We start from the raw sequence: 72,089 nt of genomic DNA on the forward strand, positions 1-72,089 counted from the left end.
TTGTTTTCTGAAGTTTCTGATCAACTTCCTGTTCTGTAAAGCCAGTTTCTCTGGTCCTTTTTTTGATACAGGCTTCTCAACTACTGATTGTTATGACATGAAGAGAACCACAGTGCCCTATTCAATACACTCCAAAACGTGTCCAGTATGGTTAATCGAACAATTTCTAGCTCTATATGGTGTTTGTCATATAGAAAACCTAATTGGTAAGCCTGAAAAAACCTACACACATATAATACCAGGAGGACATTGTCCCCTTAGTAACCATAGTGGTCTTGAAGGTAGGCATCATGTTGAGTTTCTGAAGAGGCTTTTCAGGGTACAGGACCCGCCGGAACTAATCCAGTCGAAATAAAAAACAAGTCAAACAATGAATCCAAGTAATACAAAATTAATGTCAATATCTTCACGTTTCCAAAGGTCCACCCCCAAAAAAACACAATAAATATAAAAACCACACCCTCAAAAATCGATGCTAAGGTCTCAATAGAAATATTATCCAAGGCCAGATGATCTACTGTAATCCAGCACCATGCGGATCAACAGAGAACCATCCTCAGTGCTGGTTAAAGCCCTTCAATCCTCTGTTAATTGAAGCATAATCCTCAGTGGAAATTCCTTCAAATTTAAAAACTCTTCTTCATACCTGAGACCCTTCTTCATCTTTGACGCGTTTCGGGCATAGCCTGCCCTTTGTCAGAGTCATTACTCTTTGACAAAGGGCAGGCTACACCTGAAACGCGTCAGAGTTGTCTCATATGCCCACCTACCTTGATGTCTCCTATGTCATCCTCCAAATAAATTGTTTTAAATCTACAGTATTTGGATGTGCTGTACTCCCTTTTTTCCCTGCATGCTGTGCACCGCATTTTCCACAGTGGACTAAACAATTACCATTTTTCATTGCTGGATGCACGCCCTGGAGCCAAGAATTTCAACAATCAGTGAGTACTACCTATTTTTGGAGTTATGTTTCAGTTGCATACTGTGATACCCTATTTTTATTACACTCTAAGTCAGGGGTGCGCAAAGTTTTTTGTTGCACCCTCCCCCCCTGTGTGCAGGCTCCAGAGCTCGCGCCCCCCTTCTCCCCAGTGACCTGGAGTCAAATGACACCGAGGGTCACGTGACCCCACGGCGTCATTTGACGCACGTTTCCATGACGACACGTCATCATTTCACGCCGTGTTGTCATGGCGATGTGACCAGAATCCGGCTGAATCCCGGTAAGATGAGGTTGCAGAGACCTTACGCGGTCCCCCAGCATTTAATTTAAATATATCTTCCCCTAGTAACCATAAGTCCCACTTGGAGTCAAGCCCCTTGTGTGGCATCTACTACATCTTCAGTGTTTATTCAATGGATTACTGATCAAGTTTGTTGTAAAAACGTATCCAACTGCTATCAAATGTTTCAATATTTGGCTCTATCAATGGGACTAGAGATACATATAAATATATTTGACCTGTGTCTCACACCCCGTCGCACTGATCCTGGGACTGTTTAATCCAGTTTTTTCTTTCTTTTTTCAGAATTGCACTGGGGCCCACCGCTGCCCGGTTCCGCCACCGGTGCCCGGTTCCGCCACCGGTGCCCGGTTCCGCCACCGGTGCCCGGTTCCGCCACCGACTGGTAATTAAAGCTTTTCCATTTTTTCTCAGGTGTTCACATCACTGATATCAGAACACGGGAAAGTATCATAGTTGTGGCACTTCTATAATACAGCTTCATGAGCTCCGGCCACTTGGCAACTTATGTTGCTGCGTTGGGTGGAAATGCAGCTTTTTGCCATCACTGTCCCTGGGTAATGCTAATAGAGACAATAGATTAAAAGAATATTTGTGACGAGGAATGTTCTGTTATCCAACCCAATAATTATTATTTAATGGAATTTAGGGCAGATCGGTGTTTGAGAGCATGATGGGACGTATGAGGATAGCATCACAAATGGAGCCTTTTTACAAATCTGGATTGTCCAATCTACATAATTACGGTATGTGACATTCATAGAACAAACAACATCCATAACCCTTCAACTGCTGCATATGTATGCAGTATGCCACATCTATTCAGCCTCATCCAGTCATCCAACTCATTAAAATACCATTGTATTTGCTGGAGATGCCAGGAACGCACTGCAGAGTATCTGCCTACTGACCCCTCTGACATGGGAGAGGTTTATTTTAGACACAATCCATTTGGAGCACTTTCACAAACCAATTAGGATGGAAGACACACACACACTAAATACTTTTAAACGAGCAACTAAAAAGCTGTTTTCAGCATTCAAGGGAGGCTAAAATGGCTTCTCAGTGCTGGGTTTTGTGAGGTTTATTTGGATGAGATCATTTAAAAGGCACATTGTGCGGTGAAAACTCGGAATCCGGCTGTTTGTGTTTTATCTCCGTTTTTATGTGCTTAAAATCATTTTGCTTTCAAAGCCCATAAATCTTGTGTTCATGTAACTCAAAAGTGCCCCTGTTTGACAAAGATCAAAACCTAATGCGAAAAGAAATTCTGCTCCATACATTATTAGAAGTATGCTGCAAAAGTGCCATCTGCTGCTTTCAGCTAAGTAATGCACAATTATTCAAAACAGTGATTGTGCATATCCTCTTAATTATATCAAGCTATTAGTATATTAAGCTGCTATAGTTGTTATTTATTGAGTTACATTTGTAGTTGCAAAACCGCTATTGAAAAGAAGCAACATGATTATTTATTCAACTATTTTGTCTAACTAGCATTAAGACATTTTTTACTCCATTATAATTTTATTTATCACATTTGAAATACAATGTTCCCACTTAACAATGTTAGATTGTTGTAATTAGTAGCTCTGTTGCATTGACTTGCTTTTGACTTTGTATACAATTATGCTATTAAACACTTAAATGGATGCAACAAAAATGTTTGCATAGCATCAATTTACCTCTAATTACAATGCTATACAACAGGCTTATGAAAACTGTGTGGCTCTTTTATTTGCTCAAAAGGGGCAATTCCTCCTACGACCAAAGAGAACTTATTCCAGTGACGTGTTTTTGTTTTGTTTTTTTAATTCTTTTTTTTATTATTATTACTTCAGGAAATTATCAAAGAAACATCATCACTTTGGTTTTTACAGATAACTGAAAATAAGAATCTAATGTGAGGGAGAGGTAGGAGAGAGGGAAGGGGGGTAGGAGAGAGGGAAGGGGGTAGGAGAGAGGGAAGGGGGGTAGGAGAGAGGGAAGGGGGTAGGAGAGAGGGAAGGGGGGTAGAAGAGAGGGACGGGGGTAGGAGAGAGGGAAGGGGGTAGGAGAGAGAGAAGGGGGGTAGGAGAGAGGGAAGGGGGGTAGGAGAGAGGGAAGGGGGGGGTAGGAGAGAGGGAAGGGGGGTAGGAGAGAGGGAAGGGGGGTAGGAGAGAGGGAAGGGGGGTAGGAGAGAGGGAAGGGGGAGTAGGCGAGAGGGAAGGGGAGGTAGGAGAGAGGAAAGGGAAGGTAGGAGAGAGGAAAGGTGAGGTAGGAGAGAGGAAAGGTGAGGTAGGAGAGAGGGAAGGGGATGTAGGAGAGAGGGAAGGGGAGGTGGAGAGAGGGAAGGGGAGGTACGAGAGGGAAGGGGGAGTAGGAGAAAGGGAAGGGGGTGGAGAAAGGGAAGGGGGGTGGAGAAAGGGAAGGGGGGGAGAAAAGGGACAGAGAGAGAGCGAAAGTACTGCGGATCCTAACCCTTCCTGACCGTCGCATCTCATACGTAATCTGAGGAGCACCTATAATTCTTCTAATTTTTCCCATGACTCGTGCAGCGAACCAGTGACATGTTTAAGGGTCTCATCTGGATAATTGATTCCTTTTTTTTAGCCAAATCTGACACCTATAAGAATTTGTAATCTATTTTTCAAAGTTACACTTGGGAGGGTTTTGATTTCCTTTGGCTGCTCCTTTTTGTGTGATGTCACTGTGTGATGTCATTGTGTGATCAGCAAGAGTTTGTGCAGTCAGATTCCTCCCTCCCCACCCCCTTATCTTTATTGGTTCTCTGATAAGGACAGGGGGGATAAGAGGAAAGAAAACAGTTGGTTGACAAACAGTTCCCTATTCAGAGCCCCCTAAGAAATTCAATCGTCCGACTATGTGGGATTGCTCCTTGATCGGCTTTATAGCCATATATAAATAGCTTAAACATTCCAGATATTAACAGACGACTCCTTTTAACCTTAATCCCTTTTATTGCGTTGCAAGCCACTTGCGCACTGAAAGGGTTAACACCATCACTTCTAGAGTGATCTTGGAGACTTTTCTATGCTGAAAATTACAGATCACTTCGGCAGAGAAAAGGTTAAAGAGATACATTTATTCATATTAGCTGCTATCGCGCCGCAGACCAAACCGGTACCCGCGCAGCCTTGTAAGGTTTCTGCGGCATTCATTTCGCCGCCCGGCTTCTTTTCAAACAAGAAACCTAAAAATGTAACCAATCCACTGAGACTGTGATTGTAACTAAAAATGTTGTGAGGCTGATAATTAAAAATGAGATAATTGACACTCAGGGTGGGTGAAATTGTAATGAGTTTTCACACAATATATGTTACTGTGAAGAAGCTCGAAATATGACAGCAGACGTTGCTCGTCTGACCAGCCGACTTTCCCAAGATGCCCGATATCGCAGCCTGCAGCACTGTCTCCCACTGGGACTCAGAACGTACACAACTGAAGTGAAGAGGTCGGCATTTGTGTCCCCCACCTCCGGGTGTCTGTATTGATTGCTCTCAAACTGCACCTAATTAGTGGTTACTGTACCTGCTTTCTGTATCCTGTACTTTATAAATACATTTGTACCCATTTCTGCTGGTGCGAGAATACATATGTAGCCAACGTAACTGCATCCTTTTTTTTGCACGATAGCGCGTTTCCGCTGGTACGAGTTTGAAAGCGTTATCGTGCCATTACCTGTTCAATACAGTGGAGCAGCGAGTTGCAAAATGGCCATTGTGTGCCTTACTGCCCTATTAACAGGTCCAATAATATTGACTCTAGCTCAATTATCTCTCTCTTGGGGTGAGATTCAGTAAGGTCTTTTGCGAGTTAGCACACCCGATCTGGCGTTAACTGCCATTCAAGTCAATGGCAGTTAACGTCAATTGGATGCGTTAACCTATAACGCACCTTGGTGAATTTTCTCATTGTTGAAGTTGAAAACCTTAATTTTGTTAAAGCAGGTGGGAGACATACTTACTACATATTAAAAAGGAGATCTCACATTTTTTAATCAAGGGGTTAAAAACACATTGGAGCTGTTTTGTCATAACCTCTGTACAAATGCATATGTAACCCCTATATTTCCATAGTCTATATGAGCTATGGGGGGGGCCTGAGTCTGTCCTTCCTTAATGCATCATAAAACCCTCACATAAAACCAGACAAGACTTGTGTATATATTAATCAGTGATCTATGACCCTTGGGCAACCTTATCTCACTGACCCTTACTCTTAAAGAAACACTATATACTTAACACAAAATAAATATATATATATATATATATAATGTAGCACCCTGCTATATGTCTTTGGCCCGGCATATAAGTCCTGATAATAGCAGGCAGTGCTAGGGTTAATAAGTCACAAGCTGGTGAGATCACTGTGATGGGCAAGGGTAACCAGGCTTCATAATAAAGGATAAGCCCCCTTGGCTCCCATGGGTCCCTGGCAGTTATCTAGCACTATAAGCCAGGGGCCAGGTATCTTTACGTGGCAAGTTAAAGGGACCCTGCTTTTCCACTTTCCATGTTCCCTTTGCCCCAGACTCATGAAACTTGCTGTGTGTAAGTTTTAGGTGGGATATTTGGGTAAGAATGTGATTATTTTGTTTGCAGCTCGGGGTTTGGAGCTACCGGTAGTACCTTCATTCTACCCGACGTGCAGGCACTATTTGCCGGTACGCAAGTAGAATTACACCGGGGCTGTCCAGCGTCCCCCAGAGTCCTGATTTTCGAGCCCCGATATCCCAGTCCTAAGTCCCTTACAGTCATGAGTCCCCCCAATGTCCCCCGTGTATTAAAGTATGTTTTATTATGTTTGAATCAAACATAAAGGAGGGAATCAGAACATGCAACTTGGGATGCCCCTAGTACAAGGGAACATACAAAAGAGAGCAATGAAAGCATGGGTGCTACAGGCAGGACACCTAGTCAGGGTACCAGCATAAATGGAAAATGGCGGAGCCGTGCCCACCAAAATAGAGATGCAGAGGAATTAATGCAAAACAGTCATTTAATGACTAAAAACAGTCACAAAAATCCAACGTTTCGGTGCTGAGCACCTTCATCAGGGATCCAATGTCTCCCATGTATTAAAGTATGTTTTATTATGTTTGATACATTTCTTATAAGGCTCTCTGCAGCTTGCCCGGGCATCCAGTTAAGGTGCCAGCAAGTGTGCATAGAGTCCGTAGTTCAAAGGGGGTGTCCAGAGGTGTGAAAATGTTTGGTGGGCGAGGGAAGGGCAAATGGCCAGGTCCGGATTACAAAGGGCACCCCTTGGGGACATCTTTTGTAGTTTCCAGACTTGGTGGAGCCGGCCCTGCAGGTGGCAAGGAGTTAGCCAGGGAGGATGCAGCCATAGTCTGCTCTCCCTTTGGCTAAAATCATATTTCCCACTCACCCGGCTTTTCGAGCCTGCTGGGCACGCCTACTCCTCTGACATCAGCCGGGGACGAGCCCCTCTTTCGGTTTGCTGACGGGGAGGAATTCCCACGCTCCGATTGGCTGCTCCTTCCCCCTCTGTTCTGGGGATAGCCCAGCGGAGTGTATGTAAGGTGCTGACAAAGAGATGGAGCCAGTCCATCCAAGCCAACCAATGATCTGAGTCGAGGAAGCTAAGGCGGGCTTTTCAAAGTTGCTCTGTTCGAAATAACAGAGCAAACGGCTTCGTTTCGAAGCCTGAAAAGTTTGCCTCTTGCACCCAAGTTCACAGAATCGAACGGATCGGTCGCGGCAAGGAATTGAAACCGAAAAGGGGACGAGAAGAATCGGGTGTATATCCCGGTCAGGGTAAGCTCATCCAAGCGTGCGCCCTGCACACGGAAAGACTAGAGGCTACCCTTGCAGGGAGTAAGTGGAACCAAACTCCCTGTGCAACATAGGTCTTGAGGTCCTAGTGTTCTCCATGCCTGCATGGAACACCTGTCTGAAGGGGGAGTGGTTACTCTGGTGTAATGCCCCGTGCAAGAAGGTTTTAATTGAAAGCCTGTCCTGATGCTGCTGCCTTGTTCTGATACTATGGTTCTATTCTAATGCTTGTACTATGAAGAGATGTTTTGATCACTGGCCCAGTGTATAGGTTCACGGACTGTTGTATGCAATAAACACCAACAAGTTATAAAGTTCCATTGCGCCCTTTTTCTATTTTTACCTGCACTTACATCCACTCCTAACAGCCTTGGCCTGACCTCACATGGAAAGAATACAGTAAGAGGTAAACCAATTGAGCTAACATTCTATGAGCAGGTATAAACCCTGTCAGAGAGAGAGACTGTTATTCATGTACACCCTATCTCTGTACAGCTGGGTGGGATAGGGGTGTTACATATACATATGTAGTACACAATAAATTAGGTCGCTGCGCTATTAACCTTTCTATTAGTCCCAGTGTCCAATGTGGAGGTCACTTAATCCAATATTATTGCCAGCACTACTTTGGAGCTCCTATGTCAAAATGGCATGTAATCACATTGCAGGCCTGTTAAGGGTGAAACATTTGTGAGGCGTGAGTGTAATACACAAAGGATACTGGAAGGTTGTGGGGAAAGGCCTCCAAGCTGACTGTTATCTGCTTCTGCTTTAACAGTCTGACTAGCTTCTGGTTCTCTCTTGCTGTGGGCTCCTCTCTCTTTCTCTGTGGGTAGGGGGTGTGTTTCTTGTGCTGTCTCTCACTTTCTCTTTCATTGGCTAGTAGTCTCCTACAAGCCTCCTCTTTCACATCTGTGAGTGTCAGGCTGTGTATCTTAAGGCTGCGGCCAGGCAGGGAACGGGCGCGCGGGCGCTGCGCCCTGCTCGGCCGGGCGATTCGTGGCTGGCTGGGTGCGCGCTTGCCTGAGGGCGCAGCCACGACATCACGGGGCTGGTTCGCCCTCATTGGGCGAACCGCTCACGTGACGCGCTTGCTCTTGCTGGCCACACACATTGCCGCAATGTGTTTAATCGCGGCCAGCGTGAGTGCGTCTGCCCGGTCAGCGCCACCCTGGCCGAGGCCTAAGCCACCTCTCACAGTCACATGGGATGTCTCTCTGTGGGTCTCCAGATTCTATCCGGCTTTCTTCTTATCCCATCCCATCCCATACCTCCTGTCATGTGTTGTCAGGCAGAGAAGGGACAGTGTCTCTTATTCCTTATCGCAGGTGAGCGCAATCTTATCCCCCTGCGCCCCCCTGCCGACTGTCCCCCCTTCCTCCGCCCCCTCCTTACCTTGGCTCCGGTGTCATGACGTCACCTGACCCCGCCACTGATTGAGCCACCTGTGCTGAAGCAGGAATATCCATAAAACCTGGCCTGTTGGTGGCCCTTCGGGACTGAGTTTGAGACCCCTGATGTACATGGTACATCAATAGGGCCCCTGGCATGCCTGTCCCGTAAGAAATACGTCAAATGGGCAATCTAAAAGTTTAAACAGCACCGCCACAAAAAATGCAATTAACTCAATGATTTGTTATGACAGAATCTCATGTGATGAGCTGCTTTCCTCTTTTTGTTTCTGAAACTTTGTCTGTGCTGTATTTTCACTTGTTTTTGTATTTCTCTGCGGTTACCATATAAACCTGTTTGCCTTATATACAATGGCAGCGGCCCTTTCAATTCCCAGCGTGTAACATTTTCATAAAATGATATCTCCAGAATGCAACTACAGAAAGAGGTTGACATCTCTACAGGTAAACAACAGGTGGTGTCCACACCACAGCCTAATACCATTATTTTGGCTCCCACTAGAAGAGAGAATTGTTACATTAACCGCTTTGCTGCCTGTAGGGCCAGCATGGCATTGCAGAGCTCAAGGGCTTAACATCCTTACACTGTACTTGATAGTCCTTTGAAAGCAACGGAATGTGCAGAAATCTGATAAGGTTGTCACTGGGTACAAAAAAATCCCTATTGCATCACCAATGCTTTTAAAGGGGGGGTTTAAAAAAATACTTATATATATATACACACACAAAAAAAAGAAAAATCCGCAGCACTCACCAGATTTGATCAATATTATATCAGGTTTAATTCATCTGCAAGCATCAGTGGGTAAACACAAGAAAAATGGAGCAACGTTTCTTTCGCGGTCCTTTCTCCCCAAGGTGCTTGAGAGAGGACCGGGAAGTCCGAAACGCTGTTCCATTTTTCTTGTGTTTACCCACTGATGCTTGCAGATGAATTAAACCTGATATAATATTGATCAAATCTGGTGAGTACTGCGTATTTTTCTTTTTTGTGTCTATTTTGTTGCTGGATTGTGATCCTGGCTGCACTGCTAGCACCCTGATGTACTTAAATAAGTTATTTGTCTTACCTTACCCATATAGAGTGCCCTGAACATTTTGTATTATATATATACATATATATATATATATATAAATATATATAAATATTTAAATATATATAAATATATATATATATAAATAACATTTTCAGCTTGCACTCAAAGTACTAAAAAACATCAACAGGTGCCAGTCTTTAATAATAATAGAACAACATTACCACTCTCACGTCCGGTAAAGGAAGACTGCACTCAGATCAGTATAAGCAAAAAAAAAGTTGGTGCCTAATACAGACTATATTTATAAAACTAATTTTTAATCAATGCCTTTTGTGTGAATGCGCCATTAAAAATAATTAATTTAAACAGGCAAAGGTTTGTTTATTTATTTTTAGCAAGTCGACTTAAGCAGCCTGGTGCGCATGCGCGTTTGAAAGCAGCGCCGCAGCCACCTCCTTCGCCTCCTCTATGCGTTCCACGCCTCCACCTCACTCGGTAATACCGCCAACATTCTCAGAGCGAGGCTTGATCCATTTCCACACGGGCTGTCCCAGATAGTGCCTGTGTCCGCTCAGCTTTCCTATATTACACAACCACAGATATCGTTGGACCCTCGCGATCACAGTATCACCGCTTCGTTATTGATTGTCTTCAAAGGAAAACCTAGATTAACCGCCCTCCCCTCTTTTTTTTTTTTGCTGTTGTAATTAAAGGGGCAGGCTTCTCAGTGGGCGCCTTAGCTCGGGGTCCTTCCTCAGAGAAGAGGACGGTGGCTGCCAACATGTCGACGAAGAATTTTCGTGTCAGCGACGGTGACTGGATCTGCCCGGATAAAAAGTGAGACCCCGCTGCTACCGGCGCCACGCGAAGCATGGCACCCCTCTCCCCATTCCCCGGTGCAGTGACCGCGCCTCGCTACATAATGGCGGCGGGCAGAGGAGGGTCAGCCTGCGGCCTTAGTGCCTCACGCAGCACGGGCTGTAGTAGCTGCATGGGAGGGGGTAGTCCGACGGAGAAGACTGTTTATTATCGTTTGCAAAATCTCACGTCTTTTTATATACAGTATATAAAAAGAAAAATCCGCAGCACTCACCAGATTTGATCAATATTATATCCGGTTTAATTCATCTGCAAGCATCAGGGGGTAAACACAAGAAAACCTGAGTAAGGTTTCGGACTTCCCGGTCCTTTCTCCCCTAGGGACTTGAGAGAGGGGGGGGGGTCCGAAACGTTGCTCCATTTTTCTTGTGTTTACCCGCTGATGCTTGCAGATGAATTAAACCTGATATAATATTGATCAAATCTATATCCAGCTTCTCTAAACCTAGTTTGTTACCCAGTTTATCATATTCGTGCAATGCCTTACATACTAGTACAGTGTTTTTCAACCGGGGTTCCTAGGAACCCTTGGCATCCCCTTTTCATAACATTTGAAAATTGTAACAAATACAAAAGAATTTACACTGTGCCTGATCTCAGACGCGCTATTAGAGAGGGTTGGGGTTCCTTACAATGCATCTGATCTCAGACACGCTATTAGAGAGGGTCGGGGTTCCTTACAATGTATCTGATCTGACGCGCTATTAGAGAGGGTTGGGGTTCCTTACAATGCATCTGATCTCAGACGCGCTATTAGAGAGGGTCGGGGTTCCTTACAATGTATCTGATCTGACGCGCTATTAGAGAGGGTTGGGGTTCTTTACAATGCATCTGATCTCAGACGCGCTATTAGAGACGGATGGGGTTCCCCAGACTTTCACAATATATTTATAGGGTTCATCAATCACAAAAAGGTTAAAAAAAACAAAAACACTGTAGTAACAGTGAGGTTATCACTCCAGGAATGTACGCACATGGCTATATGTTACTATTATGATCAAACTGAAGATGGAGATGAAAATAATGCAGGCAGGTGATATTGAATCCAGCCTGTTGCGATGAGTAAAATTCCAGAAATAAGATTGATTGTCCAATATGGCAACATTTAAGCGTTAGCATTACAACATAGTCCAGATCAGCCTAGCAGTTGGCATTGTGGGTGTGTTTTATTGGTTACATTTGTTTTAGCTGTGTTTATTGCTCACAGTCCTTCATGTGATGGAAGAGGAATATATTCTTGTACAGTATCTACATTTTCTGTCTTTTACACATGCACAGAAAAAAATTCATTTTACTAACAATCATTTTATCTATTCCTGTAGGTGTGGGAATGTTAACTTTGCTAGAAGGACCAGCTGCAACAGATGTGGTCGAGGTAAGTGTCTTTTGAGTTAGTATTAATTTTGTAAATGTTTTTTATCTTTTAAGAGTTGTGGTAATTACTAAACTATTTATAGTCTCAATATCCCTACAATCTTCTTTAGAAAAGACCACTGAAGCTAAAATGATGAAAGCTGGTGGGACAGAAATAGGGAAAACCCTGGCGGAGAAGAGCCGTGGATTGTTCAGTGCTAATGACTGGCAGTGCAAAACGTAAGTCATTTTAATTTCTCTCTTGTACTATGTACAGGATTCTATTGTTTTGCACGTGTACACTTTCTAATGCTTTGTTTCTCCTCTCTTTGATCAGTTGTGGAAATGTGAATTGGGCCAGAAGATCCGAGTGCAACATGTGTAATACACCAAAGTATGCTAAACTGGAGGAAAGAACAGGTAAGGGTAGTCGTGTGATAGATTAATTTATAATGGAGATTATAATTATTTATAATGGAGATTATAATTGACCTAAGGAAATTCAGACAAATATTCTGATTTTTACAAAGTTGTTATAGTTGTTCTATTTTGGACACATTGTGTGGTAGTATTCCTTCCTTAGTTTTTTAATTATGTTTTATGCTAGGCAAGAGCGATCACTGAATCCATAGCGTAGCCCAGGGTGGACAACTCTAGTCCTCTAAGGCCACCAATAGGTCAGGTTTTAAGGGTATCCCAGCTTCAGCACATGTGGCAGTCATTATGCCTGAGCCACCTGTGCTGGAGCCAGGATATCCTGAAAACCTGACCTATTGGTGGCCCTTATGGACTGAAGTTTGCCGTTTTCTGTCCAGTATGTGGAGGTACAGTTAAACATTGAAACTTCTTGTTATAGCACATGCTGATTTTACGATATGAAAACCTTTATCTTTTTAAAGATTAAAAAAAAAAAAAGTACATGAAAATATCCAAATGATGTTCATATGTTTTAATCTTTCCCTATCTGAAAAATATTGCTTTAATTAGTGTTTGGTATCTTTAAAATGTTTGGTGCCCACCACTTCCATTTTATTAATATTTTTATTATATAAAGCTTTGCCATGTACACAATGCTATACAGATATATTTGTTCTTGCCCAATAGCTATAACAATCTGTGTTGCGTTTTTTTTAATTATTTTGTAGTTTCAAGTTACTTGCCCAAGATTGCAAGGAACTTCAGAGGCAATAACTTTAGCACTATAGACCACTCTTTTGTCCTTCAGTTTTGGAGTCTGTCCTTTGACTGTAAAAGTTACATACACTTGCAAGGGCAGAGTTCCCTTTTGTGTATTCAGTTTTCTTTTGGAATCTGGTTGTTTTGTGTATCTTCAATGTTGCTTACATTCACCTTTTTTTTATGTTTTGAACATATGTTAACATTTACAAGGTTTTACACCCTCATGTATTGTATCTAAACAAATTCCTGCAGAATAGATGAAACCCAAGGATTCTCAGACATACTACTATGTTTTTTAGGTTATGGGGGAGGTTTTAATGAACGTGAAAATGTTGAATACATTGAGCGTGAAGAATCTGATGGAGAATATGATGAGGTAAGTGGTTTCTTTTAATCCTTCTCCGTTGTAGTAGTGCTTACCCTACCGTGCTAAAATGCAATTCCTCTTCTATTCATTGGATGAGTTTGAGAGAAATTGCGGAGAGTAATTTGTCCACTATTTCTACTTGAAGGTCTTATAGTATCAATTGATAGGCGATGCCTTTTTATATTTGGACTAATACTGAAGTATTTGTTTACTCTGCACTATTGCAATTTGACTGCCACTGCTATTTCTACTTAATACTTGAAGATCAGATTTTCAAACAACATATCAAATATTATGTAGTAAAGAGACCTGCAAAATTGGGTCAGAACTGGGGGTGGGGGACACAGCACCAGGTTTATTAAAGAAAAAGAAATCGGATTAAAGCTGTGCCATTGTTACTTTTAATGCCCGCTTAGTGTGACACAGGATGTATTTAACAAGCCTAAGGTCTCGGATATAGTGGGCACGCATGGCGTCGCATGCCTGTCGGCCGAGTTATCTGTAGCCCACAGCAACGGGGTGGCGTGGCCGTGAACGGTTCGCCCTCATTGGCTGACCCGGCCGTCGCGCGACAGAAACAAATTATTTTGTCTCGCGAAAAACCTACTGCGCCCTCTATGTCTTTCCTCGTAGAGGTTCGGCCTATTGTCCGCGCCGCTCGCACGCAGTATGGATGCGGCCTAAGGGTCTAGACTAGAACACAAAAAGAAAAGTGAAAATGTGATTTTATTTTTAGAGTGTTTTATAAAAGTATTGCACTAGAAGTTTAGCACATTTATGCTTTGGTTGCGGTAGAATTGTGTTCCTATGTAATTGCTGCTTTGCTCTCTTGCTAGAAGTGATTTCTGGGCACCTCTTGTGCTGATATCGGCTGCGAGATATTCTAGAGATGCATGTAGTAGATTAAAACGTTTTCTTCTCGATTTATTTAAACACTTCAGTTGCTGTGAATTCGTTTAATGTTTTGATATTGTGTTGAAATTGGATAATTTTTTTAATTTATTTTTTCCCCTCCCTTTCCATATTAGTTTGGGCGAAAAAAGAAAAAATACCGTGGCAGGCCATCTAGTTCCAAAACCGTCGTAAAGCCCCCGCCGCCGCCGATGGCGTCGACTGAAGACAAGGAATCTGAAGAGGAGGAAGAAGAGGGAGATCTGTCCAAGTACAAACTGGATGATGTAAGATATATCATTTCAATGTTTTCTTTACTCCTGTCTATGAAATCGTAGCTTGACACACTTCTAAATTTAGTTTTAATTTAAGGCATTTTTATTTTACTTTGAACGATGAATAAATATCCTTCATGTTGATTCATGTTGATTTATACTTGAATATTTTGGAATGATATTGTAAAGTTCTATGACTGTAATTGACAATATGGAAGGGAAGGATGTATTTTTTTCCTTTCTCAATGTAGTATGGATAATTACAGATCGAAAGGGATCATATGCTTTATAGCTAAATACAAACGGAAATTTAATTTTTTAAAGAAAATAAACTTATTTACAAACGTATAAATAAGTGGTCCAGTATTTAAAACAGTGCAGACTGCAAGCATCCCATTTTCTCTCAACCCAATGATGAGGTTTCTTCAGCACCTTCCTTTGGTAATCAAATATTAAGACAATATTGAGGGCCATGTTTGCTAAGCACTCTTTAAGGCACCTGATGACACCTTTCAGCCATTTGACTTGAATGTGCTGAAAAACGCCTTCCAGCATTGGAAGGTGTCTGGCAGGAGGCTGCTTATGGGTCATAAAGCGGCAATCCCCCTCTCCCTGCCCCCCCCCCCCCCCCCAGAAGCACAGTGCGTTCGTGCGCGGTTAGGAACGTCATTTTTAAACTGCACGGGGCTCTGAGGAGCGCTTTATTTTATCCCCTCAGACTCGTAATACTTAAAGCGCTTATCTCCTAAACAGAGCTTTAGATTAAAAAAATAAAAACCGCTTTTGAAAGGACAATAACATGCAACAATAGTGGTGATTGGCACAGACTGCGGTTTTTCTGTCCCCTTAAACCTGCTGTGTGACCCCTTCAGTAGGAATATCTAATGTGGCGATATCTGTAAAATAAGCGAATCCTTCAGACTTTCATTCCAAACATGCACAAGGGAGAAAAAAAGGGCTATTGTCACCATAAATATTTGGGGAACGGTCTTGAATGTTACTTCTTTTTTAGGATGAGGATGAAGAGGAAGATGGGGATCTATCAAAATATAATCTTGACGGAAGCGAAGAGGAAGATGATAGTAAAAATAAGAAACCTACACGTAGCAGTAGATCTAAATCCCGCTCTTCACGCTCATCTTCCCACACCAGCTCAAGGTCTAGGTCCAGGTAAACGGGTACAGGTCAAGGGTAAAGCGAGGCAAAATGTCAGTATCTACTTAACTTTCTTATTTACTTTTTATATACATTATTATCTATTAATGTTCTAGTTTTCTTTAACCTCAAAGCTTTTTTGTCACTGTAATTCATACTCAGCACTACTATTTATTAGTTCAAGTTCTGCATTTGCAATTCTTGTAGTAAAGATATATATTATTTTTAAGAGCATGATATTGATAACATTTTGTAACCTATAACTTGCCACACTAGCTTTTTATTTTTAAATCATCTAACTGATGATATTAATGTGTAGTTATTAATTGGATAATGTTACCTGATTAGCCGTTAATTGTCTGTCTTGCTGAAATCGTATACGTATAGTATGTTTTAAGGAATATATATTATTTTTTTTTAACTGCATTAAATGTAAACATTAAATGTGACTGCAGCATAGCTTCGCAGGAAATGTGAAGCTCGTGTAAACACACATTGCAATATTGTTTGATACAAACAATAGTGGATTACATTGCTCACGGCTGTTTTTCCGAATTGTATCTTTGTATGCATCCATACTATGCTATCAGTTTTGAATCTTATTTAATTTCAACTAGATTTCTCCCATTCAGTGTCTGTGTCACTTGCAAAGATTTCTGGTGCAAATTAGGAATGGCTAATTAAGAACTAAACTGTGTGCTATTTATCAATACCTGATACAAGTCCCTTTTATTTTTTTTTAATGTAGAATTTTCTGGACTGTGGTTTAAATGTTTTTGTCCAGTATGCAATTTAATACAATGGTTCCTGGTCCATTTTAACAATGTATTTTACAATTACGCTATTTAGAAAGGCCAACTGTGTTGCGTAATATGATGGTCAATATGAACCTCTCCAGTTAGCACAGTAACAGATCACTGTACTGGATCCGTAACAGATCGCTGGATTAGATACTTCCTTTAGCTGTAGACGTGCCTATTTCTTGGTTCTTTTTCCTATACTGTATTGCTCATTTTAACTTTTTATGCCTAACTATTTGTATACTTCAGTGCTATACATTTGGTCGCCCTAGCTACAGCAGCAATAGGCTTTATATTGTATGCATATAAAGCACACATTGCAATGTGCACTTCTAGAACTATAGGTTCAGTATTTAGTCTTTTTTTTTTAAATTTAATCCAAACTGGCAACAACCTTTATATACTTGGATGTAGATTAGCTGTAACTGATCAGTGATACCATGGTAGAGTTGTCCGTCCTAGTTTCAAGCGATGTTGCTAAGCTTCTTTAAGTATAAGGTAGTAATAAAAAGGTAACGTGTCTGTCATTCTGTTCTACTTAAGGAAGCATGGCAACATTACTTTATCAGATTTACAATGTATAGCATGGACATATTTATAGTTAATGAAACTAGGCATATAGACTTAATTAGAACTTTATACACCAGAGAGAACCGCAGGGAGCAGTGAGTTAAATGTGTGATTTGTAAGATTAACCACAAATTTCGTATTGAATAGTAGTACTGGAAAAAAATGCCCCGTGTTGTTTCATATCCAGGTCGAGAAGCTCTTCCAGTTCCAGATCTCGTTCCCGTTCAAGAGACAAATCTAGAATTCGTGGGTCGAAATCAAGGTGAATAGGGGTACCACTCTCTGCCGCAGAGAGAGAGCGTGTTTTCCAGGACCACGTTGGGCTTGAACACTTGAAAATAGTATCATTATTTTCTTAAAGACTAACTGAGTATTTTTCTCAAATATGGAGTAGTACCTATAATTATGTTCAGTAGAGCATTGTTGATGTCTGAGAAGTGCAATTTAAAGAAGTTTGTATGCTCCTTAGTCTTTAATGGATATTATATTGTCAAACTGATTGCACTGATGGGGGTTTTTTTTGGGTGCGTTTAAAAAAAAATGTATGTCAACTTTTGTGTTTTTACAAATATCTAAATGTGTAATTTTTAACTCTTCCTTTGTTTTTAATAAATGATTTCCTTCATGTGGGCTAAAGGGAAATAATCAGCTAAAACATTGTAAACTATATCCAAGCAATGAAACAAAATATAGTGTTGTATGGGCATCCAAATTAAGTGATTAGAGAGGTAATGTCAGTTTTTAAAAATGTGACCTGTTTCATTAAGACCAATGGAGAGATTTAAAGGGACAGGTAGGTTTATCAAAAGGAAATATCCCACCAGTTTCAATTTGTCTTACTCTGCTATAACTCAACATTTCATTAATAAACATGTTACACATTTAAAACCAGGTGTCATTTGCACACTATAATTAGCTATTGCATGAAAATTGGTAACAATAATCTTGTGTTAGAATGCATTTATAGTTGATCGGTAATGTTTGTGGGCCATATGCAGTATGAATGCAAAAAGTTATACAGCTGTACGAGACGACATCAAAATAACAATTCCACTTCCTTATTGACTACAAATTGTATTATCTTTAAATACTGGTTTCTGCATTCTGGTTTTGATGACCGCACACAATTTGTCGTCATATTTTAATCCACATGCAAGTAATTTATTATACTTTTTATTTTCCATTTTTTGTGTGCGGGGGGAAAACATTGCTGTCTTGCACTTTTAATCGTCAAAAAAAGTACATGAACTTTTTTTTATATATATATATTATTTTTTTTTGCCGTGAAAGATCTGTTTGTAGAATAACAATCCTTGTTGCCAAACAGACTTTTTTTTTTGTTACTGTGACATGAAAGTTTTTTGTGATATTCACAAGTTGCATGCAATAAATTACATTCATTTTTACTCCAAGATCCAGCTCCAGATCCCAAAAGGGGTCTTCTCCACGAAAAAGATCTTACCACAGCTCTCCACCTTCATCTCCCGAGAAGGGCAAGAAGAGAAATCGCTCTAGATCCTCATCTGGTGGCGACCGCAAAAAAAGGAGAACAAGATCACGGTCACCCGAAAGGTTTGGGTTACTGTAGAATTAGAAGGGGGAATTCTGTTTTGTTTTTTAAATGGAAGAAGCACAGTTGTCGTTTTCTCCGGTTTTGTTTACAAACTGTCCCAACAAACGTTTTGGGCAATGAAGGCAAAATAAATGTGACAGGTTTTTTTTTGTTTAACACTTACTCCTATAACCTAGTATTGTTACATCCATATAAAAGTAGATATCTGCAGAGCTCTTCAGCCTTTAAGTCATTGTACGGAGTGTAACCAGGTTTATTAATCGGATTGCACCTTCTATAACTTTGCTATGGGACAAATGGTCTTTGAATATGGATGAAATGCAAAAACAAAATAGTCCTTTTTTTGTTTTTTTTTCCCACATGCTCTATGGTAGACATGTTGTTACACTTTTATTGTTCCCTTCATTTTTATCTCTCCGTCAATTGCAAACGTTGTAATTTCTGTTTTGCAGACGCCGAAGGTCGTCATCTGGATCCTCTCACTCGGGCTCCCGCTCTACAACTTCCAAAAAGAAATAATAGCTTTTAGGAGCAGTGGCTTACCCCAGTGTATTGCATGAGGCTCATTCAAATAAAACAAAAGCTAACTTCCTGTCTTATTTGATCAGCAGTGGTACAGAAGAACTATTAATGGTAACGGGGTGCATATCTGTGATTCCTCCGCTACAACTGGAGTGAATCTTCCATTTAAAAGTAGCATTGTGAGACATAATACAATGAAACATTCATGGTTTTCTAAAGTGCTTGTTACATTTTTTTTATTTTTTTTAAATAGCAAACTAATGTTGCATTTATCTAGGCTTTCATTGCAGTAAGATGGTTTTACTTTTTATTATTTTTTTAAAGCCTTGCTATAAATTATACTTTAATGGGAGTTAATTTGATATTTTTTTTTTTTAACATGTTTCTAAAATTAGTTCAAAGAATTAAATATGAATGTTTGCTTCTAAATAATGAATACGCATAGGATTCTGCCTTTTTGCAACACGGCTTAAATGCATAGAATAAGTATTTTCTGGCAGCCAAAAAAGAAAAAAAGTTCTGTATAGTCCTATTAGATCAAAAAAGAAATGTAAACTTCAGTGGCATTGCTAAGGTAAGTATTAGGAATAAGTATTAAAGCCCGAAGTCTCAATTTTATTTACTATTTGCCCTCAGATTACAAAATTATTTTTACTTAAATAGCTGAAATTTTAATGTACAACTTAAGGCTTCAGTTGTTTTCTACTTTGGGTAATTCTTTTAATCGCTTTGGCTTACATGATGTAGTTGTCTTTAGTTCTGTATTTCAGCTTTTCCTGAATGTAAAGTGTCACTCAAGGAATATTTGTAATTGTGTCTACTGCTTCTTTAAACCTATTTAAATATGTGCATAACTTCTTAACCAATTGTTGCTAGAAGTTACCAATAGTATAGTCATCTTTGTATACAAATGTGTGCTGACCAGGTGAGACCTTTTTTTACCATTATTTAGAAAACTGCAAACTATAAGGGCCTTTTTGTTCTGAAACAAATGATGGTTTTGGTTTAGCTAAAATGTAGTTGATTTCAGGAAGCTATGTTGTAGAAACATGTCAATAAAAACGGACTCATGCACCCACTAAGTTTCTTTTTCTGTGTAGTCATTTTATTAAAACTACAGGCAGTCCTCGTTTTACAACGCTTCGTTTTACAACGAATGGCTTATCCAACGCTATGCAATGCATACCAATGTTAATTTTTACAGCGCCAAAACGGCTTATACGACGCTCTGCAAAGTTGTTTGTGTATATAATATATAATTTGTGTGTGCTGCATATCTTATTGTCTGCGTTAAATATTTTGTGTATTTTAGCATTAAAAATGCCTTCAGGAACAGAACCTTTCATTTAAACAGTGTTCCTATGGGAAAACGTGTTTCGCTATCCAACGCCATTTTGAGTAACGCATTGTGTCGGATAACCGAGGACTGCCTGTAGTTAAATTTGCCCCACTATGAGTTTATCTATCGTCACACAATCTACCAAGTAACAGCTCCCAAAATAAGTTGTGACTAATGATGGTTGCCTGGTACCAGAGTTAACCATGATGCAATCTGGGTTTCTAGCCAGTGTACCCCTTCTTTTTTTTTTTTTAATATAAATCTGGGCTACTCAACTCCAGTCATCAAAAGACCCTCAACAGGTCAGGATATCCCAGCTTCAGCGTAGGTGACTTTATCAGTACCTGCTTCAACTAAGCCTTTGAGCCACCTGAGCTGTTGGGAGGGCTCGAGTTGAGCACCCTGCCTTTATAAATATGAACACATTAACACAAACACAGTTGAAGTGTTCTGAGCAATACATGTCTTCCATGTAATGTGATGGTCTGTTATTTTATTTATTTTCCTTCACGCTTTCTAATGCAACAATGTCTCAAATTACAGATTCAATATATATTAGATTTTCCATGCATTTGTGCCAGTTTACCCTTTTTTAAACAATTAGCTGTAAGAGACATTGATGGCCTACTAGACATTGCATGTTTTAAGTTATATATATATATATATATATATAGTCTGGAAAGAAAATGTGTGCCCTTTATTCATTTTAAAATATGGTTTGTTTTTGTTGTAATCACCCTTGTACCACCATCCCTCAAAGACGTCCATGATGAAGAAAACGCCAATATACTGAGCTGAAAGCGCTCCTGAGCTTGTCCTTGGGCCCCACGCAGAATTTTGCAGCTTTTTAAATGTTAGTGTCACACTTAACGTAGTTGATCCTGTTCTTTATCACACAGTATTAATTACAGACCGCATTAGCTTTGTATGTTGTAAAGCGTTGTGGAACGTTTTTAGTACAGATGAACATTCATGCAAGTCCAGAATGAAAAAATGATATCTGTACATTCAAAGAGGTTTTTTTTTTTGGTAAGTTGTTTGCTGAAAATGTAATAAATCATTGACTTGGTTTTCAAATCCAAAAGCAATTTTTTTTCCGGTGTCCATTTTCTATATTTTAACGTTCATATCTCCTTCAGATGAAGGGAATGAGCAGCACTCCATAGGACTTGTACAAAATAGTGTTAAGATGGAATCAACATTTTGATCCCCAACTTGGACCGTCTATTTTGGTACAAGTCCCTTGGAGTGCTGCTCATTTCTTTCATCTGAGGGAGATTTTAGCTTTTTGCTGATTGTGCCTTTTGGCGCTGGGCATGTACCTGAAGCACTCACTGCCTGCTCCAGAGTCCGGAGAGTGCACATTTACTTCCCCATTTTGCGTTTTCTATATTTTACTTGTAACACCCCTTCCTCCTCTCAGGGAGATATGCATGTTATGGTGCTACCTGTTAGGATCACAAGAGGCCTAAGCCTTCGCGCCTGGGGGTGGCTGGTGCAGCGCCTCCACCTGTGAGGATCCCTACGTTGGTGGGATTCCCCCTCACGGTAACCGGTATACCTTCCAATAAACACAACAAAATATATACACCCTATTTACTATGGTCCCATAGTCTCAGCAATGCATTATACACAATCACAATAACTTCCCCAAAAGTACTGATGGTGCCCATGGCACCTAAAACCCAATGGTCCATCCAAAAAGTCCCACCCAGATATATGTGAGCACCGTGCTACCCTCCCATTGTGGTGTTGATGCACGTGGTGGTACCTTCCTGGCTACTCGAGTACACCAGGGGATTTGTAGAAAGGTGGCACGCGTGGTCCCCATAATGTAGGGCCCCCAACACAATCCCCTTCTTGCCTTACGTCTGCTAGCACTGTGAGCGATTCTGCCATGCCTGGGGAATCGTACGGTGCGGTTCCGTCTTCTCTGCTGAGTCGTCTGTATACTCAGGGGCGAGTCCCTTATTATGGGCCGGCCCTACAATATATCCACTACCATGTAGGGCAAGCATGTCAAACTTGCGGCCCACAATGAACATAGGCCCAGCTCGCCAATATTAACTCATGCTGCGCGCGCTATCTGCTAAGGCAAAAAAAAAAAACCTCCCCCCTCTCCCGATTGGCTGGCACGTGTTGGCACGCTGCCAGAAAAAAAATTTGGCCCATTTGGCCCGGAGCCAGCTCTATCCGCGCTTGCATAGTGAGGCCCGCCTCTTCCTGCTGCTCGCCTCTTCCTGCTGCATGGAGCAAGTCAGGTGACTACTGCTCCATGCCTGCCTTGCTTCCCCCTTGCCCTCCTGCTCCGATTTCCTCCCCCGTTCCGATTTTGTGTGTGTGTGTGTCTGCGATCACGGGCCCCCCTCCTCCCCCTCGTGCAGAGAGATATGCTGCAGATGCCGGCCGGGTGTTAGCATAACAGCATAGTTGCGATCACAGCACCACTCCCCTCTGTGCAGAGAGAGCATGGCCGCCCCCCTCCATAAGGTGCAGAGAGTTTAGTGGAGATCCCACGGACAGGGGTAGGTCTTCACAGCAGCCCCCCTCCCCCCTGTCAAATCTCTGTGTGAGCTGCACGTGCAGATGGAGATCTGTGTGTCTGTCTGAGTGTGTGTGAGTGTATCTGAGTGTGAGAGTGTCTGAGAGTGAGTGTGTGAGAGAGTGTCTGTCTGAGAGAGTGTCTGTCTGTGTCTGAGAGAGAGAGAGTGAGTGTCTGTCTGAGAGTGAGAGTGTCTGTCTGAGAGAGAGAGTGAGTGTCTGTCTGAGAGAGAGAGTGAGAGTCTGTCTGAGAGAGAGAGTGAGAGTGTCTGTCTGAGAGAGAGAGTGTCTGTCAGAGAGAGAGAGTGAGAGTGTCTGTCAGAGAGAGAGTGAGAGTGTATGTCAGAGAGAGAGTGAGAGTGTCTGTCAGAGAGAGAGTGAGTGTCTGTCAGAGAGTGAGAGTGTCTGTCAGATAGAGAGAGTGAGAGTGTGTCTGTCAGAGAGAGAGTGAGAGTGTCTGTCAGAGAGAGAGAGTGAGAGTGTCTGTCAGAGAGAGAGAGTGAGAGTGTGTCTGTCAGAGAGAGAGAGTGAGAGTGTCTGTCAGAGAGAGAGAGTGAGAGTGTCTGTCAGAGAGAGAGTGTCAGTCAGTCAGAGAGAGAGAGAGAGTCAGAGATGTCAAGTGTCAAGTAGAAAATATTAATATTATCGTTTTGTTTTTATACTGTACTTTTCTAAATAAACCTACATTTCTATGAAAATGTAAGTTTTTGTTTTTTTGCGGCCCACCTAAACCTTGTTTATTTGGCCCGTGTTAGCCTTTGAGTTTGACATGCTTGATGTAGGGCATACTATCTGGGGCTTAGGAGAAATGGGTGTGGCCTAGTCCAGGGGGCTTGACAAGCTTTCTGGCCACTACCTCTCCCTTTGCCGGCTCCAGTCTGCAGAGGAAATCCTGAATGACAGGATCAACTCTTCCTGCAGTGCCAACCTCAAGATGTCTGCTGCCTTACACATAGTACATATGTATGTGGCTGCGCCAACCACAACATGGCCAACACAGCTCACTAACCCCTCCCATGCGACGGGACCACTGTCAGGGAGGAGGCAAGGGAGGGTACCCTGCTACATACCACTTACAACAAAGTAAATCCTGTAATAAATGCTCTGCCTACATTAGCATTTTGGTGGATTTCTATGCCAGCTTATATATTTCATAGGATTGATCTACAGGTTTAGAGCTAAACAAGAAGTTCTAGCAAACGCATAAACGGGTTTCATAGCGTTAAGTCTCTAACCATGAAATGTTGCAATCTGATTTGATTACCACTTGTTGCTTTAGGTTTAGTTTAAACTTTAATGTAGCTAGTCAGCAAATCTATTTTTTGGTTCTTGTAAAGGTTTTAAAACCCAGAGTCTAAATGATATCAGCAGAGTGAAGGAGGATCGGTATGACGTCTGGACCTGACATCATACCGATCCTCCTTCACTCTGCTGCTATCCCAGGATTGGACAAGACGCCGACAGAAACGCTCAGCTTCACTGCTAACATGTGGCCACAAGGATAAGGGACATGGCGACTGATCGTGAGTAAATAGTACACTCCACGCCATATACAAGCTTCTCTTTGGACCTTTGTGCGTATACTTCAGCTGCATTTTATTTGTGATGCTGCTGATGCCCTTTCCCCTGGAGGCTACCCTAGTATCCCTCATATAGCGCCCATTTCTGTCAGTGGAGCAAATAAATAAATATATTCATTGCTGACTGTTATACATACAGCGCGGCTCCTTGAGCTAGCAACCGGCTCATTTTCTATATCTAAATGATATCACTCAAGTATGTCAAATCCAATTTCTCAGATTTGCACAGGTAATGAATGAAATTATGATTTATGTGGGTGTTTTCTCAGCTTGGCCACACTTCTAGGTATAACTACTCAATATTTGCAATTAACTGCATTTGTGTGGGTGGCTGATTTATTGGGACCATACTACATGTGTGAGCAAATAACTGAAAGGAAGCCTCTCGTCCTGAGGCATCAGAAAGACCCCCCTCCCCTCCTGATCATCTCCCATATATATGGATATGTGCCCAAACACAGCTTGCATTTAAATGCCAACATGATGGTGTAATGTACTATATAGGCACACCGAGTATCAAATGATGAAAAATATACTTTTTAGAACATCTAATGTATAGGTTATTATACAGGGCTCTTCAATATTAATGTGTGGATGTGTCAAAGATTAGACTGCAAACTTTCGGTCTAACGTTTCTATTCCCTTGCAAACCCACAGGCGGTCGTTCAAACTTTTTGTTATTCAAATAACGCATCATATTTTCGGGGGTTTTTTAAGGCAGGTTTTTTTCTTTTTGAGTTCCCCCCAAAAAAATCAAAATTAGTCAAGAAAGCGTTTTTGATTGAATTTGAAGTGTGGTGGGAAATTCCCCCATTTTTACTCTTCAGTCATTTTTGCAAAGTTAAAAGGAACGGAGATAATTAAAATATATATATTTTATATAGCAATAGTGCAATTGAAAAAAATCACACGCAAAAACAATTAACTGTAGTGTGTGGGATTGCATCTACAGTATTTTGCTGCAGGGAGTGTAAGGCTGAGTCTCTGCTGCCTGCTGCAGCGCCCGATATGACAGGCGCAGCAGGGACGAGAGCTGCTCCTCAATGGGGCTGGGCACACTAACTACATTGCTCGCCTCGCTGCGTGACCAGATTTCTCTGAAGACAGGAAATCTGTGTGCACAACTTGCGACAGAGAGCTGGCCACGCCCCCCGGCAGTTCAGCCAATGCGGGCGAACCTGCCGGGTGACATCATGGCCACACACTCTGCCACGCCCCCGTCACGCCCACCCCATCTTTCCCCCTGCAGCTCACTGCAGACCGGGGATCTCGGATGCACGCGCCGGCAGCCTGATAGGCGCGCGTGCAGCGCCGGCACAGGGGCCTCAGTCTAAAGCTTCACCAGGCGAAGTAGATGAAAACCTGCCACAGCACAGATAATTGTTACACATGCTGCCTTTTTTATTACACTATTGCTGTATAAAATATATATTTGTACTTCTCTCTGTTTTTTGCGCTTTGTGAAAATGGTTGAAGTGTAGAGATGCACAAACTTTCCACAACACTTCAAATCCGCTGGGAGAATAGAATGAGAGACTAGAATCAAGTATTTGCTCAAAACTCTTGAGCTGCAATGCAACTTCATACTCTAATTTCATTAATGACATTACTCATGATTTGGAGTATGTTAATATTTATTCATAAAATGTTTTCCCAGGAAGTAATACATTGAGAGTTTTGTCTCGTTTTCAAGTATGCCCTGCGCACAGAGTTATGATGAGAATACATGCCTACATTAAATTAACAGAGATTATACATTATATTTAAAGACATTGCATGAGCAGTTGAAGATAATATATGTTATAGTCGTATGTAACAGTTACAGACCACATTAAAATGTGAGACAGCTTTAGTTTTGAAAGGACTGGTGGTGGGGCTTTGAGGGTCTCCGGTAGACTGTTCCAGTTGTGAGGTTCAATAATTTAAGAAATTAAAATCAAATGGCACTCCACTGGCTTTGAAACAAATAAAAAATAATACATTTATTATAGCTGTTTATTATGAATGTTTCGCTCCCACTTTCAGACGTTTGTCTTGACACACTCCAAATTGTGAGTAATGTGATTCATGCTGTTACAGTATGAAGTTACATTTTAGCTTGAGAGTTTTTAGCAAATACCTGATTCTATTCTCTCATTCTTTACCTGCATTGTCCAGATTGATTATTTTAATCCCCATGTGCAGTTTTGTTTATAGAAGGGACAAGGACAAGGGCATTCATGCTGTTCTCAGTGGGAATTTGAGTAGTGCCTGGCGCAGGGTAGAACTTGGCAAACCATTTGACCCGCCTGGCTTTAAGGAAGTATTTGCACAAACCAATTGGAACAGAAGGTGTCTATTTTTACTTTTGAGTTCATATTTGCTGTCGTGTTGGCATTGCAAAATCAACAAGAAAAAAAAATCACAAAAGCGTGTTAAAAATATACTGTGTTTGTATATACAGTTATTTGGAATTATTTTAAGTATTCAAAATAAAATGCAAAACACCAAGATCACAGTAACTAACCTCTGCACTGCAAACTTAAATACAGTGTTTTAGCATGAGTGAAGCCATCTTTAAAAATAACAATTTTAAATACAGAAAAACAGCCAACAAAAAGTAAGTGTGATTAAATGGAATACTTGTATTTGTGTAAACATTTTTTTCACATAGTGCTGTAATGTACGATAAATCCTAATCAAGATATTAAACTTTGTAGTTAAAACAACATGAGTTTGATCAGGGGTTTATCATGCCATTTGATTTACTTGCAGATTAATGCAAGTGAGTTTGTATTATTTTTCACATGTTCCAAATATGTTGTTTTTTTTTTTTTACACATTATGTGTTGCACAAAGAAACAACTATTGTTAATATAACCTATTTCCCTGCAACTCCCAAACACCCCCCCCCCCCCAAACAAACAAAAACATTGCAGTTAAGTGCACACAGCAAGTCAGACGTTTGTAACATCCTGATCAGTAGTTGGATTCACAGCTAGATGGCTCTGAGCTACCGTCCCATGCAATCGGTCCCATTCCCAAATGCACACTTTCCTTCTCTTGCCCAATGTATAAAAACCAGATTATGAATACAATTATTTTATGAATAGGTTTAAACGCAATTAACAGTCTTTCTGTAAGCAGTCTCTATGATACAACTGGACTAACAGCTATTTCCCCTTCATGCATGACACTTGTTGAAATAAGTAAAATATACACATTTAAGATATTATTAGTATTATAAAGAAATTCATGTTGCGGACTAGTCTTTGATTTTGTAAGGTAACCAATTTCCAAAACATAGAACTGATGAAGTATGGGGATTAAAAAAAATAAAATAATAATATATATATATTTTTTTAATATATATATATACACACTTTATTTTATTTTAAATCAACCTGAAGATGTGACATCACCAGCAGATGACTGTGTAACATTGGTGCCGGGTGCCAGTGTAATAGTTTCTACTTGATAGTGAGCATGCTTATGATATTGATGAATGAGGATGACGCGGGGCCCGGGACCCGCCCCAGGTCCTTATACAGCAGACTGCGCCCCGTGCAGCTTCTCACGGTGAGTGGGGCTGCAGCAGGTGTCCGGCTGCGGACATGGACAGGGCAGCCTCTGTCCTCCCGGTGCACCTCGTGGCTACAACATGAAGCGCAACCAGCTCTTGTGTAACAGCTTCAACCACACTGGCAGGAGGATGTGGGACCCCAACACGTCCAACACCATGAAGGAGAGGGACACCAGCAACTCCACCAGGGCGGCAGAAGACTGCGTCTCGGTCTCGGTGGCTTTCCCATTGATTATGATGATCACAGGGTTGGTGGGGAACGCTCTGGCCATGCTCCTGGTCTACAAGTCATACAAGAAGAAGGAGAACAGGAGGAAGCAACCTTTCCTGCTCTGCATCGGGTCTTTGGCGTTGACAGACTTCACTGGTCAACTCCTGACCAGTCCCATTGTGATATCTGTGTACTTGTCCAACAGGCAGTGGAGTAAGGTGGACCCTTCAGGTAACCTGTGTGCTTTCTTTGGACTGAGCATGACCATGTTTGGTCTGTGCCCCCTGTTCATAGCCAATGCCATGGCTATTGAGAGGACGCTGGCCATCAGGACCCCTCACTGGTACGCCAGCCACATGAACACCAGAGCAACCAAGATAGTGCTCCTCTGCATCTGGAGTGGAGTGCTAGCCTTTGCTCTGATGCCCATAGCTGGGGTTGGACAGTATACTTTGCAGTGGCCGGGGACATGGTGCTTCATCGGCACAGGGGACCAGAACGCCCCAGGAAACATCTTTTTTGCCTCGACTTTTGCATCCTTGGGGCTCGTGTCTTTGTTTGTCACTTTCACCTGTAACTTGGCGACAATCAAAGCTTTGGTGTCTCGGTGTAACGCCAAGAGCTCAGCCTCGCAGTCCAGCAAGCAGTGGGGGAGGATCACTCTGGAGACCATGATCCAGTTGATGGGCATCATGTGTGTTCTCTTTGCCTGTTGGTCACCGCTGCTGGTAGGGAATATTTTACTTTTCTACGTGTAGCTTTAAAAGCAAGGTTAGGACTTCCTATCCTGACAGGGATCCTGCTGTTACTCATAAGGTCACCTGGTAAAACTGAAGGACTTTGTCACAGCATGTAAGCCAACTGGCATCACCCTCACCATACATACCTACAAGCAGAGCAGTGGTCCAGGTGTGATGGGACTTTACCCTGTACAGAATAATACTGCTTTTTAATTTACAGTCCCAGATGACTCTCTCTTTTATTAACACATTTATGGTTCCGCGTTTTATTTCAATGAAAAAAAATATTTAGGAATCTCTTCTCCCTTTCTGAGTTGTAAGCATAAATATTGTATACACATTTCTAAAACTGGTCAGATAGTTTTTCCTTACTGTCAAATAAAGTAAGAACCACGGTTTTTATTTTTTTTTAAAGAATTTTATCCAAGTTGTTTATACCCTCCCCCAAGGGCTGTGTGCTTTCTTTAAGTAGTACCTGTTAAGGGTTAGGTTCAATACGGTTATTACACAGGCAGTTAGTTCAAGCTCCACTTAAAAAATTACATTATTTATATATATATAGTTTTAATATATGCAGGCTTTGATTACCTTTATTGAAAACTAATTACCTAAGCTGCGGATCAGTGATCTATCAGCAAAGATCCTGCTTCCCAAGGTTCACTAAACAGCTGCCTTTCTGTTTCAATCGATCCTTGAGTCAGCAGCTACTTATATTACAAAGGTAACTTTATCTATTGTTACAGTTTTCAGCTCAAACTGCTGGGAATATTGGCAACAAATTATCACAAACCGAAAAGTATTGCAAAGATCTTGCACTGCTGGGGAGGCGGGCTAAAACCTGCTATAGAAATCAAAGGATGCTCAGTATATTAAAACTCATTAAAAATGGCATTAGGAGTTGAATAAATAAAAACATATAGTAAGTATTATCTAATACTACAGAACTGATTTTTTTTTTTTTAAATAAACACGTGGGGGATATTGCTTGGATTGCTCCTTTAAATGTCTTTATAAAGTACAGACTCGTTTGTAGGGCAGAAGGAGAAGCTCTTTGTGACCTTGGGTAAGTCACTTGTACCTCAGGCACAGAAATTAGTTTGCAAGCTCTTCTGGAGCCTGTGCCTATACATTTCTATGTACAGTGCTGTGAGCATTGTCAATGCTGTAAATAAAAACCCCTAATAATATTATTATTAAAAAGGCAAGACAACATGTCTTAATACTACACATATGAATTCCTGATTTAAATTATTCGCTCCCCAGGGGCAATTTAAAGTCATGACTTATTTCTGGTTTGTTATTACCACCCTGAATTGCATCAATCTCAGTGATACAGTACGTGACCATAGCAGCAATTTGGCACAGTTGAGATAAGGTCATCATATCAGTAACTTTCCATAAAGCTTCCTACTTAATCATTCCTGTAGTATAGATTTCTACAAAATAGGTTTCAATAACAGAACCCCTGTAAAGCAGCATTTCCCTCTGCCGCCTCCCCCCCCCCCCTTTTAATTTGAACATGTGGTGGAAGCAGGGGTCCCCAGAGCAGAACCGTGCTAGTTTCAGCCCCAGAGACACCCTACCTCCTATATAGGATCTCTGCCTGGCACCCGATATATACTTACTGGAGAAGGAGCTTGCAGTATTATATGGAGGTGTAAATCCCTCACGTGATGTCGGCCTATGGGAAGCGGCGACAGGTGGGAAAACACAGTGGTGGGAATGTCCTCGTTTAGGTGCTCAATGTTCGGACTATCTATCATCATAGTTACATAAACTGGTCCATTATATGCAAGTGGGATACAAAGAGGCATGTTCAGTAAACTCCGATGTCTCCAATGCGAAATCGCCCCAGAACAGCATGCAATGTGACGAGAGAAATCTGGCATTTCGATGTATTTATCATAGAAATTGCGCCGTTTGGCATCTCATTCGCACGCATTTTTCACTTGGTTTGTTGCCGGCCTGGAAATGGACATTCAGAAATCTCACCTGCTTGAGAAACTCAAAACAAGGTTTTTGGCAGAAAGGAGAGAGAGACTGGGATCAATTTAGGAGAGGGCCCATTGATGTTAATATCTCCAAATGGATTAACCCAGGGGTTCTCAACTCCATTCAAGGCCCCCCAACAGGTCAGGTTTTCAGGATATCCCTACTTCAGCATAGGTGGCTCAAAGACTGAGCCACATATGCTGAAGCAGGGATATCCTGAAAACCTGACCTGTTGGGGGGGTCTTGAAGACTGGAGTTGAGAACCCCTGGGTTAACCTGTGCTGAGATACCTGCGATAGCTGGGAAATATGACCATTTAAATATGTAAAACGTATTAAAATAATTAAAATTGGCTTTTACTATTCAACGTTTGCAGAGCACACAGAATTGCAAAGCCAGAACCAAATTGTGTCCAAAACATCTGCTTTGGCATGGTTTGGACACACGATAAGAGCTTAGTGAATATGGTGAGATGCAAATCCATGGGAAAAGACAATTGCTCTTATCAGAGAATAGGTCTCATTGTGTCTGACATCAAGACAAATACTGTACATTGTGGGAGTTGTTATAATAATGAGTATTTAATATATGTCAATATTTATTGAAACATATTACTGTATATTTATATGTTGCCTAAACGGTATCAGAATAATGGAGTGCCCATTGTAGTGTGTGTGTGTGTGTGTGTTTATGTATGTTGCACCGCTCCCCTGCAAAAGAGTGTACAAAGTATAAAATAAAGCAAAAAGGCACACAATGTTAATAATAATATTGTGCATAGCAAAAAGGGACAGTCTCCAGCAGGGCAGGACTTTCACCTTCTGAGGCTCGAAGCTTTGTCAAGAGGACTAAAAAATGAGAAATAGATTTATTATTCTGACTGAAGAGACCATTGAAAATATAAACCAGAAACTCAAATAAATGAAAGAATTATACTAGCATTGTTATATACAAAGATGACGGGGTAAAGCTAAAATGAACAGTGTGTGTCCATCACATTAATTTTAATATATATGATTTTTGGAGAGCAAAGTTATTGATGATGTCTTCCAATGAGAAGCTACAAAGTTTGTCCCTTTCGATGCAGATTTTTCTTGTCATATTTGAACAAAAATGTCCATAACAATAGAGAATCTTCTTTTATCATCCGATTTAAAAACTTGAAAGGCATGAATTTTTTCTCTATTTTTGAGGCCCCTCATATTGTGTGACCCTAATCTGTAGCTTAGTTATCTTATGCGCACGTCCAGTACTGGTCTTCAGGACCCTTCAGGGACAGTGTTAAGGGGACCGAAACGTTTGTCCTTTAAAAAAATAAATGTTGCCACAATGGCACCTTTTTGCGGTATTTTTTATTTGCATACATTCTTAAAGGTGGCCTTAAAAAGTAAATGCACTTAATGATAAGCAGTGTCTTACATGGGGAGATCGGCCTGCTTCTCTGAGCAGCTTTCCCATGCTCTGCTGCAGATGCTCACGCTTAGACAGCTGAAAGTGGCTATAGTCAGGTGTGAGGAAAGGAGGAGAAAATAGTGTGCACTGTACACTTTTATGTGTTCAAAACTGCATTTATGGGCTTTGTCGTCATTTGAAAGCATTTCGTGATCCTCACTATTACTTTTAACGCATGTTTAATAGTTAAGACTTGTTTAATTGCTTTGTACATTTAAACAACTTTAACGAGAACAATGATAAGTATAGAGCAGGGCGGCCAACTCCGGTCCTCAGGGGCCACAAACAGGTCAGGTTTTCAGGATATCCCTGCTTCAGCACTGGTGGCTCAATCATTGGCTCAGTCAAAGGTTGATTGTTATTGATCCACCTGTGCTGTAGCAGGGATATGCTGAAAACTTGACCTGTTGGTGGTCCCTGATGACTGGAGTTGGCCACTCATGGTATAGTGCAGAGGTCTCAAACTCAGTCCTCAAGGGCATCAAACAGGCCAGCTTTTATGAATATCCCTTCAGCACAGGTGGCTCAATCACTGATTAAGCCACCTGTGCTGAAGCAGGGATATCCGTAAAAACCTGGCCTGTTGGTGGCCCTTGAGGACTGAGCATGAGACCCCTGGTAAAGTGGAATGCACACTTTGTACAGCCTTTGTTCAGGCTAATCATGCTTAACTGTATACCTAAGGCCGTGATTATATAAAAAAAAAAACGCCTGCGGTGTCGCCCGGAGCAACGCAGCGCCAAAACAAAGAGTATATATCCCCGCAAAGTGCTTATACCTACGGCAACAGTCGCACCGCGTTCTACTACAATGCGGGAGACAGTTACAGAGATTTGCACATTTGTTTTTAGGTTGCGACGGCCGCGTCACGTGACACAGCCGTCCAATCAAAGAACAGATATCAGCCTTGTCTCCCTTGCAGTCGCACACGCAGAAGAATGTGCTTGTGCACATGTCGCTCTGCGACGTTGCAAATGTGATGTCACAGATGCATTGCAGATCCTTGGTATAATCGCAGCCTAAGGCCACGTGTATAGTGCCCGCGACGGGCGACGGCGACGCGGTGTCACCCAAAAATAAATGCATTGCAGCCGCCGCATGCGCTTATAGTAAGTGCGACAATGCGATGGAGCGACATTGCATTGCGAATTTTGGTAGCTGGCAATTTTTGATTTTTCAAGGGCTGTCGCCTCATTTGACAGCCCCTGAACCAATCAAATGCCAGTACACCCGCGACGCCGCTGCAAAGCAAAATATAACTTTTACTAGCGGCGACGGGTGATGTCACCCGTCCCGTCGCGTCGCCCGTCAAAAAAATAAAAATAAAGACGTTTGCTACACGTGGGATATCTGGTTGAAAACAAGGCACAATAAGGTTCATTTTGTTTAAAAGAGAATTGTTCAAGTAACTGAGACTCGACTGCACCTTTAAATAAGGATTGGGAAAAAAATCTATTATGTTAAGAACTAGCTTTGAATTTTTGAAAGAGTTTTGGCTCAAAGCTAAGCCATGGTACAGCCCAGACAACTTTCTTAATTCCAGTGACTTGTTGAATCAAGCCCAGCTAGAGACACTTCAATGCATGTTCTACGCAGTACTGATGAAAGAAACACTCTTTGCTCCTGTAGTTTAATACAACACACTGTGGCGGACAGCAATGTATTCTATAAGACTTAAACAGGACATCATTTCAATTGAACAAATCCATGAAAATGATCCATCAATGCTCGTCCCACATTTAACCGTTCTGTGCGTATTAAATCAAGCATCGTTTCCGAAGGACTAATCAACAAGTATGATCCTTTTCATGCATGAGTGTCTGTACAATTAACAAAGTACAGCACATTTGGAAACCGCCCAACATAAGGACCATACAAATGATGTGTATCATTTGGACTCTTGCTATAAAACTCATGAATAAAGAAGTTCATAAAAGAAAAAAAACGTGATAACTTTTATAAGCATCTTTCCCTAAAAAAAGAGGAATCCAAAACAGTGTGTGTGCATGTATTCATCTGCAGCAAGTGCTTTGGAAATATACTGTAAAGATATTAATTGATATATAAGTGTTACATCGTACCACACACTATGGGAGCATACACCACTCACAGATCAATTATTTATTTATCCAAATTTTGAGAGTTACCTCTCGTTTTCAAGTATGCCCTGGGCATAGAGTTATGATGACAGATACATGGTTACTAACACACGGTTACATTAGGTGAACAGGGTTCTTCATTATGTATAAAGGCATTGCATGAACAGTTAAAGATAAGATATGTTATAAGCGTGTGAAACAGGTTAAAATGTGGATATTGTCGAACCTCTTCGGAAAAAGAGAAGCCTGTAACTAAGAGTTGCAGTTAAATTAATAAAAAAATTAATTTGAGCATGAATAAAGACACAAACAGTACACTATCACTTTTATGGTCTAGTGCAGGGTGTGCAAACTGGGGGGCGCAAGAATTTCTAGGGGGGCGCGGCGGTTACAGAGGCCCCACGCTCTTCCCCAAGGCATTTAAATTAAATGCCAGGGGAGACGTGAGACCTCTGTTACTCCCTTACCTGATCTCTGCCGGCTCCTCAGCGACGCCTCGCCATGGCAACACACATCAGACGACGTGGCGAGGTCACGTGACGTCACATGACCCGCGGCGTCATTTGACGCCGGGTCCTTGGAGAGGGGGGGGGGGGGCTGCTGCCAGGCACATTTCAGTTGACAAGGATAGAAAGTATTCGGTTTCATAACTATTGTGAGATGTAAGAGGAGGAAGATATCTGCATTGGATAAAGCATGGGCACGACAAAATACTTAATAATACATAGCCACAGTGTCATTATATTGGATATATATATCATGCTTGTAGAAAATAAATTGGTCAATTCATATGCACCAAAATGTTGTTTGCCAACTCTAGAACATTCACAACTCTCAAAACGTTTGACATTATATATTATATACAGTTGCTAAGTACTTATAAACATTATATTTGCACTTAATTGATGTATACATTATCACAATACATATTTAAGCCCAACCCTTCATAAAGTATGCGTCTTACATACAACGTATAAATATTTGTTTGAAATTAATTTTGACATATTGTGTCAACTTCAATAACTGATGGATTTAAATTAAAACAGAATTATGTGTAATTTTTATTTATAACTGCGGTCAGTAAATATATAGTATTAGTGTATAATTATTTATAATAGCCATACTGGAAAGATATTAAAAAAAATGTAATAATACATCCATGCTGCATCTGATAACGATTTGGTTGATACATAGCATCTTAATTCTGTGCTAACACTATACAGACTTTTTGAACTTGGTGGAATATTTTGATGCACTTTCTACTTTTTCTTTGCCGCACTTTCTACTTTTTCTTTGCCGCACTTTCTACTTTTTCTTTGCCGCACAGAAACATTCTTTTTAGGACATATCAAATTGGGACTTTTCAATTTAGTATAGAGGCGCACTCAAGCACAATTTAAAATTTAATTTCCGTGTGCCAATTTAATGCCAAAAAAGCTATTTTCAAAGCTTTAAAAGCTCTGATAAAGGTATTTTGGTTATACATTTAGATTTATTTTCTGTGGACATTTCTGTACCCAAATTGAACTGGACAGTGAAATAATGTGGCATCTAATTTGGGCACAGACAAGACATCTGGGAGCAGTTCCTTGGCCGTTCTGCGCCCCTGGGCCGCATTTGGTTTTCCCTTTCCTTGTGGTACACAGTTGGGCAGCTCTAAATTGGTGTAATTCTCACCAGCTTCAAATGCAATAACGGGACTACAATTAGTGCAAACTGAAGCGAAAAATGGGGCTTCGTGGCAAAGCAACATTGTCCTTTAGTACATAGATCACACAGCTGTTGGGGTGCTCTTCATAGTGACAAAATATTTAAGTGAATGGTTAAGAATATATAAAAATGGAAAAACAATACAATAAGTAAATGTCAAGTACAGGAGTGGCCAACTCCCGCCCTCAAGGGCTCCTAACAGGTCAGGTTTTCAGGATATCCCTGATTTAGCACAGGTGGTTCAGTCAACAACTGAGCCACTGATTGAGCCCCCTGTGCTGAAGCAGGGATATCCCTAATACCTGGCCTGTTGGTGGCCCTTGAGGACTGGAGTTGCCCTCCCTCCTGGTCTCATAACTGTGATCAACGGCGGATGCTATTATTCTCAGTTGTTTAGTAGGGCACAGCGCCTTAAATATCATGTCTGCTTTTTATTCCATAGAGGAACTATTCTGCTAATATAAAGAGTGAATCGTTTACTGTATATTACATATATTAGAGTTTGTTCTTTGTGATGTCTCACCGGGCTAAGGAAGTGTGTTATCTTTGTTTCCCCATAGGTAATCATGCTAAAAATGATATCCAATCACACTTCAGCTGAACATTGCAAGACCTCTACAGAGCAAGGTTCAGATCTGCAGAAAGACTGCAATGTCTTCCTGACCGCCATCCGCCTGGCCTCACTGAACCAGATACTGGACCCTTGGGTTTACCTCTTGCTCAGACAAATTCTACTGAGAAAATTTTGTCAAGTCGCAAATGCTGTTTCCAGCTGCTCACATGATGGACACAAAGAGCTGCCCATGATATTAGAGACTGAAATGAACAAGGCAGAAGGATGACAACACATTTATTTTGTAAGCAAGTTGCATGCACAAAACCTGGGTACGAAACCTAGCAAAGCTTCAATGTGAAAGGGTCCAGGTGACCTCCATTTCTTATGACGAAAGTATAAAAAGCTGCTAAATGGATAATGATATTTATCCTATGTGCCAAATGTCTAAATTGTACTAGTACTGTATACATATAACTGTAATGACATGTAGATTGTGTATACCTTAAGGCTGTATATTAAAGAATATGTTGTATAAGTTAAAGCACCGGAGTATGATCTTACAAAAGCATGTTAAACAAGCACCAATTCTGCATTGTTGGTCAAGATTGGGAAGTGTATAACAACCATTACCAATGAGGATTGCTTTCTGCTGTATAGTACAGTGCATGGCAATGCTTGTATAATTCATTGATCAGAAGAAATAAACCCCAGGTTGACAGCGTCAGACAGATACAATACACTAATTGGAGTAGACAAGAACACAACAAAACTTTGAGCAGTAAAATTTAGCTTCATAAATATTGTGAACATTAAAAAGATAAAATTAACCCTGTCAGTGCAATGCTTTGGTCCCCACGTGGGCAATACAAAAGGTGAAAACGAGGAAACAAATGTGTGTGATGAAACACGAATTTTATCTTTATCTTGGAGTAATTGGCAGCTATAGTTTCCAGGACACTTTGTGGCTCTTCAATATTAAATGCACATCACAACCCACAAATTAATTGTCCAGCCAATTGCATTCATTCCATGTAGGCTTCCAGTTATTTGACATTCCAGGCATTGGCGTCTGCATGACATGTAACCAGTTTGTTCTGAAGTTTGATATATTTCCTGCAAACTGAGGCAGCTTAGTTCTGGCCATTAATTTGATCAGAAACAGTCAGGAGAAATGTGCTGACTGCATAGGCAGGCTCTGTCTGTTCTGTTTGCTGATGTAAGTGGGGCAGGAACGGATACACTTCCAATTACACGTTCAATGTATTTTAATTGCAAAACACACTTGTTTTCTTTCTTTTTTTGCAGCCAGTATCCATTATACAACTTTGATAAAACATTAAATAATGGCTGAGCCTCTGAGAAGTCTGCTAATGCCTGTGGCACAAAGCTGTTAGCGCCGGCAAAGTGGGAGATGTATGGAAGATGCAGCGCAACTGTGATAAATTGCACTCTGTGGGGGTTATTCATTAAATTGGGATAATGCCCTGATGGGCCCTATCATAGTTTAATTAATACCCGCTATGTGTAATATATATTAGAGGTTTACAAAACCAGAGACCATGGCTAGCTGAAGTGAGGCTTAATCTTTTCACTACAATTCACATGGCATTTAAGAAATACCACAGAGACTATTACTGAATCGGTGCTTTATTTATAGTCTTACTCTTAAACATGAGTACATATGCACACATGACATGTTGATGTATTAGCTGTTGTTAGCTTTATGCTGGCTAAGTGTATACATTTACATTTCATTAAGACCTGTTGTAGAAGTTGCTTTTGCTGGATATGGGATCGTGTAGGTCTACTGGCTTGATATGGGATTATGTGAGTCTACTGGCTGGATATGGGATCGTGTAGGTCTACTGGCTGGATATGGGATTGTGTAGGTCTACTGGCTGGATATGGGATTGTGTAGGTCTACTGGCTGGATATGGGATTGTGTAGGTCTACTGGCTTGATATGGGATTGTGTAGGTCTACTGGCTTGATATGGGATTATGTGGGTCTACTGGCTGGATATGGGATTGTGTAGGTCTACTGGCTGGATATGGGATTGTGTAGGTCTACTGGATGGATATGGGATCGTGTAGGTCTACTGGTGGATATGGGATTGTGTAGGTTTACTGGCTGGATATGGGATTGTGTAGGTCTACTGGCTGGATATGGGATTGTGTAGGTCTACTGGCTGGATATGGGATTGTGTAGGTCTACTGGCTGGATATGGGATTGTGTAGGTTTACTGGCTGGATATGGGATTGTGTAGTCTACTGGCTGGATATGGGATTGTGTAGGTCTACTGGCTGGATATGGGATTGTGTAGGTCTACTGGCTGGATATGGGATCGTGTAGGTCTACTGGCTGGATATGGGATTGTGTAGGTCTACTGGCTGGATATGGGATTGTGTAGGTCTACTGGCTGGATATGGGATCGTGTAGTCTACTGGCTGGATATGGGATTGTGTAGGTCTACTGGCTGGATATGGGATTATGTAGGTCTACTGGCTGGATATGGGATCGTGTAGGTCTACTGGCTGGATATGGGATTATGTAGGTCTACTGGCTGGATATGGGATTGTGTAGGTCTACTGGCTGGATATGGGATTATGTAGGTCTACTGGCTGGATATGGGATCGTGTAGGTCTACTGGCTGGATATGGGATTATGTAGGTCTACTGGCTGGATATGGGATTGTGTAGGTCTACTGGCTGGATATGGGATTATGTAGGTCTACTGGCTGGATATGGGATTGTGTAGGTTTACTGGCTGGATATGGGATCACCCAAGATAGCAATTGTGTTAGGAAAGACATATTATATGATTGCTCCTTTACAGCAGTGGCCTCCAAACTTTTAAGTATGAGGGACGCATCGTATATTCTGCACATTTTCGCGGGCCAAAGGAAAAAAATATTTTTATCATTTTTAGATATTTATATATTTTATAAATTAATGAATAAGTTTTATTTACATCTTTTTGGGATAATCAGCATGATATGATTCAGAACAAAAGAGAAACGTGACAATTACAAAGAAAGAATGGCGTGCTTACACTGGGAAATGATATATAATGGGCAAAAATATAAATATTTCATGTTGCTGCGGGCCGGATAAAATCTTGTGGGGTGCCTGATGTGGCCCCCGGGCCATAGTTTGGAGACCCCTGCTTTAGAGGGTTGTTTATTAAGCTGTGATAGTGCTGATTGGGGCACTGTGGCACAGAAACTCCTATTGAAGTCAATGGGAGTTTACGATAATGCTTCCATCCGCACTATCACAGTTTAAAAAAAACCCTTATTGTGCCCAAGAAACTGATTTGATTACAATGCTGAAGTGCTACAATATGTATATGTGGAAGGGAACAATAAACAAGGGTACGTCAGAAAAGCTTAAAAAATTGGTGTTCTGCCAAGTGAGTTGTTTTGAGGCGTCCCTGTATTAAGGAGCTTAAGGGGTTATTTATCTGTGTCTCCCAGAGGCAAAATCGGGTAAAACCTAGTGAAAGGGAGCCTGCACTAAAATATAAATGTGCCATTGCTTTCTATGGCTTTTGTTTCTATTATAAATGTGGTGTCATTTTTACTCTATTTATGGCCCCAGTTTGCTGCCCATGTGACTTTCATCGATAGCCACTTGGTACCTACTACTTTCCCAGGTTATGTCAGTAGGGTATCGGGGGGAATTACAATTGGGTTTAAAAAAATTAAAATAAAGAGTTCAACCTAAGGGGGAAAAAGACAAATGTGTCCTGCACACAATATAGTGCTAGAGTGGAAAAGGGTGAATCCCCTGGCAAACAAGTCAAATTCCACTCCCAGTTTCAGTAGTGTTATTTGTTTTGGAAACATGGGACCACACAACGGGTCGGGTCAGGACCTCTCACCTGATGAAAGGCCCTGTCTGTGTTGGACCTGAAACATTGTGTGCTGTGAGGTTTGCACAATAAATAACACTAATGAAACTGCAACTGTAAGTGGAAGGTATCTTTTTTTGCAAGAAGATTGACCTTTTCCCGCTCTCCAGGGGGTTAATGGAGAGAAACAACTGGATGAGTAGTAACAGGACTTACCTAATTCTACACCCGGCCCAGATTAGAAGTTTCTTACATTAAACACAGGCTGGTGACGAAGCATTTCTCTGCATTAAGGGACACTTTTCAGACCTTAACATCTGCAGGTTCAATAATTGGAATGACTTACATTTAATTTACTTAAGCACATAAAGCCTTCAGCGGCCTAAGGACCAGCATGCATTGCATAGTAATTGTTGTTGTCTTGCTGGTTATGGTTATGTAGCTGCCATTCATTCATTGGCTATTACACATGAAACATGACTTTTTGTTAATGATCTTACCTAAATTAAAAATGCGTCCCTTCGAAATGGTTTTCAAATCATAAAATAGTTGGTTAAGTAATTTATTTCCCTACCCTCAAAGGTTTTTTTTTTAACTAAAGATAAAGGAAGGATGAAGCTTAAAATTTCATTTTATAGGCTAAGTTTCAATACTTGTTATTTTCTCTCTATTGGGCAAGTTAATAAAAATACAACAAGCCAAAAAATAAATGAAAAAAGATTGGTGGCATGTACTGAAATTGGTGCTGGGCACCGCAGAGCAGAGAAATGAAAAAAGAAAAACAACAGCACATCAAAAAGCCATTAACTTGTACTGCTAGTTTGTTACATTTTAAAAAATGCCACTACATTTGCAAGACTAAATACTGGTATTTTTTATAATGCAACAAACTTGCAATATGAGTTAAGGAGTTGTTTTTTTAGTATAGGCTACATCAGTGTTTCTCAACCAGAGGGACGTGGGGATGGATTGGCCTATTGAGCATTTGGATCTGCCCTGGTGAGCTGTAGCTCATGGTGATAAGCTGTTGGGACAGCTGTCTCAGTGGCTCCCCAGCTCCCCATGCAGCAGGAGCCTGACGGTAACTGCAATCCTCTACTTCCTCCTATCGGCACCGTAAGTTGGATCCAATCTCCGCCCAACCGGAGGAGGGCACTGCATGCAGAGTCCCCAAACTTGCACAGGACCAGATCAGCACTGAGGAGATCTCCTCACCCCAAGGTAATGTTGTTGGGCAGGGGTGTTGTAGTGAGTGGAAGAGAGTGAGTGAGAGGAAGAGAGAGTGAGTGATGGGAAGAGAGAGTGAGTGATGGGAAGAGAGAGAGTGAGTGATGGGAAGAGAGAGAGTGAGTGATGGGAAGAGAGAGAGTGAGTGATGGGAAGAGAGAGAGAGTGAGTGATGGGAAGAGAGAGTGAGTGATGGGAAGAGAGAGAGTGAGTGATGGGAAGAGAGAGAGAGTGAGTGATGGGAAGAGAGAGAGTGAGTGATGGGAAGAGAGAGTGAGTGATGGGAAGGGAGAAAGTGTGAGTGAGGGGAAAAGAGACAGGGGGGAGTATAAAGGGGGAACAGAGAGAAGGGAGAAGGGGAGCGTATGAAGGGAAGAGAGGTGGAGCGGAAGAGAGGAGGAGTAAGGGCAAAGGGAGGGGAAGTGTAAGGGGGTAATGTCCTTAAAAAATTAAACATTTCCATTAATGGTTAACATAATACTAATATACATGTAAATGGGGGGTTGTTTTTATCGTGGTGGGACCAGGGTTTTTTGACAAAATGGTTTATGGGACGTAAGATGCAAAAGTTTGACAACGGCTGGGCTAAGTAGTCAGAAACAAGTTTTGTGATCTTGAAAACCCTACAGCCCATTGCCTTAAACCCTTTGCTGCCAGGGGGGAGGGCTGTAATGTGTGGCACTTATGTATGGCTTTGGTATTGGGCCATATTAAGAACACAATTACAAAATGAATGTGGATAACCATTTATAAATGACAGTTTATTAAGGAAACTCGGGTAGCTTTATAATAAATGATATTTCTCTCAAAGTTCATGTGTTATGTGTTATAAATGGGCATAATTAATTAGTCATGGTACACAACAGACAGGGAACATCATTACCGTGATCGTATGTCTAACAGGTACTCCTGCACCATTAATCATCCCGACATCAATATTTCAATGTGCAAGAATGAGAAAGTAATTAAACAGGTGCTGTTCTAAACTCTGGAAATTAAATTGGATTTCCATAGGGCAATTAAGTCTAATTTATTTGCATTGCATAATACACATAATTGTACTTGTGAACATAACATTTAATTGATGCTCTGCAATTTTCAGTGCCGGAAAGGTGCAGCTCCACTTTTTCATGTCTTTTCCTTCCCTTTAAATAACTTGATCACGTTCTTTACAGAGGATGTAGCTAAGTGGTAATGTCAGTGCCTTTGAAGTATGGGGACGTAACTATACCGTAAGGATCCCCGGGTAACGTCACGGCATCATGACGCCAAGTGTCAGCACATTATCATGGCAAAGCGTCGCCATGACGATGCAACATCACATGACGCCACAACGTCGAAGGAGGGCTGCTCTGTTACAAGGGCCCTACTCTCTCCAACGGCAATCTGTTTCATTACTGTGGGGAAGAGCGTGGGGTCTCTGTAGCCTCTTGGGGGGGAGGGGAGGAGTTCATAGAGTCTGGAGGGAGGGTCCGCACGCTTGGGCCTCCCACCCCCCGAGCTGGGGCCCCCAGCCTTGGCATCCCGGGTGGTAGTTACGCCACTGGGACCTGGTTCCAATCCCAGAATCCCTAGGTTAGCCCACCTTGTGACCTTGGTACCAGAAGTCATGCACCCTCACTGTGCCGTGGGCACAAACATTAGACTGTACACATTATAGGACAGGGATGCATTGTGACTGCTAAATTCCAGGTACAGCACTATGTGCACTGTTAGCGCTATATAAGAAAATATTATTAATTGTGAAATAACTCGGCGGTACTATAGACTTTATTTAACTTTTTTCCATGGCTCGGTATGAGCCACTAAATAACCCCTTATAATACCAGTGTGCAGCTTTGTACGCTGCAGTGTTTGTTTTTGTCATTTTGGCAGTTAAGTTAACATTTGCAACCAAATTATTTCTTAAATTATGAACCAGCCATGGAAAATAGTAGCAATATTGTTGCATGGCTAAATGTGCTTCTAATGTGTTGGAATACCAATGTACGTTAGGTTACTTAGTAGGGTTGAATATTTAAGGTATTTTGTTATTCACGAACCATGCTCACCCTGTACTTTAGGGGCTTACTTTAATCTGGATTGAATTGCAACCCTATTTGGCTTCATACAAGGTAACCACAGTTAACAAAATATGTTACCAATCAATAGGTCATTGACTCAGCGTGTTTATCTGAAACAGTCATAAAACAATAATATGTTGCATATTATACTTTATAGAAGTAAATACAGAAAATATATTGTTTAAAGGCCCTATTTCCTTGATAAATCTATACGTGGCTCTCACCCCACAGTATATAGCTGCTGCAAAGGCCCTGTAACTCCCTTTGAAGACCAGTAGATACATTTGATGGAGTAAATTCCTCCAGGCCAAAATGTGACTATTATTATGTTGGAGAATAGAAATGCATACATTTACTGTAAGATTAATTACTGCCCAGCATTGATCTACATTGAATGTCTGACTCGGTAAATCGATTAGGAAATAATACACTGTTAACATATTTGCTGCCAGAGATGCCTGTGAGCTTTTTGAAGAAAAGTGGTTGAACATTAACGAAGTGAATGTGCATTGCATGCAAATAAATCAGTACTAAATAAGTTGGTATTTTGGCTATACAGAATACAAATCACATTTTTAGCTCCCCTTTGCACCCACGCAATCTTTACTTGTATCTTTCTATACTAGAAATATTGGAAACCAATAATGTTATCTTGAACAAATGTAAGTCTGGAGTATAGAGAACCCTTTGCTACTGTTTGAGTTTGACTTGGTGTCAGTTCGTTAGGCTGCGTCCATGGTACCTCAGACCACGCATACGCGTCCGCACACTGAGTGAACAGACTGCCTTAAGGCTGTGTTTGCGTACATGTGGCGTGCGGGCGCATGCGCGTGGAGGCAGGAGGGGGTGCGGGATGCGTGAGAAATCAACCAATGAGGGCAAACCAGCTCTGTGACGTCACTGGGAACTCCCCCAGGAACGCCCCCCACGACCTGAGTACTATGGTCAGGGAAAGCACCCGCTTTCCCTCAGCCTCAGCGTGTCTCCGCACAGGCTGCAGCACTATGTCCGCAGCCTTAGTCATGTTACATTTTGAGCAGAATAGAACTGTTGAATTAGCTGTTCAGGTGAAGAAAACAACTCCATGGATATGTCGGATTTAGGATTGTGTACTGCAGTGTTGGAAGCAAGTAAGGAAATAGACACATTAAGGTCGGGTTTTTTGCCACGAGAAAACACACAATAAACATCTGGAACATGTTTGTCTCAAACTGCAGAAAGTAGAAAGATCCAGGGCTACTTCGGATTTCTTTAGAAAAATTTATTCAGCACAAAAACACAACGTTTCATCCCTCCTAGGGGACTTTATCAAGTGACTGGCTTAAACTGCATTCTCTCTCAAACTGCATACATGATACATAGATGTGTTGTATTATCTAATCCTGTTGAACATACTAAGAGCAAAGCTCTTTGCATTCAATTTCCAAAGTGTCGGTACTATACACAGGAGTAATTCTTCTACAACTTGTCCTGTTTTTTTTAAAGAAACTACTTTTTTTTGTACTGCTTTTTAACAATTACTAAAAAAAAATCGATTCCAAATGCATTGGCAAATATTTTCCTTAAATTTGTTTAAGATGAGTAAGATGCAGTGGGGAAAGTGTAGGGGTACTGTCTTTATACATTATACATTATCTCTTAGACAGTAAGATCTAACTTGAAGGAGGACCTTTTAATAAAGGATCAGATATCACTTGCATTGACATTATCTTATAAGCGAGTCTATTGAGCCCTGGCTCAGTGAAATGCCATTGAATCCCTATGTAAATATTGGATCTCTTATAACTACCAAAAAAAATAAACGCGTGAGCCATCCCACAGCGGTATTCCAGTCAGGGAACACCAGAAGTATGCAGCATCACATATTCTGTGTTATAAATTGTCACCAAGTCATGTGCACAGGAGACCACAAATTGGATGTTTCTAATTTAATGTTGCCAATTTATTTTATTTTATTTGGCTGCATAAAAACAGTTCATTGATATGAAACAACACAGATTCAAGGGAACTAGTTTCACTTTGTGGCTCATGGTATTTACCTGGGCTGGAAGAAGTGATAACGAACATTATGAGTGGTGAAGTAAACACCAATCAATCAGCTGTTATAGAAATTGCACCGAAACTTGTATGCTGATTTCTTAAATGGAGACACCTGGGGCATAGCATCAACACTGTTCTGCAGGTACAGCAATTCCCTGCCCAGTGAGCTTACAATCGAATTGTAAGGCCCATTACGCAAGCAAATAAAGTGACTTTGTCCAGGTCATAAATTGGTTACATTGAAATTCAAACTCCCTTCACCGACCAAGACAATAATAATAATGAGCAGCTGCTATCTGAACCTTGCTCAATGGAATGGGACTTTAGGCTTCCTAGCTGCACAGTATATTTAATGAGGTTATCACCAGACTCTAACCCTCCTGTAACATCATCCTCGCTGCTTTTGGTAATTGTACATGTGACGGTAGGGGTAAATGTGACTGCTTTTAATAAAGGTCAAGCCTGCGATTGCCCCTACCTGTCAAGAATACATCTGTATTATGTGTGTGTGTGTGTGTGTGTGTGTGTGTGTGTGTGTGTGTGTGTGTGTGTGTGTGTGTGTGTGTGTGTGTGTGTGTGTGTGTATATATATATATACTGTATTATGCATGCATATATATTATATTATAGCTTATAGCTGAAAACAAAATTAACCCCTGGTCCCTGAAGTGCTGGAACACACACACACAAAATGTTGTCTGGTTCCAGCACTTCAGGGACCAGGGGTTAATTTTGTTTTCAGCTATAATGTTGTAAAGTGGGTTGTGATCTTCCCAAGTAAGGCTCTGCATGTAACAGTGTTTGTGTTGCCCTTTCCCCCCCACCAATCAGGGAAGGTCATATTGCAAACACCTAGCTAGAGATGATATGACTGGCTCTTTGTTAGTTGTGAGGTCAGAGTGTTTTACTTGGAGCCGATAGGAGAAGATGGAAATGAAGACAGCTAGAAACAAGCTGTGAGGCAACTGGGACAAGTTGCAGTGTATGCTGCAGGAAGACAGAACAGGGAAATCACTTTAGGGAGATCCCTGCACCTAGTTCTATAGGGTACCCCAGTTTCCCAGTTATAAGTGTGTGTTGAGTTACTGTACATAGTTGTGGATATTCCTTTTTCCAATAAATTAATTTTATAAACTCTGTGGTCTTGTCTGGCGAATTGATGCCTGGTGTGTTAGTCCTGGTCTCACGTGACAGTACATTTTACGCAAAGTAAATAGATACATTTAATTGCCATTATATACCACTATATCAACTTTTCATAAAGGGACTGGCCAAATTCATTTTGTGGAAACATTTGAAAGTGCTAAACAATAAAAGTAATACTCCACTTCACATCACTTCATTATCCCGATTCAGAAACGGGTCCCTCTCTTCTGTTACTGCAGAAACCTGTGTAAGGTAACCACTTCAATGGTGCATTAAAGAGCTAGTCAGAATGTCAGGGGAACCCGAGTGATGGATTTTGACACGAATTTCACCAAGCATAACTTCAAACTTAGTACAACTGTGTTTTGATTTCTATATATGCTTTGTCAACAAACCGCTGTTGTGCCATATTAGGAATATTTGAATGCATATAAAGCTCTGGGGGTTTTACTGACTTTTTAGTGCAATGCTTACATGGAAAATGGATTTTAGTGGTGAGATATAGCATTGTAACATTTGCCAAGAAACACATACTTCTCTATGCATCAGTGTATGCTGAATCAGTCAGTAGTTTGAACTCTGGCCTTTTGCAAAATGTTAGGTTTAATAAGTGGTTTAAATGATAATTAGGTAATGTGCTTTGCTAGTACAGTAAGTCAACTGCACATGTAGAGAGGGAACAAGAACTGTGTTCAATGTTCTCCAGATTCATTTCCTGTCAGTCCACACTGTGAATCTCCGACCAAATAAAAGAACGCCACATAGTGAAAACATGCGTAGAATAACCGTTTTGTGGATTGGGGAAAAAAGGTTGGAAAATGGTGCAATAATAATGAGGAGCATATACAGAGAAACCTTTATATCCCATAACCAGTTCTATCCGTGAAACAAATCTTTATTAATTGTGCCTCTATCCCCCAAGGAACACATACATGGTTAAGTCAGATCTCCCTACAATATTTAATTCTTTCTGGCCAGGAACCTCTGCTGGAAATAGTAGTTTAAAAAAAAAAAAAAAATTCTCAGAAATATATGTTCTGTTCCAGGCTCCCTGGGGCTTAGTGAGTTGAAACAGGCAATTAAACTCATCTCCTTCTTCGTGCATATAAGAGTCCTTCTTGGATTTCTGATCAACTTTATTAATGACTACAAACAGAAATAGAAGGAAACTTTGGGGATTAATAAATTAGGGGAAGGTGAAAGAACAAAGCGATCACAGGGAGGGCAGTTTGGGGGAGACACTAGCAATGGTGCATGCTGCAAAGGACTGATGCAAGGGGGGAGCTTCAGTTCTGGCTGACAGATTCAATCTGTCACTGGTGACATTGGATACCGAGGCTTGAGCCTCATTACTCCAAGTTCTCTTGTTGAGTGTATTGTCGCACATTTTAGAAAGCTTCTTGATCTGTGTTACTTACCACAGCTGAGTTGGTTTCACAGGGTCAGCGCTGTGATGAACTGATGCAACAGCCTGACAAGCAGGAAATATAGGGCAGAGCTATACCAAGTGCTAAAGATTAAGGAATATACCATTTTCTGAGGGACCAGATGAAAGGGTTGCTGTGGCAACAGGCGACACAGTAACAAGAAACTAGGGCAAAGGTCACTGCAGCCATAGGCGAAAGAAAAACGCAATACCGTAATAATAAACTTTATTTCCTTTCAGCGCTTTTCTCCCAAAACGGTTCACAATTATAGTATAGCGTGCGGTACGTTTGTTTTTTCATCTTTTTTGCATTTTGCAATTACCGTCTGCATAATCCTCTGTGGAGTGGACAGGACAATATATGGTTGTAACATTACCATAGTTCGGTCCATGTTATCATATATACATATATCTCTCTTACCCATTAGGCACCATTACAGTTTTATATTTTTGTACATAGGAATGTTACAGACATTGTCCCTGCCCCGCAGAGCTTACAATCTATGTTTTTGGGGCCTGTGACACAGGGAGATTAAGTGACTTCCCCAACGTCTCAAGAAGCCGACACCGGGAATTGACTTTAGGCTTTCTAGCTGCATATCACCAGGCTCTAACCCCCCTGTAACACGCGCATTACATGTGATACATGTGACTTGGGAAAACACCCCCAAAACAGAAAAAAAATACCCCAGTAATAGTATTTCTTTTCAAAGCGAACGCTCCATAAGGAATTCATACAGCGCTAACGCAGCTTCTCCTACCAGATATACTGGCCAGGAATCTCCGCTGAATATAATAGTTTTGATATTTTCTCAGAAACATACAGAAATATATAATTTTACATAAAAATGACGACTCTCTTAAACTCAATGTAGTAAAAAAAAAAAAAAAAAAAAAAAAAAGGAGAAGTATCTATTCCCCTCTGCCGGCTGAGATTAGGCGGGGTGTGGTGTGTGTAATATATCACTTGTGAGCACATTCACGTGTCTCAGATAGGGTTGCCAGGTGTTCGGTATTGAACCGGACTGTCCTGTATTTGGTAGCTCTGTCCAGTAAAAAATGAGAGGTAATACTGGACATGTATGTGCCCGGTATTACCTCTCCGGACATAGTGACCTGATCGGCTTGAGGGGCTGTGGGATTTCCCAGAGCAGGGCTGTTGCAAGGGGGCTGACCAGCTTCCTCCATCCTGATTGGCCGCTACTGGGTAATGCAGCCAATCAGGAGAGGTGTTAGGAGCCTGGAGGTGGGTCCAAGGAGAGGAGGAAACAGCATGAATCAGAGAGACGTGTGTGTGTGAGTGCCTCAAGCACTTCACACCTTTCACCATTGTGTTCAGTATTTTTGGAGCAGCCACCTGGCAACTCTAGTCTCAGACAGGGCTGCTACCTGCTAGTCACCATTATCTCTTAGCATACAGTGCTTCCACTGCAGCCAGGGATTCTGGGAAATGACATGCAAATAAGCACAGTGTCACCTTTTGCTTCAAATCCATTTTAAGCATACTGTATGCCTGCCATATAACACAGCTTTTCAGCACAGCCTGGGTTAAAAAAGCGCATAGCCAGTTCAAATCCATTTTTACATAGGTTTAAATAGTACTTCTGGCCATTACAAATTGGATTGCTTTCCAGCCTACAGTTTTCAGATCAGGATGCAAAAAGCTGCTTTTTTTTGACAAGGAAAAACAACCCGCATGGGAATAACATTGCACACAGTAAGGCAGATATTTCTTCACAACGCGCAGCTCGATGAATACAAATAAGCGACATATCCCCACAGGGCACGGTGACAAGAATCTGCACTGAAACTATATTTTTTTTATTAAAAAGTTTTGAAATTTATATCAAGATTTTTGTATGTAAGCTCGCTGTAACGAAGCAAAAAATACCACATCTGGGTCTCCTAAATGTGCTGAAATGAAAGATTGATTAATGTGAAATTAACTCCGGACACCCCTGCTTCCCACTTTTGTAACGCAGCTTTATATTGCAGCGCAGAAGTCTCCCCGCGCTTCTGCTTTTGTGTTACCAGCTGCTTTGGAAAAAAAAAATTCTGGTTTTACTTAATAGAGCCACATGCAACAGTGTCACAGAAGCGCAAAGCCTGAAATAAAGGAATGCCAGTGAGAGACGGGTGAACCAGTCCAAATCCAGGATTCTCCCGAGCTTTCCATTCAAAAGCCGTTCTGCGGTGTAAAATCTGTGGACGGATTGTTCCAGGTTCAATCCGCCATTGGATACAATCCGCCGGTGGATTTTAACAATCCGTCCGCGGATTCCGCAATCCGTCCATGGAGTGTTCGAGTTAAGATAAAAAAAATGTCAAAAGGCGAATCGCCATTTTTGAGACTGATCCACGGACCCAGGAACCGGCCAATCCATGGCGCATCCAAAATCCGCCCCAAAAATGTGTCCATCTCTAATGACAGTATAAAAATGGTCCATGTAGGGGTGGAAGCCATTGCCTAATAGTGGTATAATTCGTCCCCACACCACCTCTTTATTTGAGTTTAAATTGTCATTCGGGGGGAGAAAACATGTGGTCCCAACTTTCTAGACGGGAAGCCCCTTTTATTTTTTATTTTAAATTCCGCTTGAAAGGAGGGTTCTGTTCCATGTGATCACTCTGATTGGCTTTCTCTGCAATCACATGACACAGGACCCCCCTGATGACTGCCCTCATTTATGCCTGGGTTCCCCTTGAACATGGCACCTATCCCGCTGCTTTCCCGTGGCCACAGCGTGGGACCAAGGAAGACTTTGGGATGAGATGCAATACACTGAGGGTCTGTCACTGCAATCACATGCACAGGACCCCTCCATTGGCAGTGCAGAAGGTTTGTGTACAAGGCCTTGGTATCATGCCGGGACCAGAATCATCGGAATGTACGGGGTACGTCACTAGGGCCCTTGTGATGTGCGACATTCATCCAAAGGGCATTGAAGGGGTTAACTTTGGTGTCTGCCTATGCCCAGAAGGAAGGGCTGGTTACTATCTTCTGATCAGATTTTGATTCGGCTGCTAAATTAAAAAAACAAAACAAGATTGATTATTGGTGGAGACTTAGACATTCCATTTGATCCCCAACGCGTTAAATCATCACAGGCTCAGGGTTCCGTCCATCCTCATTGTCCCCATGCCACCAAAACCTTAAATGGCTTGATTCAAGTGATATCACTGATGGACTCTTGGAGACCACAATATTTGTTAGAAAGGGACTATCATTTTTTTCTCTCACATCCTCACTAATGCTATCCTAGACGTTAATTTGTAATTTGTCTAAACTGGAGATTAGCCAGATCACATGGTCAAACTATGTACCTGTAATAACATATTTGGAGAATTTATTAATCACTGTTAACCCTAATCTCAAATCGGCCATAGTTGAGGAAATATATATATATATATATATATATATATATATATATATATATATATTTTTTTTTTATACATACTCCACTAATGATGTATTTTACACCAGCCTGTGGGAAGACAATAAGGTCATAATTAGAGGATATATCATATATCATAACATAGGATTATAGGAAAAAATGTAAAGAGATTTAACACAAACACTGTATTCATATTTTATTTATTTTAAATTTAAATTTATTTTTAAATGCTGCCAATCAGACCAACAAAGCAAATAATACAAATTAAGGGTGAGTTAACGTAAGGAGCAGAGAAGTCATTGAATATGGACAGGATAAGCCTTCTATAAGAAGGGTGGAAAGCGCATAAACCAACATCTGACAAGAGGGTATAAGCTATTAAAACTTCAACTGCTAAAATGAGTCACAATCCCCCAAAATTAGTGTGCAGTTTGCACAATATTACTACAAACTGTATAACCATTAGTGATGGGTGACATTGTTTTGTGAATCTGCTATAGATTGGGCAGTTCCTTTAAGCCATGGATTTACTGTGAATCAGCCTGAAACGGGCAAGGGAACAACTTCACCTCAGTAGCATCTCCAGTTGTATATATAACCCCTCAAGCCTCCCTTCATATAAATTAGGGAGAGATGCCTGTGCTGAAAAAGGAGCACACCTGAGGTACCCTGGGAGATATGCTAATAGCTATGCAAAGGGTATTTAAATGAGTCACATACCACACTTCCTAAAAGGCTGTCCATAACAACTATATAGTTGATAAGCCTAAGGCACCTAATGATTGGAACGGTGTACTGGTGTCAGACCCAACAAGACTAGGACCCACAACCAGTGCTTGTCTAGGCTTTTATTTGGCGGGAGGTTTGAGGGGATATATATGTATATACACACACACACAACTGGAGGCGTTACTAAATTGAAAGTCTCTCGCTCAAATTAATTTCAGATTCAATATGGAATCTGAGTACGAATTCTTAAAAATACGACTGGATTGTATCCAGTTGTTAATTAATCCGCTCTGATTTTTTAGTCCCCAATCGGGAGGCGGATGTTGGTCTAAATAATTGGGGAAAGAATTTGGAGCAGTTCACCCAGCTCTAATAACCATATAAAAATGACTGGCAGACCCAACAAACATGCAAGAAATGTAAAGATAACTAAAACAATGTGGGTCACTTGGCATGTCGGAACAGGAGAAGAAATTCTTAAGAAGATTTGGGGGCTTATTCTATATCAGCCGGAGAGGCCAATTGCTAAATAGATTGTAAACACAAATTGCTTTTTAGAACCAAAACATGGGGTCAGGTCCACATCGCTAGTTTAAAAGGAGCAATCCAAGCAGTTTTTTCCTTTCTTTCATGTTTTAAATACAGGTTTGAAGCAGGGGTTCCTCCGGAGCTGGACCCCATTAATTTCAGCTCCTGGGACCCCCTGCTTCCGGAGATACTTTCCTCCGAAGGGGGTTCCGCTGTCTCCTCCAGTTCTCTGCAGTTTAAAGCTCCCGAGTCACATCGGCCAATAGGAAGCCGCACCGGATGACATCACCGCTTCCTATTGGCCTGCAGGGCCCAGCAGCTTCGAAAAGCGGCCATATAGTGAACCCTGGAGGGGCTACCGGCACCCACTACAGATGTAAGTACTTACGGAAACAGGGGGTCCCAAGAGCTGAAATGAACAGGCTTCAGCTCTGGAGACCCCCTGCTTAAATCCTGTATTTACATTTTTTTTAAACACCCCGATTGCCAGTGACTCAGAGGTCACTGTTTCCTCTCACAGCCGCTCCAGGTTATCTCATCCTTTATTGGGTCTCTCTCTGTATAAATGGCCATGACATTGTCAGGCCGGAGTTAAACCCTCATATATCTGCCATAGTCTTATATCCAGGTTAGAAGAGTCCCGGGGATGTTAGGAGGGGCGTGAAGGAATACGGAGATATGCCCTTTCAAAAGATAAGGACAATTGTTAGTATTATTCATTTTTGGGACTAGGGGAGTGCACCTCCAGATGCATGGAACCCTATATTACAAATATAACAAGAAAGAACAAGAGGTACAGACAAACACATATATTTTGTATTTGTTAAGAAAAGGTAAAAGCATACAGTATTACTAATACACCTTGTAGAATACATCCCACTCATCCTTTGTAGTGTGTAATTATACACAAAGGTCTCTAATCTCTAATGAGATGATACTGAAACGATGTACAGTACTGATGTACGATGTACTGATCACCATTCTTAAAAAGTGCTAGTTTTGTGGATATTTTTGTGCAGAAGTCACCTCTCCTGAACTCAGACCTTTGTACAATTAAACATGTAATTAACCTCTGAGTGGTATAATACATAATCCAGAAATTGGTACTTATGTTAAAAACTATTATATATTAGAACTTACTGGAAACAAATCATAAGGTCAGTTTAATAAAAAAGAAAAAAAAGAAATAGAACAACCAGTTCTCTATCCAGACTATCCCTCGTAAACATACTCTACTGGATTGTGGGGGATTGGAGAGAACATTTTGCCTTTTCTGTTAGAACAACTCTCGGGCAATGAGGGCAAACATACTTCTTTAATTGAAATGGATTCATTGAACCTGAGATTCACATAAACTTGGGGAAGGTGCAAGAGCTGAAACTCAATAACATCGTTCAACAACAGCCAGGCATCAATTAGGGTCTGTGGCTTCTCCAACCAAACAAAGACATCACTGTCACAAGGTAATACCCAATGAAGCAAGACACATGTGAATGCTCTTTATTTATTATAGAACACACAAGTGTATGGTTGTTTCCATGACATAGTCTGGCTAAGGTGCGCTGAAGAACGGGGGCATGCGGTATTACTGTAAGTAGGAAAAATGAACAGGCTAGCTGGGAGAAATGTATTTTGTCTGATGTTAATTCCTATGAATCTATGGCAGCAGTGCTGACCTGCAATACATAAATACAGAATTGTAGGGGTGTGGATAAGAGATTGTAGCTGCAACATAACCCTACCTTCTGAACAATCAGTGGGAATATAACATCATAGTATGAATGAAAACAGAGGGAAAATGTAACAGGAGACAGCCGGGGGGCTTAACTCCAGTCCTCAAGACTCCCCAACAGGTCAGGTTTTAAGAATATCCCAGCTCCAGCAGAGGTGGCTCAATGACTGAGCCACCTGTGTTGAAGCAGGGAGCTGCAAGATAAGGATGAAGTAACAGAGCACAACCAGGAATATCCAAAAAATTGATTAGAAGTAAAGTGCGTTATCTATAAAATGGTTATTTATTGGTCATGATGGAAAAAATAGCAAGGCATTACTCTACCAACGCGTTTCACGCTACACAGCGCTTTCTCAAGGCTTTCTCATACCTTGAGAAAGGGCTCTGTGTAGCGTGAAACATGTTGATCAGGAATATCCTTAAATCCTGACCTGTTGGTGGGGGGAGGAAGGGGTGGGGCGTCTTGAAGACTAGAGTTGAGCACTCCTTGTATATAGTATATATTGTCTTATAATAGGCTAAAGGAGCGGCACAGTGAGTAAAGACACTGACTGGCACTAAGCGTGAATCAAGGGAACCCAGTTCAATTCCTGGTGTCAGCTCCTTGTGACCTTGGGCAAGTCATGTTATCTCCCTGTGCCTCAGGCACCAAAAACTTAGATTGTAAGCTCTACGGGGCAGGGACCTGTGCCTGCAAAAGGTCTCTGTAAAACTAGCGGAGCTATACAAAAACAAATTAATATCTTATAAAGAAAGCTAGGGGTCAAAATCAATTGGTAGGTCCAAAAAGGATGCAAATAAAAGTACCAGATTTAGCAAATGAATAATCATTTTTTTTTTAAAAAGTTAGCTGGGAGGAACTGGAGCACAAGGTTCAATGTACACCTAAGTTAGCATTTTAATATCAGTAAAATCACAGATAACAAGATCATAAATAATTATGTATGTTGCACCATTCCATTACCCAGGGAGTTATGTCCTGTGTACTAGAGATGAGTGAATCTTTCGCATGTTGGTGAACTTTGCAAATATCATCCTTTTTGGTTCAGGGAAAGGGTTGTCTTCGATACAAAACAAATAATAATAATTAAAAAAAAGGTAGAACAGTCACGGGCCTGTTGTATTGCCACATAAATGAAAAGCAAGTTAGTACACTTTTGCACAAATGGGTCAGTTTCGCAAGAACTTTTAGTAACACAAACATTTGCTCTAACTTTTCACAGGTCTTTTCAACTTTTTGAAACGTTTGATTGAATTAGTAGTAAAGCGAATCCCGGGACGTTCGTACAGCCCAGCCATATACAGACATGGTCTGTACATGAGTTACTTGTTAACTAACCACACCTTAAATGAGACGGGTGGTATGAATGTGCTGTAAAGTTTACCTGGACATTGGTTTCCCTATCTATAGATATATGGAGGCCTTCAAGTCCAGTGTCTATATTTCATATATAGTTTGAGTGATGGCAATAATCATAAATGAAAGTAGGTCAATGTACTTTTAGAGCCCTGATGGTTCTTAAAACAACACACAATGGTATATCTTAAATTATACGTTATATTTACAGTAGTTTCCAAATGAAACAAAATGTTATGATGTGTGATTGCGTGTCCAAAAAGCATGGCTCACCCTCATATATTGCAAAAGTCTGGTTAGATGTCAACAAACGTTTGGTATAAGGGTGCGTTACAGTTCTGCTGTGTTTCCGACCAGATGGAACAGTCTCCACGGACCACCGGCGTCTCCACAAGATGGGAGCAAAAACAGGCTGACCTCGACGTGTATCGTACTGATCCCCGGACTAACTCAGGGGTCACAGTGTCATGCACGATGGTTCAATATATACCAGCTTTATTAAGCAATTAGCACGCCATATCCCAGTGGGAACCTGATTGTGGCTGAAGAATTTACAAGTAAGAATGAGCATTCGTTGCACTAGAAGTGTATCACGTGCATACTGACTAATATATTTTAAGTAGTTATGTATAATGCGCTGTATATAATTGTGTATACTTGAATATAGTTTATAATATGAATGAAAAGTGAAATATATATATAAAGCGAATAAAAAAAGTGAATACCATATTGATCTTCCAAGATTAATTCCACCACAATAAAATTCCAAAATGGTTTACAAATCAACAATAATCAATAACACAAAATGCACACCTAACAGACATAAAGCTTCATCTCAAAAGGGGAGAAATATCGTTGGTCATTAAAAACCAACGGAGACCTAGTTTGTAACTTAAAAATCCCAAATTATTATTGTTTGGAATAAAAGATGATCTCTATTGCCCGATCGAATAATAGCTACGTAGATTTATGTATACAGTACGTACGTAGGAGAGAGGAGAGGTTGTAAAAATGGAGAAAGGAAATAGCCACACCTAATAGGTTAACCCTTTGGGGACCACACAGGTGGTTACACTGTTCCCTGAATAAAATTACCCATTTGCCACAAACATTTTTACAATAATCCAGCATTATACTAACAAATACAGTTGTCCATGATAGATCCATATACCCAAAATGTATATTATAGCAATCTTAAAAGTTTGACACAGCATTACATAGCTTAGCATATCCTTACTACGTGTACTGCTATTATATATTACATTATACCTGTATATGTTTTTCTTTTATAAACCTAGTGCAGTTTCCTTGCCCCTGTTTTTCGTCTTGGAGACCCTGGTTAATGACCCCCTATGTGCATCATCGCTTTGAATAATAAGAGTCATGTTGTCTGCATCAGATCTGTCATACGTGCATAGAAAATAAATGTATTTCCAGAAAGCAATGTAAATTCAGTATCAGGTTTCCTCCTTGAAATTGTACCTCAGACTGAATCGTTCAGCTCATTTTTCCTATACAGTTCATATTTTGAAAGTTTGGTTTTGCCTCCTAGGTAAGCATCTAGTTGCAATCATTTCCAGTAAATACATTACATTTCAGACAAGCACTGGTAACAGTGGGAATTCTACTGAAGGCAGCGGACTCTCTCTGCATAGAAAGAGTGTAATAGCTTTAAATTGTCAGTCATCGGGACAAAGAATTTAGAAAACTTCATATGTTCAACATGGTTGGAATGATCTTTCAATTAACTCCTACTATACCAAACATTCCCCAAGGTACCAAAACATAAGGATCTAATGTATGATAATCAGAGAAGCATACTATAACTATGTCATAGCACTCAAGTACAAACATATTTCTCTCTTATGGTTATAAAATATACGGGGATGTCTTTACGAAGCTGCATTTCAGTTTGACCTGTATACAGAATGAATTGAGGAAAAATTACAATATTTTTTTTCCATTGAACTGAAGGGAATTATTTAATAAACTGTCCAACATTGATGCAACACCTAAATTATTGATTCCTAAGGAATATCAACATTTGCTACATAATAACTGCAGTGTGACTTTATTAACAACATCAAACTCTGCATTAAAACAGTAAATGTGCTCAATTATGCTTGCGAAAAACCTATGGGTTACTGCAGGGGTGCGCAAACTCTTTGGTTTGCACCACCCTGTCCCACCCCCTCCCCCCCCCCCCCCCCTACCTTTCCTACGGCATCGGCGGCGTCATTTGACTCCGAATAGTCATGGTGATGCGTCGCCAGGAGCTGCCGGAGAGAAGGTAAGAGACATACAGAGGCCTCGCGCACTTCTCAGGTATTTTATTTAAATGTTGTGGGGTGAGTGCGGGTCTCTGTAAACGCCGTGCTCCCCCCGCCCCCCTGCCCACCCAGAACATTTCTTATGTCCATCAAGGAGTACGATAACCCAGCCCCCCCTCCCCCCCCCGGGTTATTGTTTTCCTCGATGGACATAAGTATTTTTTCTACAGTAACTATGTGTTTGTGATTTTAGATTGCTAGTGGTGTTATTGCTAATAACCATGTTTTGGATTTATTGCAGTGTATTGTATGCCAGGATGGTTCAAGGGCAACAAACAGGCTAGGTGTCCACGATTTCTCTAAATCACACTTAATTAACCAATTAATCCGTCTTCTATTATCAAAAAGGCCACTTAGGCATGTACTGCACTGAAAAACTGGCGCATCAGTAAGGCTCTATCGCAGGGGTGGGCAATTCCAGTCCTCAAGGGCCAGCAACAGGTTGGGTTTTCAGGATATCCCTGCTTCAGCACAGGTGCCTCAATCAGTGGCTCAGTTTTCGACTGTACCACCTGTGCTGAAACATGGATATCCTTAAAACCTGACCTGTTGGTGGCCCTTGAGGACTGGCGTTGCCCACCCCTGCCCTACCCTGTCACCATGAAACACAACAGTAAGAGAGCCCATAGCCACCCTCACCCCAGACACACTCGCACTCCCATCCACTCATTTTAGCGTGCACCCATTTGTACTTTTGACTAATTCTCTTTAAAGGTGACATATTTTTAAAGGCACCCTGCTGCCCCTTCCCCCCTGTAAACAGCCTAGAAGCATATGGCTGGCCCTGCACCCATCCTTTAGGGGGAGATAGAGATGGGAGAGCAAACGGGGGGATTGAAAGAAAGTAAAAGATAATATGAAGACAGAGTAAAGAGGAATACGAAGAGGGGAAGAGGGAGTGAAAAGTTGGACAGTGAAGGAGATAAGTAGAGAAGATGAAATAGTTAAGAGGAAGAGGGGTCTCACACCTCACCCCGCCCCCAGCTACACCCACCCCCTCCCTTGGGGTGAGCCATCTTGCGCCAGTTCAGGAACCCCTCAGCTCCCTCCTCTAGCTCTCACCTCTTCTGTCAGGCAGAATTTGGATCCCGGTGCCGACAGGAGGAGGGAGCGCGGGGCCCCCGAAGACGCAGGGCAAAGGCAACCGCCTTGCCCTTGGGCCGGCCTTGCCCTCCTCTGCCCTAAGGGGGGAGGAGAACAGGCATATTTCCTTCACATGTGGTGTTCCTGTCAGCAGGTGGCACGCCTCTGGAGGGGAGTGAAAGACTGGATACCGTGGATCCTGAATACAGACCTGCTGTTAGACCCATGGCTCTTCCTACTAAATATTTAACTAATGCGGAGAATAAGTTAATTCCCCACATAACAATTGCAACAAGGCGCGAATTAGTAGCCTTATGGGGAAAAAAAGAAAGAAAGAAAAAAACATTTCTGGCCATCATCCTAATTAAAATATGGTTCACCTGCCAGATGGGAAAGATTACTAGCTTTTTGAATGATTGCGGTTTCAAGTTTCACAACGTTTGGCAGCCCTGGCTATCCCACACAGGTACCCCTGGCCTCAAACCTCTTTCGATCTTTCTCTGACCTTGTTCGTACAGTATGGGCTGCCCTCTAGGAGGGCCCCTCCTGGGACAACGCTGAGGCCTTGTGTACATTCTGCCCAGATCGGTCCCCCTGTATGCTATTATGCAGGCCTCATTACTGGGCTCTCATTCTGGACAACTATTACCGTATTTCCTCGATTGTAAAAGCCATCGATTGTTAGACGCACCATCGATTTAGCACTTACAATCGAGGAAAATTACTTTTTCACTTAACATGTTTCAGGAGAGGTCCCATGTAAGCGGAGGATGAAGCGGGCGGCGGAGGCAGGAGAGGACCCACGTCTGCAGATGGTTTAAGATGGACAACGGACGGGAGTGCGGCAGGACAGGTCCCAAGTCTGCAGGTGAATAAAGATAAAAAGACAGTGGGTGTGTGGTAGCAGGAGATCATAATAGCAAGAGAGCTGAGCAGGAGTAGAGCGGCCTAGGGGAACGGCCTGGGAGGTGCACACTGTACACCGGAAGTTGACTAGAGTCTGACTTCTGGTTACAGTGTGCACCTCCCAAGCTGTTCCCCTATGCCGCTCTGCTCCTGCTCAGCTCTGCTGCTGCCACCGGCCATCCGCTGTCTTCTTATCTTCATTCACCTGCAGATTTGGGACATGTCCTGCCAAACTTCCGACACCTGCTTCATCCTCTGCTGACATGAGACCTCTCCTGAAACATGGAGAGGGGGTTAGTACTGTAGACACTTTTTTTTTTTTAATACATCGATTCTAAGACGCACCCCGATTTCAGAGATGTGAAAATCGGAAAAAAGGTGCGTCTTAGAATTGAGGAAATAGGGTATATGCTAATGTATTTGTATACAGAATGTAGTTAACTCACTCAACTAATAATAATAATAATAATAACAACTTTTTGATACAGCGCCTTTCTCCCAAGGGGACTCAGAGCGCGTTACAATTACAGTACGCAGCACATACATTTTTTTTTTAACAGATACAGTCTCTGCCCAGATGAGCTAGCAATCTATATTTTTGGTGCCTGAGGCACAGGGAAATACAGTGACTTGCCCACGGTCCTAAGGAACTGACTAACTGCGCCACCTTTATTCCCACAGTTTTATTGTACCCCATCCTTAGGCGTTTGTATTATAATACTGGGAAAACTTTAAAAAAATTGAGTATATTAAAATAAAAGACGAATTCTCTGCATTAAAAAACACGATATTCAACCAGTTTCAGTGTCGGTGCTCACTCACCTGGGATACATAAATCTCAGTTCTGCTCATATAAATATACATAAAAAGTAAACAAACCCCTGAAAGAAACACCTGCGTACGGTATGACCTAATATTTATATTGGTTTTGGATACATTAAATAGTGGCTCTGCCATGAAGCTGTTCCGAACAACAACCTCTATTTTTTATTTAACCCTTTGGCTGTCCCAAGCCACAGCTACCACCTCATGGGGGCTTGCAGTCCAGGAGACCAGAGACATAGTATCAACGTCCTCTGCTTTGTGCTAGATTTCTGGGGCAGATTGCGCCGGGTGACGAATGGAAGAGGAGTTGTGACAGTGACGCCACGATCACTCCTGAAGAACAGGAGCGTTTAGTACCAGAGGGACTGTGGCCTTTTGCTCACATCTTTTCTATCCAGAAGAGCTGTCTTTGAAGCCTACGCTTATACCCTTCTCCTCCCTTTCTACTCTGCTTCACCCTTCCAATACCCACACAGGCCAGCTGATAGGATGTGTGCGAGGCTTCAATATATCGTTTTGCAGCCGCATTCTTTACAGTATATCCATTTTTTTATTGCACTTCTATGTTGACTAATTCTGTTTTTCAAAGGTTTACTTGTGCAAATTATGTACAGATTTAGACCACAGGCATATACAACATATACAGTAGAGCAATTTAACAATTGTTTTTTTTTTTTTTAAAGAGTTTTATTTAAATTGGTTTACTTGTATATGGCCCATTATATTGCAAAAACAAATCTGTTACTCCCTATTATTAATAGAAAGCATTCTATTAAAAAATATATATATACTAAAGGAAATGTTCTGTTTTAGCATCAATAAGGTCCAGATGGGCATCAGCAGGGGTGATTTAGAGACATCACTCCTTAAAAAGGGAGTCGCTGTATTATTACATTGGGCTCTATGGGCACACAGTGATTTAACGAGGCACAGGATACTGCAATGTTTTTGACTGATATTTATTTAACCCTGTCTCTTTAAATTTTACCCTGACATCATCAAGTTGAGACTATATATTGTAGGGGCGGGCCATCCCCAATTAGCCACCGGAAAAAGCGATTGTAAAATGTGCATCGGGGATGAGAATTCCTGTTCCCTGGTGTATCCATGCAGTGCGGGATTGCTTCTCTAAACACGCGATGCTCATAGGACAATAGATTTGTTTCTTCAATGTTACCTCCTCACTACAGCGGGGGTAACGCAATTCCTTCGAGATGATCTGTTTCTGTGTCATCTGTTGAATTTAAGTGTTTGTCATTATGACCATTGTGTGGTACCGATTTGATATCACGAATAGCGGTCACTGCAGTTACTAGGCTATATAATGATCATTTTTTCTAGGATTACTATTCTTAAACCCATGCACTTTATATACAGCTACATTATTTGCACCTTTGAGATTATGTATATCAGGGGTCTCAAACTCAGTCCTCAAGGGCAACCAACAGGCCAGTTTTATGAATATCCCGGCTTCAGCATACGTGGCTCAATCAGTGGCCAATCAGATTGGGCCACTGATTTGGCCACCTATGCTGAAGCAGGGATATTCATAATAGCTGGCCTGTTGGTGGCCCTTGAGGACTGAGTTTGAGACCCCTGATGTATAGGAACTGCTATTGTGGTTGTTTGTTTTTAAGTGTTTTTATGCTACTGTATATCGTTGTTGCTCTGTATGTGAATACATTTATTAATTGTTTGACCTATATGAATTGAGCTGAGTGCTTTATCTAAGGTTCTGTTTCTATGTTTCTGTAATTTTTCTTGTGGCATAACAATATAGTATAAAGTCAAAATAGTTGTTTGTCATAAAATCACAAAGGTGAAATGAGATAATGTATTTTAGCCCATTAAAATTCTTGCATTCTTAAAAAATTTATGAGCCAATATACAGTATGTGGTTTCTGTTTGTTTCATCTCCCCAAAGTTCTTGAAAACGTATCCGCTCAGAGTCTGAAATACTTATCAGTTGATTTCTTTTTCTCTTCATCAACGTGGAATTAATTCATGAGCTAATGTGATATTCAGTTTCTGAGAAAAATATTCTAGCTCAAACTGTACATGTAATTCAATTTATTTCGTACTTTATATTCAAGCAATATACTGAGCACCGCCAATGTCATTTTTGGCTCAATATTCATGCACGGAAATCCCAAATTATGTTACGCTAGTGTGCGTCAATGTGGTCCCCTTATCCCCTCAATGTGCTCCTTAAGGGTCAAAAATGTTTGTTGTAAAATATATTGGCACACACAAATGGTATGCACTGGGCACATGGTGTGTACTACAAATAAATTGTATCTATACGCCCCACAAAAAATTGAACCTGTGTCAAAACCTTCCGCCATGTTGAACCCGACGTAGAAACGTACAAAGTATGTTGAGAGTGTTAGTGCAGAAATGTATTTGATGCAGCATGTATGTTGTAAATATATTATTTTCACAGTATGGCTATTGGACATATTATTATAGAATAATAATTGATATTTAGCCATACTAGTTATACAAAAAAATACACAATTTTTTTATTTAAATGGTGTCAACCAGGTATTCAACATGATGAAATGCTTAAAACAATTAATACATCATATGTATAGTCACATATTGTAATTACTTTCCTACACATGACGCACAGTTTATTCTCCCTTGGCAAAGCTAGTGCGAAATGTGCGTCGGTAGCTATGCGAGTCTTACCTCCGGTGTAATTGTATATTGCAATGTTAAATATGCATATGGAATTTTATATTGAATGAATGAAAATTATGACTTTTATTCATACAGCATGGATGTTGTAACATTGGGGTGCACAGTAAAGATTTGGGTGCTAGGCTTTGTTGCGTGTAGCACCCTCTTGCTGGTATTGACCATGTCTGGGGTGGAAGTGCCTATGGGCGTTGCTGGTTGCTAGCATGGTGAAGACCTGGTTATATGCACTGTTATTAAAGGTTTGTACCACTTTTAAAACTAAAATTTCAACACAAATTAAATATATATATATGATCTTGGTGCACAGGATAGGACTCACTGCTGTTCAAATATTTATTTGAACCATGGGAAGATGTCATTATTTGAGCTTCTTACATTTATAGGAAAGGCTAGTATATCATATATACTTTAAATATAATCACAGGATGTGCCAGGAACAAGAGTAATAAAAGTTAAAAATAATACAAGTAATTTTGCAAAGTGATGTTTTGTACCATAATATGTACCCTTAAGAGTCATATTCCACATCCCAATTTAACTTAGGTTGTTAATATTCACTTATCTAAAACCTAACGCTTGGGTTTTGCTTTAATTATCTTTTTATCTATTTAGATCTTTTCACCAATCCAGAAAATTCTGCCCAGGCAACAGACACACAGTACAGTACAAAAGGATGGTACAACTTAGTGAGGTCACTGTTCAACAGAAGAATCTCGTGTTCATCCATCTACATCCTTGCCTCAGCGCCAGAGGAGGTTGCTTTTTTCCACAAAAGGATGGTAGGTATACAAGGAAGTGGCCTAGGTTATGTCCCAGAAGTTAGCACACTTTTTAACCACATATTAGTGATTAAAGGCATCACTTCTACCTTACATTTTTTTTGTCTCACCTACTTGCAATGTCCCAGCATCAAATAAGTCCAATGAGTTTGTTATAACAGAGGTTGCAATAGCAAATGAGCAGTAACTGTACTTCTGGGCAGGGGTGGACAACTCCAGTCCTCAAAACCCCCAACAGGTCAAGTTTCCAGGATATCCCTGCTTCATCACTGGTGGTTTATCCTCTCTTTTAGGGAGAAGTTGGGGTCATCTCTAATGACCAGCAGCCTGAAGGGGAAGGACAACTTATATCTGATAACTTTTTCGCGGATCACTGCTGTTGCCGCATTCAGGTCGCGCCTTCTGGAGAATGCAGAAGGGACAGGTCCTGAAAAACTCGGATTGGGATATTCTCAAAGGAGAGGTTGAGAAAACCCCCACCTTAGTTTTAAGTAGTGGATTCGTATCACGACATCCCTGGGACGATCTCCAGAGAGGGGCTTCGACCTCAGGGCCCTATCACCGGTCAAGCATGAAGGATTCTTCGGGCCAGGGTGGTAGCGTGGAGGTGATCCATTTTAATATGAACTTTTCGAGCTCAAACACGGACTCAGGGATGCCGCAGATTCAGAAATTATTCCTCTGGCCCTCTTCTTGGCATCTTCCTGGCGTTACGAGATGTTCACCATTTGCGCCTGTAGTTTGGCGGTAACTGCCAATATGAGATATTCATCATCTAATTTCTATCCCCCAGCCTTATACTTGTAGGTACTGTATATGGGTTCCTGCTTTAGGTGAATCCTTTCAAGTATGGTCTCAGATGTCTCAGGAAATTGCAATGATTTGCCAAAGATTACAGTTGATCGACAGGAATTGCACCTACAAACATGGAATTTATATTTTCTTGTCTTTCCGAGGCCCCTGATTCAACTTTTGCCTTTTAGGTCTTAATTATTAAAATACACTAAGATAGTCTAACAAAAAAATCATCTAAAAATCTGTGTGTGCATATTGTGGTTGCTATTTGTTTCTTTCCCTTGCTTGTAGCATGAGCACAATTTTATCAGTGTTATTTCCCAAATTAAACAAATGTACTCAGTAGACTAAAAAGGCATAGAAAGTAGTGGCCTGGTGGTTGTGGAGAACATAAATATACATTCATTAGCAAAATAGGACAATGTCTCAGAATTTAATTCCCAATGTTCATGTTCTAAGAAAAAAAAAGAAAAGATCCTATTTAAAAAAAAATGAAGTTAATTTATGAAAAAATGAGGTGCGAAAATGAGGGGAAACAGCGTTACGCTGCTCCTGTGATCACCTCAGTGTCCTGCAAGGAAATATATGTGTGAACAGTCCTTCATTCTAATAGAGCTACAACAGGTGTGCCAACTCCAGTCCTCAAGGGCAACTAACAGGCCAGGTTTTAACCATATCCCTGCTTCAGCACAGGTGGCTCAATCAGTGACTCAGAGGACTTTAATTATATCTATTTATATTTGGGATTGTTAGTGTTTTTAAAATGTTTTTAGTAAATGAGCTTTAAGATTTTTCAGCCAAACAGTTGTACAAATGATGTTTCACACTGATGCTGTAACTGTAATACACCAACATAAATCTTGTGTAACACTGATCACACTCCTGATAGATAGGGTGACCAGCAATGATCCCATACTGGTGCATGGTAAAATATCTGGATTTTTATTCATACAACAAATACATAAAAAAAGTGTGAAAAAAATCACAAAACATCTAATTCACTAGAAGCAAACAAAAAAACAAAGATTAAAATAGTAGACAACACCTAAATAGCTTAATAGCAACATTCAAAACTACCACAATCCCACTTATGCCATTGAAAGACCTGATATATCCCGGATATAAGACACCTGGGAACACATTTTCCCCCAGTGTTTTCAAGTTGACCCAGGTGACTCAAAAAACCTATATGAATAGTGCTACAAATATCACCAAGGTAATGAAATGTTTACACTTAACGATAACAATTTCCCTATGTCGGACAATGGAATCCTTATAAATGTCTGAATATATGAAAAGAGAACAAAAGAGATTTGTGCAAAAACTAATATAGTCCTAAACCCAGTATGGTAAGTCAAAAGTGTTCCAAGAAAAAAAATTAATGTTTCAAGGTCTTGCCAAATAAACTCTTATGTAGATTTGCCTCATGGTTTACATGGACTTTGTGTGTCAATGTACCAGTCTTCCGTTGTGCGGGTTGTGGTGTTGTGGTGTGTGCAAATGGTACAAACAGCTGTTAATACGCCAGACTCCCATATGAGAATCCGAACTGTATATGGTAGCCCTTTGGACCAAAACAGACCCGATTCTTACATATAACCTGAGCTAAATCTTTTTTCATCATATGAATGAACTTTATAGGCAGCAATTGCCCTAAATCATCCCCACCTGCATGAAGTAAAATAAACTCTGGCTCACTCTCTTCGTCTTAAAGACAACAACCCCAGAAGACGCTCACCCCAACTCACGACCCTACACCCCAACCATGTCACATGGATCCTATTACCCAACTGCACATGGACAGAGATGCTATTTAGACAACCGAGTGGAGAAAAGAGTGACCCAATATCCTAACAGAGTAACAGAAACCTCCTGGAATATAATAGAGAGATAACAGGTTAAAACTAAAGAATCAGATGATGTATGTATGTATGTATGTATGTATGTATGTATGTATGATGTAGTATGTATGATGTATGTATGATGTATGTATGATGTATGTATGATGTATGTATGATGTATGTATGATGTATGTATGATGTATGTATGTATGATGTATGTATGTATGTATGTATGTATGTATGTATGTATGTATGTATGATGTATGTATGTATGTATGATGTATGTATGTATGTATGTATGTATGATGTATGATGTATGATGTATGATGTATGTATGTATGTATGTATGATGTATGATGTATGTATGTATGTATGTATGTATGTATGTATGTATGTATGTATGTATGTCTTTATTTAGATGATATTGTAATGAGAAACCTCCAGCATTCTTTCAGTCCCTGCCTCACTGAGACCCAGGTGGGCATGTTCTGCTGCTGCATCTATATGAAATGAATGAGAAGCCAAGCTCCCTAGGAATAAAACCGAACTTGTCCAGACAGGAACAAAAACGTGTATACATTTACTCTTAAAGGCAATGCCCAAAACATGTAGAAACAGAGCTGTAAAACCCTTGAGTCGCACCCCTCATTAATAAAGCCTGACAAATTACACGTGCAATTTGTATAAAGTAAGCAATGCCTCTTTATCTTCTTGGTCTTATTAAGAGCCTGACTTCAGAATTCCTCCAGAATGAAAGAAGAAACCCTACAACCGATGTGCACTTGATTGCTTGGAGATATCAGCTCACTGATCCGAAGGGTTGCAAAAGAGAGCAAAAGCTTCTCTACACCGAACACACTCAGAGGAGAACAACACAAAAGGCAAATAGGAAATCATTGCAAAATGTTCTGGGTTACTGTCCTTCCCTTATCTGTGCCTGGCTAAAACCCTTCCATTGGTTGCGTTGGAACAAGTCACATCTCTCTCACCCCTTAATTTCATGAAATAATTCCCAGTCATGTTTTTAAAGGAGACCTGAACTAGAGATATCATCCTAAGGATAGAACAGAGAAAATGATGCAATGAATAGCTGAGATCACAGTCCTCATCCTGCCCTTGAAAGTGACACTAACTAAACAAGGCTCCTAGTCCCACTAGATTACATAACCTGTTGAACCAAATCTCAAAGGAATGCCAGGCAGCTGTAACCGTTCCTCTCTGCCTATAGTGCCCAAAAGGTCTCACACTGCTAACGGAAAAAAGTCCGTCAGCAATTATGTTGGCCTCCTCGGGTATATGCGTAGCCTTGGACGAGAGCAGTGTCTTAAATTGCAGTCCCTTGAGACTAAATGCCTCAAAAAATGTAGCACTGGCAGGGTTTGCTGATAAATTGTTGGCTGTCTGCACAGCCCCCAAGTTATCAGAATGAAACAATGTTCTTTTGTATTGGAATGTAGAAACCCAAACTACAATTTCCACAGTAATAAGAAAGATGTCCAACAGTGTCAAATTTTGAGTTAAACCAACTTGCACCCAAAAAAACGCCCATAGACCAACACACCAGTTCCCACACCCGAAACTCTCAAAGCCCGTGTCATCTGCAACAAGCTCACATTATACACAAACGACTCCTGCTGGCAAGAATGACCATCATACAACGTTTTATAAAAAGGTATCCCAGACTGCCAGCTCTGCCTCCATTTTATTAGTAATCCTAATATGCGACTTCGATTTGCTAGTCCCCGCAGCAGCCATTACCGACTTCTAATAAAGATTGGTCCCATCGGCATAATGTGAGCCAATGTCCGAAACTGTTTTAACTTCAATTTAGATGGGGGGGCTTACAGAGCAACCCATTGAAAAAATGTACATTTATACAGTAGGAAAAAAAATCACCACTTACAGTGTAATAATCACATGGGTATTATCTTACATAATAAAAGACAGCATACAATGCTTGTAATTATCATATCTCTAGTGGGCCTAACCCAGTGGGGCACTACATACGTTCAAGAAACAAATCGCTGTTGCTAGGCCCACCATTTTTCCCCGCGCTCAAGGACCCCAAATTTGTTAGTGACCCATCTGAAGGCATCTGAAAACCTCTCGTGGGCCTCACTCCGTGGCATGTCTACAAACAGAATCCACCAGATAATGCAAACTAAAATTATCACCCACGGCAAAAAGAAACAAATGCTTAGAATTAAAAGCACAGTAAGGAACACTACATTGGTGAGCATGTCAAAATAAAATGCCACCAATTTTTAGTCAATTTGGTTCTTCTTCTAGATTTACGAGTAATTAAAAATAGTGGCCTTAGCCATCAGCATCCACTCATGCTCTTAAAATGCCTAGATTAATTGATTTCAAATGGACCCCTCATAATATTAAATGATTAGGGGGAAACACACCTATTGATTGTCAAACAGCAAGAGAAAAATAAATCCTTTTAGAATAAGTGTGCACTCAGGATAGTGAGGAAGGTTACCATTTACCAGTCATAGGGAGCAGTGTGCACTCAGGATAGTGAGGTAGACACAGAAATCAGCAGGCGCGCCTAATGGTGTCCTAGATAAGAATATAATAAACTAAATAACAGACAATATTAAAAAGGAAAATATACAACTGGGGGATGGATCGCAGCTCAACCTTCAACTCAGGATAGGGAGGAAGGTTACCATTTACCGGTCATAGGGAGCAGTGTGTAGGCATAAATATAACTGATGAATATACTAAAAATAACCAATACTCTGCACATGTATATACAAATTATACTATTAGAAACAGAAAAGGTGAAGAGAGAGTGCTTGTTTGTGGTGGGTTATACTTTGTATAGAGTGATTGTTTAGGGTGGGTGATACGTTGCATAGAGTGATTGTTTAGGGTGGGTGATACGTTGTATAGAGTGATTGTTTAGGGTGGGTGATACTTTGTATAGAGTGATTGTTTGGGGTGGGTGATATTGTGTATAGAGTGATTGTTTAGGGTGGGTGATACTTTGCATAGAGTGATTGTTTAGGGTGGGTGATACTTTGCATAGAGTGATTGTTTAGCGTGGGTGATACTTTGTATAGAGTGATTGTTTAGGGTGGGTGATACTTTGTATAGAGTGATTGTTTAGGGTGGGTGATACTTTGTATAGAGTGATTGTTTAGGGTGGGTGATACTTCATATTGTAAGGATTACCGAAGTACAGCCGCTCCGCGCATCCTCTCGAGCACCACCGCGCATGCGCGGGGGGCCTATGGACCACATTCCTTACCAGAGACGCGCAGCATGCACGCGCGCCTACGACGCGAACTCTGGCTCCACCCCGGATCATGTCGTGCACTGACTCCGCGCAGAGCTCACATGTGACACGTGCGCCACGCCCCCAAGCTCCGTGTCAAGATTCACTAGCTGCCAAACAGCTGCAGCTGCTCATAGAAGCATTCATTAGCTGCACAATCAGCTACACCTGCTCGTTGAGCCCTGGACCTATCACGGCTACCGCAGAGGCCGTGCCCCCGCTCCACCCCCCATGGGGGCTGGCTGATCCAGCCTATATATGCTCACCAATGTTATAGGCACATTGGCTGAGCATAGATTCTTGTTACTCTGTGTTTACCCTTGCTGTTCCTGCCTTGTCCCTGTCCTGTTGCTTTGTTCCAGTTTGATCTTCTGTGTACCGAACCGGCTTGCTTTGACTACCCCAACCTCTGGCTCCTGATCTTGGCTATCTCTGACTCCTCGCTCCTCTCTAATCCTGAACTCGGCATTGCACCTCGACCACTCTCCACTCTCCAACCCTGACCTCGGCAAAAGTACCTTCTACGCTTCGGATATCTCCTATGTTGAACTCGGCAAGTATAAAGACAACTCTGATCTCTACATCCCTGACCCGGCTGTCAAGGCAAACCTACACTCCGGACGTGGCCCCCGTGCCTATGGCTGGTGTTTGTTACTACTCCCATCTCAGTACCGGGGTCTCGTCCTGTTTGTGGTGAGCACAGCGTGACACATATAGGGAGGTGACAAACGATCTTGCTAGACAGCACTGAGTTACACTGAAAGATAGAGCTCGTGTATAAGTGGGAATTAGTCAGTAGTTTGATGGCTCTAAATCTTCTGAGCTGGAGAGAAGCTAATTATGTAGCTAGTAAATAGCTAGCTTAGTACTATCATGGATTATGCCATATTAGGAGAAAGTTCCACATAATTAACATATATACATGCCACTATGGGTAAATATTATATATCTCACGATGGATGACGGGTACTGGGCAGAGGAGTTTACTCCTACACACTGCTCCCTATTACCAGTAAATTGCCTTCATCACTATCCCGAGTGCACACTTGTTCTAAAATTATTTTTTCCTTTCCCCCTTGCATCATCAAGACACATCTAAACCAACTTCTGGTCTTTATAGTCATTTTTCTAAATTGAGGGTAAGAGAGTCAAGACTCTTTGATAAAGCGCCAAGAATGCGCAAAACGCGTTAGTGACTCTCTTA

The 72,089-nt window shown here is 41.1% G+C and overlaps 2 protein-coding genes across 4 annotated transcripts; both read left to right on the forward strand.

The window, feature by feature from the left end:
- Window positions 1-10,177: 10,177 nt before the first annotated feature.
- Window positions 10,178-20,140, forward strand: ZRANB2 (zinc finger RANBP2-type containing 2). 3 transcript variants are annotated; one of them, XM_075615823.1, is made up of 10 exons: window positions 10,178-10,331; window positions 11,696-11,748; window positions 11,831-11,966; window positions 12,064-12,146; window positions 13,205-13,281; window positions 14,301-14,450; window positions 15,451-15,608; window positions 17,151-17,225; window positions 18,377-18,535; window positions 18,989-20,140. In XM_075615823.1, the coding sequence occupies exons 1-10, from the start codon at window positions 10,276-10,278 to the stop codon at window positions 19,053-19,055; spliced, it is 1,014 nt and encodes a 337-aa protein (XP_075471938.1). In that variant the 5' UTR covers window positions 10,178-10,275; the 3' UTR covers window positions 19,056-20,140. The 3 variants fall into 3 exon arrangements, with proteins under 3 accessions (XP_075471938.1, XP_075471940.1, XP_075471941.1); XM_075615826.1 differs by having other exon boundaries at window positions 10,180-10,331; window positions 11,858-11,966; XM_075615825.1 differs by lacking the exon at window positions 18,989-20,140 and having other exon boundaries at window positions 18,377-18,981.
- Window positions 20,141-28,041: 7,901 nt separating this feature from the next.
- PTGER3 (prostaglandin E receptor 3) lies at window positions 28,042-38,042 on the forward strand. The gene is made up of 2 exons (XM_075615827.1): window positions 28,042-29,019; window positions 36,845-38,042. The coding sequence occupies exons 1-2, from the start codon at window positions 28,159-28,161 to the stop codon at window positions 37,124-37,126; spliced, it is 1,143 nt and encodes a 380-aa protein (XP_075471942.1). The 5' UTR covers window positions 28,042-28,158; the 3' UTR covers window positions 37,127-38,042.
- The last annotated feature ends 34,047 nt before the right edge of the window (window positions 38,043-72,089 follow it).

Source organism: Ascaphus truei, chromosome 10 (assembly GCF_040206685.1).
Source record: "Ascaphus truei isolate aAscTru1 chromosome 10, aAscTru1.hap1, whole genome shotgun sequence".
Taxonomy (NCBI): Eukaryota; Metazoa; Chordata; class Amphibia; order Anura; family Ascaphidae; genus Ascaphus; species Ascaphus truei.

Coding starts and splice junctions, on each gene's coding strand:
- ZRANB2 (XM_075615823.1), top strand. CDS start 10,276: ATGTCGACGAAGAATTTTCGTGTCAGCGACGGTGACTGGATCTGCCCG. Junction 11,749..11,830: donor CTGCAACAGATGTGGTCGAG/GTAAGTGTCTTT, acceptor AACTATTTATAG/TCTCAATATCCCTACAATCT. Junction 11,967..12,063: donor AATGACTGGCAGTGCAAAAC/GTAAGTCATTTT, acceptor CTCTTTGATCAG/TTGTGGAAATGTGAATTGGG.
- PTGER3 (XM_075615827.1), top strand. CDS start 28,159: ATGAAGCGCAACCAGCTCTTGTGTAACAGCTTCAACCACACTGGCAGG. Junction 29,020..36,844: donor CCTGTTGGTCACCGCTGCTG/GTAGGGAATATT, acceptor GTTTCCCCATAG/GTAATCATGCTAAAAATGAT.